General features: G+C 45.6%; 1 protein-coding gene across 1 annotated transcript; it reads left to right on the forward strand.

Moving 5' to 3' along the window:
- The first annotated feature begins 25,644 nt into the window (after window positions 1-25,644).
- Window positions 25,645-50,716, forward strand: LOC122657664 (GATA transcription factor 28-like). Its single transcript, XM_043852436.1, has 5 exons — window positions 25,645-25,649; window positions 31,466-31,594; window positions 46,574-46,679; window positions 50,269-50,340; window positions 50,500-50,716. Exons 2-5 carry the CDS (start codon window positions 31,467-31,469, stop codon window positions 50,566-50,568), a joined length of 375 nt encoding a protein of 124 aa, XP_043708371.1. The 5' UTR covers window positions 25,645-25,649; window position 31,466; the 3' UTR covers window positions 50,569-50,716.
- The last annotated feature ends 21,373 nt before the right edge of the window (window positions 50,717-72,089 follow it).

Raw genomic sequence — 72,089 nt, forward strand, 5'->3', positions numbered from 1 at the left:
CACTGGTGGCATCGGGATCCTTGGTGGATAGATACTGCGTGTGGTGATAACGTCCTTGGTGCTTGAATCCGTGCGGATGAGCGTGACCTCTAAGCGGCGGTGCAGAGTCACTGGTAGTGACATGAGTCTTAGCGATACGAAGGGTCGTAGATGGGTGGCCCCGCCTCACGTGCCACGATCTTTGTGCTGGGTGCGGCCGCGCTGGGTGAGCCGCGCTGGGTGAGAGGCCGCGCCCTGGTGAGGAGGCTGCGCTGGGTGAGGCCGCGCTAGGTGAGGTCGCGCTGGTGAGGAGGCCGCGCGGGTGAGGCTTGTGGCCCAGGTGAGGAGGCCGCGCCAGGTGAGGAGGCGCGCTGGGTGAGGCCGCGCCTAGGTGAGCCGTGAGTGAGGAGCCGCCCTGGTGAGGCCGCGCCCGGATGTGTGGCCGCGCTCGAGTAGTGGCCGCCCCAGAGTGGGGCTGGGACTCGGGTTCGTTCCCCTTGGCTATGGGGCGGGTAAATGCGTGACACGTGGCGGTCGTTGATTGGCGGTGAATATTGGATGTATCATTTGCCCCCACTCTCTTGGGATAGGATGTCAGAGAGTAGGTGTCTTTGCATAGTGAGGGGTCGCATTGCGAATAGACTTTCTGTGGGGCTTGCAGTAAATCCACTAAGGAGGTAGGAGAGGTTGGGGTTCAAACCTTACCTCCTACGCTTTTTCTTTTTGTTTTTTGTGGGTATATGTTCCTTCCTCTCCTTTCTTCTTTCACTTCTCATTTCTCTTTCTTACTTTTTGTCTTCCCTTTTGCTCTCCTTTAATTCTCCCTTTTTGTCTTTTGTCCTCTTTTTGGTGCCCACCATGTGCTTATTTTTGGGTCACCTCCACTAGTATCCACTTTGCTTGATTTTGGGGTCCTTGTGCTTGGGTTGTGTTCTCTTGGTGCCTTGGTTTGCTTGGAAAGCTTGAGTGGTGCTTGGCTTGAGTGCCTTGCCTCTTGTGACCTCTATTTTTTGGTTGTGCCTCGTGGTGTGGCTACGTCATCGCCGTGTGCTTGTCCTTCCGGCGCGATCACCTTTTTTCCGAGGTACATCGATTCCAGCCCCCTTTTTTTTTTTTTTTTTTTTTTTTTTAGGGTGTCTCCTCGAGGCCGCGCTTGCGGGGTGTGGCGCGGTGAGGCGCGCTGGCTGGTGCGGCCGCGGTGAGCCGCGCCGCGTGGTAGGCTGCCCTGCGGGTGTGGCCGCGGTGAGCGCCCGCGGTGTGGCGCGGTGAGCGCGCTGCGGTGTGGGCGGTGAGCCTTGGTGAGCGGGCCGCGCTGCTGGTGTGGCGGTGAGGTCGCGCCTGCGGGTGTGGCCGCGGTGAGGCCGCTGCTTGGTGTGGCCGAGGTGAGCCGCGCCTGCGGGTGTGGCGCGGTGAGGCCGCGCTGGCGCCGCTTGGCCTGAGGTGGCCATGCACAGGTGTGGTCACGCCTTGCTGGTGATGCGCGCCTATGGTGGCCGCGGCGTGGGCGTGATGGACCCTCGCTCTTCTTCCCTGTTCCTCCTCTTGTATGTGATGGATCTGCTTGTTTATATTTTGCGGTGACATTCCTTTCATTTTCTTGCCCGGCTTCGGGAGATTGCTTTCTCGAGTAAGTAGTTCGTTCCCCTCTTGTCCTTCGTATCGTTCCTGGGTGACCTTGGCCTGCCCTTGATCGGGGTTGGATCTTGAGGAGGAGCGTTCCCGGATCGCCTTCTTACGTGGGTACTCCGTCCTCTATACCCTCCCCTAGTAATCTTGATGGACGAGTGGGACCTTCTAGTGTCTCCGGTCCCAGTAGGGATAAATCGACCCTGCAGGCGGCATCCTCGGTGCCGGTCCTGGCGATAGGTTAGGCCACTGTTGCTAGCATCTTGTCACCCCTCGACTTGGTTTCCCTCCGTGAGGAGTTTCATATTCCCGCCGAGGTCATGTTGCGTGCTCCTGGGCCTAGCGAGTATGCCTTCTCTCATCGTGCGGGGGAGATCTGCCTCTACCGTTCATTTTTCCTCCAGGGCCTTCGCCTTCCTATCCCTCGCTTTGTCGAGTTGGTGTTAGAGCATTGGCACCTCACCCCTAGGCAGGTGTTGCCCAACTCTTGGAGGGTGATCTTGGGTTTCTATGTCTTCTTCGCCCGCCTGGGGCGTGCCGCCACTGTTCCCCTGTTCTCCCACTTTTATCTGTTGAAGAAGGGGAACCATGGATGTTATCACTTTGCTCGCCGCGTGCTCAAGGGGCCCTATGCCTCTGTGGAGCTTCTCACGGGGATCACTAGCAACGTGAAGTATTGGAGGGATCGCTTCTTTTTTTGCCACGGTCCCCCGATGCCCACTACGGACCGTTAGGGAAGTTATTGACCTCAAGAGGGTCAATCGGGGGCTTGGTGAGTGATTTTGAGGGTGACTCCCTCAGCGTACTGGGTCGCGATCCGTTCCACGTCCGGGAGTTGGACTCGGAGGCCTTCTGTCTCTCGGAAGGCGAGTCCTGGTAAGAGCATTGTCTTTTGTACTTGATTGGCATGTTGGTATTTGAATGTATGTGTCATCTGATTGGTTGGTCGATCTATGCGGTGGATACGCGTTCGGACTTGGTTTGCTCACGCGGCAATCTGCGGAGGAAGGCCGCTTCTCGGGGTGGTCCATCTGGCTGGGTGACCGATGTTAGTGGTGCTTACTGCGCTTTGTGGTTGTTGGAGGCGAAGCGGAAGGGTGAACCGAGGACATGCCGCGTGACTAGCTACTGGCGTGCGGGTCCTCCTTCCCGTACTTCTCACAGTGACGGTGGCGTTCCGGGCTACGTGCCTTGCCTCCCTCTGTTGTTCCTTACAGATCTTACTGTGCCCCTTTCGAGGGAAAGGTGTGAGTTCCTCGGGCGGTGCGCCCATTTGATCTTCCCATACTGGTGAGTCACAGTGATCACCTTGGGCGTGCGGAGGGCTCGACCTTGGTGAAGCCGGCGTATCGCGGGAGTGGGTGGATAGGGGCGGGCTCCCTACCGCGAGGATGGCCTTGCGAGGCTTAGCGATGCTTGTGCAGCTCGAGACCCTCTACCATGACATGGCCGGTGAGTTATTCCTTTCTTGTCTCCTCATGTCCATTGCTCCATTTATTTTTACATTATTTTATCGCTTGCCATGTTGATTGTAGGTCCATCACCAGTATTCTTGGGCGGTGCCCATTTGGAGGTCACGCTTCTCGTGAGGTGCGGATCTGACGCACCTGCGTGGCGTGGAGAGGAGCTCCGGGGGTCGATGCCGTGAGAGGGCCGGGGCGGCGCGAGAGGGTGTCGGGGAGCTGTTGTGGCGTCGGGAAGCTCTGAGGTGTACGAGGAGGCTGCGTGTGACTTCTATTGGGTGCGGCCGAGAGCTCGGCTAGGGTTCTTGCTTTGGAGGAGGAGCTTCATTCATTGAGGGAAGGCATGAGGTGGGTGGCATCGCGGTGAGCGAGTGTGGCTGAGTTCGAGGCATCCTCTGCGTTCTCGGCCATTTGTATCGGCGACTTCAGCCCGCCTATGAGGGAGAAGGGTCGGGACTTAGCCGCTTGTGTCTGGAGGTGACCCACGACTATGACTTCTCTGTCTCGGGGTTCTACGAGTTTCTTTGCCGGCGCTTCAGGGTGCGTTGGGGTGGAGAGCGCTCGGTGTCGAGGTGGAGGCTGCCCTGCACGAGGGAGTCTTTGCTGCGCGTCCTCTGAGGCGGACATGATGTCTCGGTGGGTCGGAGGTGACCCACCACTCTGTGATCCCTTGACCTTACGTGTCGTCCGATCCTGTAAGCGTCTCCACCTTTTTCCTTTTTTGAACTTGAATTGTAACTACTATGACTTTTCTATGTGATCGCTTTTGCTTTTCTTTGATTGCCTTGTCTCTTGGTGATTATTTGCGCGTTGATGCTCTCGACCCTTTATAGTTAACGCCTTGGCGTAGAGCCTCAATGGTGGCATGGCGCCTTAGGCATGAAGCCTCGGTGTTGGCATGTTGCCTTAGGCTTGAAGCCTCGGTGTTGGCATGTCGCCTTAGGCATGAAGCCTCAATGTTGGCATGTTGCCTTAGGCAAACGAAGCCTCGGTGTTGGCATATCGCCTTAGGCACGAAGCCTCGATGTTGGCATATCGCCTTAGGCACGAAGCCTCGGTGTTGGCATCTCGCCTTAGGCATGAAAGCCTCGATGTTGGCATATCGCCTTAGGCACGAAGCCTCGGTGTTGGCGTCTCGCCTTAGGCATGAAGCCTCAATGTTGGCATGTTGCCTTAGGCACGAAGCCTCGATGTTGGCATATCGCCTTAGGCACGAAGCCTCGATGTTGGCATATCGCCTTAGGCACGAAGCCTCGATGTTGGCATATCGCCTTAGGCACGAAGCCTCAGTGTTGGCGTCTCGCCTTAGGCATGAAGCCTCGATGTTGGCATATCGCCTTAGGCACGAAGCCTCAGCGTTGGCATATCGCCTTAGGCACGAAGCCTCAGTGTTGGCGTCTCGCCTTAGGCATGAAGCCTCAATGTTGGCATGTTGCCTTAATGTAGTGGCCGTGATTCGATTGAGTGGTAGGAGAAGACAAGTATTCTTGCAACATTTCTTTATTTTGGTGAAATTCACATTGTCCTTGATGTCGTCTCTTGCTACTCCCTCTGCTCTGCTACATTATCACTACCACTCTTGCTATGCTTCTCTTGGTAGTACTTCTTCGGATGTTACGAGTTCAGTGCGGTCTACCTTCTTGCCCCTGGAGGTCTTCAGCGGTAAGTCACAGGCGTATACGCTTAGAGACTATGTAGGGTCCTTCCCGATTGGGTGTGACTTCCCCTATACGTAGGCTGCGATGCCCTTGCCCGCGTAGTAGTACTAAATCTCCCTGGTGGAATAGCCTTTCCTTGACCACTGGCGTTATAGTACACTGGCGATCGTTCTTTGGTAGCGGCGTTCCTTAGTAGTGCTCTTTCGCGGACCTCATCTATAAAGTCTAGGTTTTGCCTGATCCGTCGACATAGGTGCGTTCATTGAAGTGCGAGAACCCTATGGGACATAAGCGCGAGACCTCTACGCGCCAATGCTTGATTGCCATATGCTAAGCGGAATGGGCTCTCTCTGTGGGTGTCCCGTCTTGTAGTTCGGTATGCCACGGGGCGCCACAGCTCTTCTACCCACTTGCCTTTGGCTCCTTCTAGCCTTTTCTTGACTCCTTCCAGTAGCGTTACATTGGTGACCTCCACGACCATTGGCACGTGGGTATGCTACCGACACAGGCCGATAGTCGATGTTGTAAGCGGTGACGAGAATGCTTGGAATTTAGGGTTGTTGAATTGTTTTCCATTATGCGAGACGAGGATCCAAGTGGTACCCCGAACTGTAGATAGCGTCGTCGCGGACGAACTTCTCCATCTCTGTCTCTGTTATCTTGGCCAAGGGTTTAGCTTGACCCACTTGGTGAAGTAGTCGATCGCGACGACCAGGTACTTACGTTTCTGGTGCTGCGGTGAGAGTTGCCTAAGATGTCTAGTCCCAGCATGGCAAAAGGTATGGGGTTGAGGATTGATGTCGGCTTGGTGGCGGGTAGATGGGAAGTGCGGGGCGAACAAGCGACATTGCTCGCACTTCTTGGCATATTGGATGGCCTCCTCTTGCATTCGTGGCCGAGTATAGTCACTGGCGGAGGATTTTGTAGGCTAGGGCTCGTCCCCATGTGGCTTCCACATATCCCCTCATGGACTTGGCTGGGCGTACTGCCCCCTTGGGTCCTAGGCACCGGAGTAGTGGTCTTTGTTGCCCCCGGCATGCGAGTACCCCGTCTAGGACGGTGTACTTTGCGGCTCTCATCTGATCTTCCTTGCTTCGGCCTTGTCTTACGGTAAGACATCGTTGCAGAGGTAGTTGAGTAGGGTCCATCAGCTAGGTCCCTCAGTGATCTCGTTAACTGCTTTTCCTTATACGTTGGCTCATGCGGGATCTCCCATGAGTGCGCTAGCCAAATTTCGGAGTTCCTCATTGGCTAGCCTGGATAGGGCATCGGCGCGGCGTTCTCCTCACTGGGAACTCGAACCATCTCAAACTTCTCGAAACCCTCGATCAATGCTTGAGCGCGTGCTAGGTATGATGCCATCCTCTCATCTTTTGCCTCATACTCTCCATTCACTGATTCACCACAGTAGGAGTCGCTCAGGGTGGATAGGTGTGTGACTTGGATGGCTTTGGCCACCCGGAGTCCAGCTAGTAATGCCTCGTACTCTGCTTCATTATTGGATGCTTGGAAGGTGAACCGGAGAGCATATTGGATACGAAATCCCTCGGGGCTGGTTAATATGAGCCCGGCGCCGCTTCTGCCGCATTGCTCGACCCGTCCACGAACATGTCCCACGATCCGTGATCCTTCTCTTCGGGCTCCCCTGTTTGTGACTCGATCTCAGACTGGGTACACTCTGCAATGAAATCTGCAAGAGCCTGGCCTTTGATGGCTGTCCTTGGTTGGAACCTGATGTCATGCTCACTTAACTCCACCGCCCATGCTATCATTCGTCAGGAGGCGTCCGGCTTGTGCAATATCTTCTTCAAGGGTAGTGCGCGAGGATTTGTGATGGTATGGGGCTTGAAAGTATGGTCGTAGCTTCTTGGCTGCCATTACCAATGCATAGGCTACCTTCTCGATCCTAGTGTACCTGGTCTGCATCGATCGGGACATGGGCGCGTAGTAGATGGGCCTCTGGACTTTGTCTTCTTCCTTCGGCGATCTATGGCGGCCGCGGATAGGGGTGGCGGCCGAGGTAGAGCTGCAACTCTTCGTTAGGTTCCGGTCGCCCAAGCAGGGGTGGGCTCTCTAGGTACTCCTTCAATTCTTCGAACGCCTTTTGGCACTCTTCCGTCCATGTGAAGTCCTTAGGGCTTCGGAGGTTTTTCAATGTTTTGAAGAATGGTAAGCACTTATCACCTGATCGTGACACGAACCTGGAAAGGGCGGCAACCCTTCCATTCAACCTCTGCACTTCCCTGACCGTTCGAGGAGGTGCCATCTCTTGGATGGCCTTGATCTTGGATGGGTTGGCTTCTATTCCACGGACTGAGACCATGAACCCCAGGAATTTTCCTGACGTTACACCGAAGGCGCACTTTGCAGGGTTTAGCTTCATCTGGTTCCTCCTCAGTACTGTGAATGCTTCCTCTAGGTCGGTCAGGTGTTGGTTGGTGTGGACGCTTTTCACGAGCATGTCATCCACATATACCTCCATGTTGCGCCCGATCTGCTCCTCGAACATCTTGTTGACCATTCTACGGTAGGTGGCCCCTGCATTCTTTAACCCGAACGGCATGACGTTGTAGCGAGTAGTTCTCTTTGTCCGTCGGAATGCGGTGTAAGACTCATCATCCTCATACATGAGGATCTGGTTGTATCCGGAGTAGGCGTCCATGAAACTCGGCATCTCATGGCCGGCGGTGGCGTCGTCGATAGGTCGATCCGGGCGAGTGGATACTCATCTTTTGGGCATGCCTTGTTCGGTCGGTGTAGTCGACACACATCCTCCACTTCCCACTTGGCTTTGGTACCATGACCACGTTGGCGAGCCAGGTTGGGAACTTCTCCTTTACGATGAACCCCGATCGGCAACTTCTCGACCTCCTCCTTGATTGCTTGCTTGTCGGTCGAGGGCGAATTACGCCGCTTATGCTGAAGCGGGCTTCTGGTTGGGTCGACATGTAGTCGGTGTTCCGCTATGGAACATGGTATTTCTGGCATGTCGGAGGTCGACCATGCGAAGACATCCATGTTCGCTTGGAGGAGGTGTCAAGCCCTTCTTACTGTTCCTTGCTTAGCGGCGAGCCGACACGAACGACCTTGGAGGGGTCATCACTGGGTGAGGGCCATGGGATGAGGTCTTCCACTGGCCTTCCCCTTCTCTCTGTCAGTTCATCTCTCAGTCGCGACCATGCTCTCTAGCGAGTGCCATTCCACGGGTGTTGCCATTATTCTTTTTCATGAAGGTGGCGTAGCACTCCCTTGCTTTCTTACGATCTCCTCGGACTTCGCCTACCCCATTCTCGGTGGGGAACTTCATCTTGAGTGAAGTGGTGATATGACTCCTCTAAGGAGTACATCAGGTGATGGTCGCCCTAGGAGGCCGTTGAAGGACACCACGGACTTGACTACCATGAAATTTACCATGATGGTTACTTGTTGAGGTGTACCCGAAGGTGACGGGTAGCTCTATGGTACCTCGATGGAGGCGGTGGCACACGAGAATCCATGGAGATAAGTGGGCTCTGGTTTGAGCTGGTCGTCCCGAACCCGAACTGTCGATAGGCGTCAAGGAGAGTGCGTCACGGGACGCCCTGTGTCTATCGGTACCACGTATGCAGGTCGATTGGCTACCTCCACTGTACTACAAGGCATCTTCATGCGGGAAGTTTAGTCCTTCGGTCTTCATCGAGAAGGAGATCACCGCCTCGGTCTTGGCTATCTTCTTTGGGCTTCTCTGCCACTCCCACGAACTGGCATGAGCTTTAGCTTTTACGGTGGACTCTTGCCCTGGTCCTCCAGTATGGTGAGGATAGGAGGTCCCTTGGTGCCACTAGGTTACGTGGCATCTCTCGCTCTTGGGCGGTCTCTCTCTCGATCTGTTCTTCTTTCTTCTCGTCTCGGTTCCACTCTGTCTCCGTCGCGACCTCTATCTCCTTGGCACGGCGGTTGTCACGTCTCCCCTTCACATACTTGTTCAAGCTTCTGCTCTTACCGGTTGTTCTATCTCTCTCTTCAATTGATAGCACTCCTACGTGTCGTGCCCATTCTCTTTGTGGAAGAGACAATATTTGTTAGGGTTTCGCTTCTCTGGCGCTGCTAGCATGGGTCGTGGCCAATGGAGTAGGTCACGGTCCTGGATCTGCATGAGTATCGGGACCTGGTGGTGTTGATGGTGTGAACTCGGGGTGCTTGCCCTCTCACTTCTCTGCAGGCGCGGTCTGTCCTCCTAGATGGGCGGTCGCTCTTCTCTTGTCGGCATTCTGTCCTCGACCTCTTACCCTCTTTGCGGTCATGGTGCGACCTCTTGTTATCTGTGGCTTGGCCTCGATTATTTTGTTCTAGCTTGTAGTACCTCGGCCATATTTGCAAACTCGTTGCACCGCTCCAGGAGTTCTTTCATAGTCCTGGTCTCATGACGTGCTAGGTCCTTGATCAAGTCCAGGTCCCTAATACCTCCTGCTAGGGCTGCATGCTGTGTCTGGTCATCCAAGTCTCGAACCTCCAGGGACTCCTTGGTGAACCTGGTAACGTATTCCCTAGAGATTCCCCCAGGGTTACGTACCACGTTTAGTAGATTGACGGTGGTCTTCTTACGCTTGTATTTGCTTTGGAAGCGGGTGACGAAGCTATTCGCATAGCTCTGCGACGAGCATATAGATCTCGGTCGTAGCACTGGAGAACCATGATGTGGCTGCTCCCTTGAGGGACGCAGGGAATGCCCGACAGGATACCACGTCCGACCCCCCATACAGTATCATCATGCCATTAAAGTAGTTAATGTGGTCATTAGGGTCAGTGGTACCACTGTAGAGTTCAAAGGTGGGTAGTCGAAACCTGGAAGGTAGTGTGGGTGACATGATCTCTGCCGAGAAGGGGTGTTGTCCGAGGTATGGAATGTGTCTCACCTTTGGATGCTTCTTCAACCCTTCCCGACTTCTCATCCGGTCGCGGAGTCTTTGATCGAGCTCCTCGTCCCGTGTATGCGCCCCCACGCCTAGCGGACGTTCGCTGCGACCCCGTTCACGCTCTCTCCTGGATGTCCCCTCCCGCCTTGAGTGTTGGCGGGATGGTGAATGGTCATGCCGTGATGAACCCTGTCGTGAAGGTGAGGGGCTTTCTTCTCTGCAGGTCCGGCTTCGTCGTGGTACGTGACCTTCTTCCAGTCGTCCGTCGAACACAGACCTCCGGACCGATCTCTGCGGGCTAGACACCCTCGCCTTGGGTGTTGGCGTCCTCCCACGTTCTGACCGTGGCGAGAGGTCTCTTGTTCTCTGGGATCTTTGGGAAGGCTCCCCGCTGCGGAGTGGGGGTTGCTGTCGCGCAAGTCTCTACGATCTCGCGCCCCTGGGAGATGATCTCCTAGGGTTTGGCTCTTGTTGAGGTATGGACTCCACGCTTGCTGCTTGGTGAAGTCCTCCGACGGTGAGGTGTCGCACGCTGCGTCAGGTATTCTCGAAAGAGTCGTTCATCGAGGATCTGTCGTTGCAGGTGGTTGATCTGACCCACAGTGGCTGGAGCATTGGGGTCAGGTGTCACCTCCACCACCACATCGTTGGCCTCGTCATTGTTGGGCTCGGCGATCACGAACTGGTCATTAAGGGGGATCTCCTCCTCCAGAGGGACATGGTCCTGGTCGTTGGCTCTGCGGCGAGAGCACTCTGGGGGTGGTGATCCATTCCTTGCTCCGTTGTTGGTGGTGGTAGTCTTCCTTCGTGCCATTGAATGAGTATGGAAGCGAGCTAGTAGCTGTAATGGCTAGCGTCGTTCCACGACGATGGCGCCAATCTGTTGCGTCAAGAAATCGTCGAGCGGTCTGCGAGTGCCGTCACTGCAAGTGGACCAAAGGGGTCAACAGAGAGAACCGGTGTGGTCCCGGCCTAGGGCTCTCCGATGCCAAAGTTAGATCTCCTGGCGCAAACAGATGAATAGTGATTATTCAGTATGAGTTTAGATGTCCTCCATGGGGTTGTGTACCTTCGCCTTTTATAGTAGCATATGGCGGTGTGGAGAGTCCCCGTCTGATTGACGATTGTGCCGTTGAGTGGATAGAGGCCCCGGGGTAACAGGGCTCTATCCTGATTGGTCATCTCCCCGTGGGAGGGAGTGTCCTGGTGGCATCAGGATCCTTGGTGGATAGATACCTGTGTGTGGTGATAACGTCCTTGGTGCTTGAATCCGTCTGGATGACGTGACCTCTAAGCGGCGGTCTAGAGTCCTGGTAGTGACATGAGTCTTAGCGATACGAAGGGTCGTAGATGGGTGGCCCCCACCTCACGTGCCACGATCTTTGTGCCTAGGTGCGAGCCGCGCTGGGTGAGGAGCGCGCTGAGGTGAGGCGCCCTGGTGAGGAGGCGCGCTGGGTGAGGCCGCGCTAGGTGAGCCGCGGCTGGGTGAGGTGGCCGCGCCGCGAGTGAGGTGAGGAGGCGCTGGGTGAGGCGCGCCGCGCACAGTGAGGAGGCGCGCTGGGTGAGGAGCGCGCGCTAGGTGAGGCCGCCTGGTGAGGAGGCCGCGCCCGAGGAGGCCCCGCGCTAGCGAGGCCGCGCCCGTGATGTGTGGCCGCGCCGAGTAGTGGCCGCCCCCGAGTGGGGCTGGGACTCCGGTTCGTTCCCCTTGGCTATGGGGCGGGTCGTCTGTGACACGTGGCGGTCGTTGATTGGCCCGGTGAATATTGGATGTATCAGCCACATATCACACCGACAGAGATTGCTCTAAATCCCAGCACACTCGGGTTACCTCCGGTCTAGTCAGAGAGGGACATTGTTCACCATGCACTATGTTTACTGTTCCCATCTGATGACAGATAATAGTCCGGTGCATCTCTGAAGGACGGAAGACATCTCTCCTACTATCATGAGTTTACAACCTCCTACTGCTCCAGTTACTCTTAAATCTTCCCATGCCTCTAAGGTAGACTACTTATATGAACTTAATTATACCCCAGCTGAACAACAAATTCACCCAACCAATTTCCCCATCATAAACCCTTATGATGTTTTCCCCCAGTCTTCTACCTCAGTCACCAGGAAGATCAGGACGATTATATCTCCTAAAAAGACTCAAGGTCTAAAGGAGTACGTCCAGGCTCCTCCTTTTTCCCAGAACCAGGTCACTGCTAGTGGTAAAGAGCAGTATTTCCCTGTGAATATCAGTTCTGAGCTGATCCGGCAATGGATCCAGTTAGGTTACACCCATCTCCATCTTGGTGCCGTCAAAATAGCCGTTACCTTCCACGGTCGTAAGGGTCTCCCGGTTGCCATGCGTCTTAATCTTTTGGACACCAGATTCTGGAATTTCCCACATGCAACCATCACGGACGTTCAGACCACTCTCAACGATGGCACTGTTTTCTACACGGTGTATCCCAACTACAACATTTCTCTGCAAGATCCGAACCTGCCTGATGCTTGGCAGTTTCTGATACAGTTGACAGGTGCGCCTCAGAAAGAGACAGCGATAGCAGCCACTCTCCACTACCAGGTCTGCTACAGACTCCAAAATCATGCCATGAACCTTAATACTGGATTCTCCAGTAATGATGCAGCCCTGTTCGTTCAGATTGGAGAGGACCGAATCCCTACTATCACTTATGTCCCTCGCCAGATCGACAGAGCGCCTGCTCAAACTCATTCCCGAGTCATGGATCACGGCTTACGAGTCTACTCATAACATCCCAGTACTGCTACTCCACCTCTGACGGCTACAAACCCTGTCTATAAGCCTCTTGATGATGGCCGCATACTTGTCACATATCCAAAGCCTGCAGACATGTGCACTATGATTCCTACGGCATTCCTAGCCTGGATGGACGACGTCGATGATCTCGAAGAAGATCCTCAACCTCCTCCACCTCCAAAGCCAAAGAAGAAAAAGCGCCAGCCAGACTCTCTATGGCTCCGCTACCAAGCCGGCTGTCCAAATGTCGGACCACTTGGAGAAGATCGTGGCAGATACCAGTTTATAGTGGACTATGGCAATCACAAACCCTATTTTTTGGATTGCTGTTTTCCGCCACCAGCTCAATCTCCTCCACCGGTCACGTCCTACTGCAAACCAGAGTTACCTTCTGCTCCGCCTTCCCCTTTGATGTTGTGGCAGACTCAGATCTAGCAGCCCATTCCTTGTTTTATGGCTTCTAGTTCAGAAGGGATCAGCAGGAATTTCCCTCCCACTGCTGATTATGAAGATGCTGATCGTCGCCGCCACAAATGGAAAGTCACTCCCCCTAATGTCCTTGACAACATGGGACAGATGGCTGCCAATTCCACAGTTGAAGCACAGCTTAATTGGCAGGCAGAAAATGCTTTGGTCCAGAACCAGTACCTGAACAAGCTTCTTTCCTACCAAGAGCACCATACTCTTGTACTCCGGCAGAATGAATCCGACATCCGTTACCTCAAAACACGGATTGAATCTCTCCACCAAGAGCTCATGATTATAGCTATGACGGTGAAAGATTCCTCATATGCCTCCTTTCTCATCTCTGGCCGAGAAAAGGAAAAGAAACTATTGGAAGAACAACTCAGGATGGCCCGGACTAAACCATTTCCATCCAGCCCCACTTTCTTCCCTGAATCATTTACAACCCCGACTTACCATGAGTATTCGGCTCCACAGGCTCCACATAGTTTTCCCACTGCTATGTTCAAGGAGTTACAGGACCAACAGAGACATCTAGCTTCTCTCAAAGCCAGATCCCCAAAACCGAAGCGATCCCATACATCTTACCCTGTCTCTACCCAACCTGTTTTTCAACCCACTCCTATTTCCCTGCACAAACCCATGATTCAACCCACTTTCCAACCTTTACCTGGCCAACATACAGGACCCCCTAGTTTTGTTCCTTGGGTTCCTCCCAGCTCAAAGCCTGATATCCCTGATTCAGCTTGTCCCGTTATTCCTCTCCCGGAACACCCTAACACCCTCAGTACTTTCCTCACTCAGTTAACCCTGATTCCACCTAAGACCATACTTGTTTTGTCCATAGCCAAAGTTGCCTCTGTTACCTCCTTCTCGGACACAGACTCTTCCATTTCCCAGAGTCCTCTACCTGCCTACCAAACCCATCCCCCGGAGCCAGATGCCTCTCAGGCTCCAACTGAACCTATTGTCCATAGCAGCGACAGTGAAGTTGATACTGCACCACAGCAGCACCATCCCAGAGCCGCCCTTGCAGCTCCTCAAATCCCCCTTCAGGCACCTAATCCTAGTCCTTTTGCCAATCAGGACCCCAAGCAGTTTTTCACCTTTGATGGTCTCCCTTTTCATAAATGGCCTGAGCGGATTTCGGAGTTTCATGCTTGGCTTACTGCAGAAATGTTAGTTGCTGGAGCCACAGACGGTACTGTTATTTCCAAGTTCTTGGCCCGTACCCATGGAACCCTCAGAGAATGGTTTATGGCCCTTGGTGGTTATCGGCAACTCCAGTGGACTCAGATTCCTATTGATGTCTTCGTCGCACAATTGTACAATAAGATGATTGGACCCATTGACAACAACAGACTCAAGGCCCGAGAAGAGTACTTCCAGATGAAGTGTTGCTCTTTCCAGAAGAATGATCTTGCTAAGTACTATACACGGATGTTGGACTGATTTTACATCCTTGGAGGATTGGATGACCCAAATATGAAGCAAGTGTTCCTCAATTCTTTCCCCGAACCTTTGGGAAAAGAGGCCATAAAATCCTTGCACCATTTTGGCCTCCATATTGATCAAGCTCCTATCGGTCGTCTCTATCAAGAGATCCTTGGTGCTCTGCAGAAGTTGTGTGATTAGCAAGTTTTCTTCAAGCAATGGGAAAAGACCACTCATAGGCTCACAGATGCTTGTGACACATCTCATCTTAAGATCAAGTGCAAAGACAAAGACTGTTCTTGTCCATCCAAGAAAAAGTCCCACTTCTCCAAGATCAGTTCCCGTCCAGAAAGGATCCCCAGGAAAGATGGAAATCACCGATCTCATCGGTTCAAACGTAAGCATCAGCGTAGGTCTCAGCAGAAGCCCTATAAGTTCTTCAAACGAAAGAAGTTTCGGCAGAAGACCTCTACCAAATGCTATGCGTGTGGAAAAATCGGCCACTTTGCTCGTAATTGCCCTGACAAAGCTAAGCAAGCCAAATTGATGCATATGCTTGCCCCCTTTTCCATCACTGATGATACAGATGCAGATGTTGAATCCCTTTACTCTGTAGATGATGACTTCTCACCGGACTTACTATTTGTCCTTGAAAGTTGGGAAGAAGAAGACTTGGATACCTCTTCCTCACCTGACTCCGAGTCCGATGGATTTGACCCCATCTACCCGATAGCCTCTCCTTTGTCTCACCCTCCTAAGTCACCAGCTTTTGCCATCACCAAGACCCCACTTCCTCAAGCTAGCCTCTCCATATCTCCTACCACATGGGACCGTCCTATTAAAGTTATTGGCTACTTTGATACAGGTTGTTCCACAACCATATTAGCTCCCCATATCCTTCCTCCGATTGTTGGAAACCTCACAAGCGAGTTCTTCATCGCTAAACCGATGGTCAAACCTTTTCGGTCAACCTCATCTCCAAACACCCTATTCGTTTCCAAATATTTCCCTCTCTTACCTTATGTCATACAGTCCTAGGATCCTCTCTTTCCGGTCGTGATGCCCTTATTGGTTTTGACATCCTTTGTCAATTACCCCACCTCCGATGGAGTATACATGGTCTCAGCCACAAGAAGTATTTCATCCCTTGGACAACTGTTCCTAATTTGCTACTAATCACTCCTATTGCAGATATTAAAGCACAATTGTTCCTCCGCTGTGGTGTTGAGAATCATACTGACTTCCTTACAAGTGTGATCATCCCTCTGGCGTAACCAGAAGTTCTTCATCCGTCTCCCTTTCAAAAAGAATGAGGACGCAAATCCTACCAAAGCCGATCGCTCTGGTATGGCTTCGAACATCTCACCGAAAGACTGACAAGAAGTTGCCCTCCTAGAAGCTCAAGGCCTTATAGAGAAGACATCTTCCCCTTGGGCTTGTGAAGCCTTCATGTGAACAAAGAGCTGAAACGAGCGTGGCAAACTCCGGACTTGTGATCAATTATCAGCCCCTCAATGCATTTCTTGGTGACGACAAATTCCCATTACCTACAAGGCCTGCCCTTCTACTTCAACTTTCCAAGGCGAAGATATTCAGCGAGATTTGATCTCAAAGCGAGGATTTTGGTAGCTCGGAATTCATCCGGATAGACCAGTCCAAAACCGGATTCTATATTCCCGGTGGGCACTTCCAGGTGGACAGTTCTCCCCTTTGGTCTCAAGGTGGCTCCTTCCCTGTTCCAACAAGCTATGCTACAGGTCTATGCTCCCATTCAAGAACATGCTTTGATCTATATAGATGACATACTCCTCTTCTCCGTTACAGAAGAAGATCATGCTCTTCTCCTTCAGCAGTTCTTAGACATCACCATAGCCTATGGTATAATGCTCTCACCCACAAAGATGGAAGTTGCAGTTGACACTATTGACTTTCTCGGTGTTACTATATCCGAAGGACAATTCCAGCTACAACCACATATTGGCCGCTCCCTCCTCGAATTCTCAGATGGCCCCTTCACTCGGCAAGAGTTGCAGCAGTTCCTCGGTATCATCAATTACATGACCAAGTTCTTACCACACCAGGTCCGATTCACGCATCATCTTCACCGACTCTTCAGAAAGGATGCACCACCCTAGTCCTCTGTTCATACCCAGGCAGTCAAAGATCTGAAAGCCCTGACCCAGTCATTACCAACTCTACAGATCCCATCTACAGGACTTCGTATTCTACAATCCGATGCCAATAATACCCAATGGGGTGCGGTTCTACTTGAAGAATCTCTAGACAAGTTACGTGTATGCGGATACCGTAGTGGCATGTTCAAACCAGCCGAACAACACTACCACTCCACATTCAAAGAGATTCTTGCAGTCCGTTGTGGAATTGAGAAATTCCAGTTCTTCCTTATTGGCCATGCATTCCAGATCGAGATGGATATGACCGCTTTCCCAAAGATGTTACAGTTCAACCAGAAGCAGCTCCCTGAATCTCAGCTACTACGATGGGCACAGTGGTTCTCACAATGGTCTTTCAAGGTTCGTCACATCAAAGGCAAAGATAATGTCCTTGCAGATTTCCTCTCTAGGACCAGGAAGACTTTACCATTATCTTCTTCCATCCCTGCCCTTTGCATGCCCCTCACCCCTGGAGCTTCCTCATCTTCAGCTCCACCACAACCTGATCCACCTGACCCACTCCTTGACCTCTTACCGGCTCTTCCAGCATCCCTCTTCAGTAATATTTCCCTTCATACTCTCAGGACCAATAGCATCTCTACCTACCAGTCCCTTCTTATCTCTATGGTCCATAATAATGGCCTTCAGTATGATTGGGTAGTCTGCCACCCAGATTTCCCTTTTCTTACTCCTTTCACCATCAACCCAGCCCTCTTCGATAAAGAATGTGTCGTGTTCTTTTGGCACCTTCTTGCTGTTCACACAGTTGCTCTCACCTTCAACCGTCATACTCTCTATCACTATCTGAGTACAGTCTCCACCATTTTCTCTAATCCTATTGGCACTATTTACTTTCGTCTCCAAAGACCTCAGTGTCTAGCCCGTTTTCTCCGCCTCTTTGCTCCCATACCTCAATGGCTTCTGTCTCTCTCTGCTCTTGATGACGACCCCTTCGTCACCTATATTCCATCGACCACCTGATTTCATCCATCATCACTTGGTCACACCTCCCATCCTGGATCACAATCTTATTGCCTATGATCCGACCTTCTCTCTCCATGGCACCTGTACTGAAGATCTCTTTGTTCACCGTGATGATTCCGAGGCTCACAAAGAACGATGGTACACCTTCATGACCACCATGTGTTCCTACAACCATGTTGATCCTGCAACCCTACCCAGCTTGCCTTCTCCGCAGTATACCATACAGACTTGGGACGTCAACAACGAATTACAGCACCCAGTCATTCAGCGAATCATGAGCGAACACTTGGAGTTCGAAGTGGACCATGCACTGGACATGTTCATCCCTTATACCAGTGACACCGACTTCGACACAGATTAGTGCTTGTCATTATCGGTTTTCCCGTTTTGTCTTTTACTATTCCAGTCTGTCCTGTAATTGCTTTTGTCAACAGAGTTGGTTTGTAAAGTCTTAAAGTAACTGTGGTTTGTCCTAAAGTCTTAAAGTAGCTGTGGTTTGTCCTAAAGTCTTAAAGTAACCTTGGTTTAGTTTGTTTGTATTTAGTATGTTTGTCTATTTAAGCAGCTCGTCTGCTCAGTTTGTAAAATAAGTTCCGCAATGAATATGAATACTCTGAATATGGTATCAGAGCCTTGTGAGTAATCCTTTTTGCCTTCTGTTCGACGGAGCTCTGCTCCTTGGCTTCTTATCTGTGATGATGATGAGTTCTAATTTTGCAGCCTAAGTATGCTCTGCAGTTGCCGTCTTTGACGGATCCTCTGCATCAGAAATAGGTGTGTGTGGTGTACGGTGGTCTTCTCCGACCAGGTTGGTAACGTCCCTTGAGTAAGGTGTGGGTCTGCAGACAGAGATCGCTCTAAATCCCGGCACACTCGGGTTACCTCCGGTCTGGTAAGGCTATGGCGGGGAATGTGGCCTTTGAACCAGACAAGGTTGTGCCAGGGGACAGAGGGGGCGGAGTGGCTGACAAAGTTCCAGGCAGAGGAAGAGGTGAAGAGGCCATTGGGGGAGGGCAACCACAAGAGTCTGTCAACAATTGGGGGGGGGGGGGAGAGGGGAGGGGGGAGGGGGGAGGGGGGGAGAGCAGGCCAAATCCGAGCGACAATAGAGGGGTTGAGGAAGGGGGGGACCAGGATTCAGAGGAAATGAGAATGGAGAGGGGGGCATTTTTTGGAAGACCAGAGGAGTAGATGGACCTGGGACAGAGTACGCAGAAGAGGATACCAAGGGGGTGCCAAGGATCAAGCCAGAGGGAGGTGGAGGAGCCACGAGCAATGGAGGTAGAGATCCCACCAAGGGCCAGGGGGCGGAGGGCAATGATCTTTCTCCAAATCCAGGAGGCATCAGAGGGGGTGGAGGCAGTCCATAAGGAGTCGGACTTGAGAAGGTGAGAGTAGACCCAGTTGACCCAGATGGAATCATGACGGGTGGAGATTTTCTTGATCAACTTGAGAATGCCAGCAGTATTGGAATCTTTGATGCGACGAATCCCAAGACCTCCCTCAGATTTAGGAAGGCAGATGGACTTCCAAGAGGCAGGGTGAAGGAACCTGGAGGTATCGGCCCCTTTCCAGAGGAAGGCGCAGAAGAGGCGCTCCATCTCTTGGGAAATTGCTTTTGGTAAGGCAAAGATCCCACACCAGTAGATGTAAGTAGTTTGGAGGGCAGAGCGAATGCAAACAAGGCGGCCGGCATAGGAAAGGAGTTTGCTTTTCCATAGTTGGAGGTGCTTGCGTATGTTGTCCAACATAGGAATGTAATGGTGCTTGGAAAGCCGGGCCGGAATGAGATGAAGACCAAGGTATTTGACTGGGAGGGTGCCCAAGGTGAAGCCAGTCTGGTGCAGAAGGGAGTCTCTTTCCGGATCGAGAATACCAGAGAGGAAGATTTTGGATTTAAGGAGACTGATGCGGAGGCCGGAGAGGGACTCAAAGAGGTGAAGGGAATCTATAATAGCAGAGATAGAAGAGTGAGAAGCTTTGGAGAAGATCATCAGATCATCAGCAAAAGTGAGATGGGTGAGATTGATATGCTTGCATTTAGGGATGGGAGAGATGAGATGGAGGTCCGTTTTGGATTGGAGGCTGCTTGGAAAGGACTTCCAAGGCGATGGAGAAAAGGAAGGGAGAGAGGGGACAGCCTTGGCAGATACCCACTTTGGAATGGAAGAAACCAGCTGGGGAACCATTGACCAGAACGGAGAAGGAGGGGGAAGAGATACAAGCATGAATCCAACGGACAAAGGCAGGGGAAAAACCCATTTGAGAGAGCACTCCACAGATGAAGTCCCAACGAAGGGAGTCAAAAGCTTTATGGAGGTCAATCTTCATGAGGGCGGCCAGAGAATGAGATTTGCGGTCAAAACCCCGCACGATCTCAGAGCAAAGGATGATGTTGTGCGCAATGCTACGATTAGAAATGAAGGCGGATTGGTTCGGGCTAACAAGAGTAGGGATCACAGCCTTGATTCTGTTGGCAAGGATTTTGGCAATGAATTTGTAGATGAGGTTGCAGAGGGAAATGGGCCTGAAATCCGAGAGAGAGGTGGCTCCCTCTTTTTTGGGGAAGAGACAGATGAAGGTCTGATTGACCTGGGCCAGCTGGCTGGGCTTATAAAAGAAGCTGCGGATGGCTTTGAAGAGGTCACCTCTGATGGAATCTGCTGATGAGACAGATGAAGGTCTGATTGACCTGGGCCAGTTGGCTGGGCTTATAAAAGAAGCTGCGGATGGCTTTGAAGAGGTCACCTCTGATGGAATCGCAGCCGATGAGGAAGAAACCCATATTGAAGCCATCAGGGCCAGGAGCTTTGTTGGACTTATGGGAGAGGATAGCCTTGGAGATCTCATCATCAGAGGGGATGCCAATGAGGGAGTCCGCGACCTGGGGGGGGAGAAACTTATTGATGAGATCCGGGGGGATCGAGGGGGCAGAGAAAGGGGGGGGGATTGAACAGATCAGAGAAGAAGGAGATGGAGGTAGATTTAATGTCATGAACCGAAGTGAAGGGGGGAACCATTAGAGGAGTGAAGAAGGGTAATGGAGTTAGAGTTTAGACGAGCTTTCAGAGATCTGTGGAAGTAGGCTGAGTTAAAGTCTCCCAGCTCAAGCCACTTGATGTGGGCCTTCTGGCGTAGGAAGCTTTCCTCAAGAGAGGAGAGGGAATGCAATTCCTCAGAGAGGATCTTTTCCTCAGAGGCAAGAGAAGGGTTGAGCGGGTCAAATTGAAGTTTGAGCTGGATGGAAGAGAGATTGGATTTACAAGAGGAGAGCCTGGAATTGATGTTACCAAAGGTGGAGAGATTCCACCTTTTCAGGGCAGCTTTGGTATTGCGGAGCTTCCTGGAAAGGGTGATGAGGGGAAGGGAAGGGGAGGAGACCGGGGTGCGCCAAGCCTTGAGGACGGTGGGGAGGTAAAGATGGTGGGAGGTCCACATGTCGAAAAATTTGAAGGGCTTGGGGCCAAAAGAAGAGTAGGGGTGGATTTGGATGTGGCAGGGGCAGTGATCAGACAGACCTTGAAGAAGGAAATTGGCAAGAGAGTGGGGGAAGGAGGAAAGCCAAGCCTCGTTAGAGATGAATCGATCAAGCTAGCAAGCGATGCGGTCAGGGCCAAAGCGGCGGTTATTCCAGGTAAGGGGGGAACCAGTCCACCGAAGATCGTCAAGGCCAAGATCTTCTAAGCACTCATTAAAAGCAAAAACGGAGGGAGAGTCGATCGGTCTGCCGCCAAGTTTCTCATTTTGAAAACGAACCATATTGAAATCACCACCTAAGCCCCAAGTGACGGAGTCCGAGGAGGGCTTGAGGAGGGAGAGGTCATGCCAAAGAGACAAACGGTCAACAACAAGGTTACTGGCATAGACAACCGTTAGATAGAAAGTAGAAGGGGAATTGGGGATGGAAAGGCTGAGATGGAGGAATTGGGAAGAGGAATGAAGGAGAGAGGTGATGATTTTGGAAGGGTCCCATAGGAACCAAATTCGACCGAGAGGGGAATGATTGTAATTAGACAGAAGGGACCAGGAAGGGGCAATAGAGGCTGCTATGCGGGAAGCATTGTCTTGTTGGACACTGGTTTCAAGAAGGGCACAAAAAGAAGAATGGGTGGAATTGATAAGAGACCTTGATATCCTGATGTTTAGCAAGGGAGTTAAGACCCCTGACATTCCAAAGGAAACCAGCCGACATGAGAACTAGAGGGGGAATGGCAGGGTGCGCATCGGAGGGGTGCTGCGATAGCGACGATGAGAGAAGACAAGAGCCGGGCAGCGAAGGAGAGGCCTGCGGGGGGGGAAGGGGGGGAGTTGGAACCAGGGGGTAAGGGGGGAAGGGCAGGGGGAGGGGGAGGAGGGGGGGAGTCCAAGAGGGAAGGGAAGATGGACCTGGTGAGGGGTTGGGGAAGAGTTTATGGTAAAGGTAGGCAGGGGGTGGACAAATAGGCAGGTTATATAGGAAAAGAAAGACTGGGCTTGGGCTGGGGGTAAGAGGTCAAGAGGAGGGGTGGGTTGGGTTAAGAGGGGGGCAATGGAGAGATCTTGGTTGCTGGGCCGAGAGAGGAGGGGGGGCTGGGCCAGGGGCAAGGGTAGGGTAGGTGGGGGGTAATGGGCCTCAGTGATGGGCCGAGAAGGAAAAGGGGAAATAGAGGCTAAGGGGGTGAGCCCAAAGGGAACAGAAGAAAGATGGGGAGAAAGGCTATCGCCGTGAGAGGGGGGTGACGTGGAGGGGGTAGGGAGCAGAGGGGGTGGAGAGGGTAAAAAGGAGGGTAAAAGGGGGAGAGCGTGGTGATAGGGACGTAAGGGGGGGGGGGATAAAAGGAGGGAGGTGTCCAAAAGTGGGGCTGAAGCAGACGGAGAAGTCACAGGGGAAGGGGTTAAGGCGAGAGAATGGCAAGGGGGGCAGGTCTGCAGTAGGGGTTCAACTGTAACAGCCGCGACGTGACCAATCTCAACAAGGGAGCTGCATAACGACCCAGAGGGGGTAGGTGAAGAGTCAGAGGCTCTTCCAAGCTCAGGGGGGAAGACTGTGGCCTGATGCAGATTTGTCATTGTTGTGCTTGCGCAGATGCAGGGAGCCAAGTCAGGGAGATCTCCATTAGCGAGGTTCTCTTGCTCCGGATCAGCTAATTTGTCAACCTGTTCAATAATCGAGGGATCTGGCGACTGCAGGGGGTGCAGGACAAGAGCTTGAGGTGTCTTAGTGACAGGGACAGACGCCACTTCAGAGGTAGCAGTGACGCCGACGGTGACGATGACGGTGGAACTCCGGAGACGACGGCTGGGGAGGCGACGCTGGCGGCGATTTCGTTTAGAGGTTCTGCCACGAAACTCAGAATGAGAAGGGTCTTCGATGGGCGAGGCAGCGATGGCGGAGACTTCGTTGAGTGAAGAAGTAGCAAGAGTCTCAGAAGATGTTGCAGCAGGAAGATGATCAGAAGGAGAAATAGGCTGTGTGGCTTCTGATGCAATGGCTGCTGAGGCAAGGGGCAACGAGGCAGGGCATGCAGTGTTTGAATGGCCAAAAGATTTGCATTGCTGGCAGTGGGGGGGGGGGAACCATTCGTAGCGCACAGGCTGTTCAAACCAGAAGCCATCTTCTTCCTTGATAGAGATGGATGAAGGGGGAGGGGAATCTGCTGAGATGTCCACACAGAGTCTGGCATAAGAAAGTCTGTTTAACTTAAGAGTGCGCAGGTCCGTGCGAAGCGGAGTGCCCAGAACAGACCCAATTCGGCTGAGACTCTCTTTGGTCCAGTAGTGCAGGGGTAAACCAGGGAGATTGATCCATAAGGGAATGGTGTTAAGGTCGACCTTGTGGAGGAGAAGATGTGGCTGCCACTGTCGAAGGAAGATAGGTTTGGTGCCTACCATCCAAGGGGCACCATCCAAGACGCGAGACTTGGCTTCGTCTGAGAAGAACTTGAAGAGGAACACTCCTGAGTCAAGGAGGTGGATATCTAGCAGCCTTGTTGCTTTCCATTGCTTGGTGAGAGAAGCCTGGACAATGGTACAAGAAGGCCAAGCACCTAAGAAGTGGCCAACCAGGCAGGAGGTCCATTTCGGGAGTTCAGGGGAGAGAATGGAGTTAGGGCAGAGGGAGAAAGGAATGCCATTTTCAGTGGAGGGTTTTGTATAATGAAGGGAAGTGTCAAGCTGAGAAGAAGGAGCTTGGTGTAAGAGGGAGGACCAGGAATTGGGACCAGAGGTAGAAGCTTGGGGGGGGATGGTAGGGTTGGCAGGGTGTGGAGAAGCAACAATGGAAGGGGGGGTGGAGGGGGGGTAGAGGAAAAGGAGGAAATAACACCGGAGGAGGTGCCGGGGAGATTAGGAAGGGGTGGCGGTAATGGTGGAGGTGGTGGAGGGCTGGAGGGGGGGGGGAGAAGAGGGGATCATGTCATCTCTTCTACTCTCTTGAAATATAATCTTAATATATACTAACTTGTTCATAATAATCATCAGTAGGAAGAATTCCTCATAGCTTGTGGCAGTTCTGATCCAAACATAGATAAATCCCCACAAGGGGCTGTAGAAACATAAAATAAAGAGAAAGAACAGAAAGAAAGGAAAATGAGATAGATGGAGAAAAGAAGGGGAGTTGCAAGTGAGAAAAAAGGGGGGGGGGGGGGAAGAAGTCATTATAAAGATTGTCATACTTTTCCCCCCTGCTTTCCCTGCTATTTTTTTAGCTTCATTTCTTTCAAATTTATACCTTTTTAGATCCTTTGCTTCCTTAGTACTTTGCCAATTGCCATGTTTTAAAACCAGCTCTCTTTGTCTTTATGGCAGCTTGAACCTCATCATCTCACCACCAAGTCTCCCTAGGGGCGTGACATTTTCCTTTCGTTTCCCTTAGAACCTCTTTAGCAACCGTCTTAATACAAGATGTCATCTCTTTCTGTTGGCCAAACTACGGTCCAGGGATCAAGCCATGGTTCCCTAGGGAAACCAATAAACTACAAAATTAGGGTTTTGCACGCCCTGGGTTATCCCATGGTGTCCCATGGGTGCCCCATTAAATTTTAGGGTTTCCCATGGTCGCCCGTGGGAACTCTGGTGCATCCCTATTAGGGTTTCTCCTTCCCTATTGCGTCCCATAAAATTAATTATCACAATAGGGACGGAGAAATTCATCTCTAGTCGATCACATGGCAAGAGGGATCCATCCCATACTCGAATGCGCAGCGGAATTAAATCAATTCGAGTTTCTTTCGCATCCCATAAATATTAATAATCAATAAACTGAAGGAATTATTAAAGAACTGCTAACCTGGTGAGCCTCAAGTGTTGCTCCTCCAATAGACAGTGGTTCTTCCTCCAGTGAGCGCTCCAAGCAAATCCCAGATGCTCTCAAATTCTTCAGCATAGATCTAGGGTTTCACAAACCCTAACTCTTAAACATAGATGAGAGAAACTAGAAGAAGAAGAAGAGATCTCAAAGAGGGAGAGAGAGACCAAAACGCAGAAGAGGGGGCTAGGCAAAAACGTGGAGCACTGCCCCCCTCCTGCGTTTTCTGATCCTTTTATAGTTCTAGGGTTTTAATTAAACCCTGGATGGATTACTTTAATCCCAGTGAGAGTCTGTCTCTCTCTCTCAGTTTGGCAGCTCTGTTTAAACTCAAAGTGCTTCTAAAAGGGGAAGAAGCAGAATCTAATAGGGAAAGTATTAATTATCTACTTTATTTAATTATTAATGGATAATTACAATTAGCACCAATTCCATTAATTAAATAAAGAGCCAATTAAATTAGCAAATTCCAAATAACTCCCTATATGATAACTATTATCATATACAACCCCCCACTAATCAACACCATCATTATGGAATCTAGGGCACGTACACATGTACTGCCAAACCCCAATCCATAGTACAAGTCCATATACGAGTGTCTGTGCATCTGATCGGGTCCCGCAAAACTCGATAAAATACTTTGTTCAAATAATTATAAATAATGTATCGTTTTATGTAAAATAGATTTTTGCAAAACCATTTCCAAAACGGTACTGGATCCAGATTCTGATCCGACCATGCACAGACAGTCTCTATCTTGGTGTTCCCCAATCGGGCAGTGGTGACCGTGTTGGATAACTCCTTCACTCACAAAGTGTTCACGTATTCCCAGAACACCGGCTTTGACTTGCTTGAGTCTCAGTCATTGATGAACCAAAGAATGCGATTACACTTTGCAGTGACAGGGTTCCCTTAGGTATAGGGTGTCAGTAACACATGTCTATCCCTTCCTACATCTGGCAGTAATACATGAGGGAATCGACAAAGTAGATTCTTTGCCAATGCACACATCAAACATGTGAGCACTCGCATTCGTACCCTGACATCACATATCTAGGCATACCCAATGCGACGACCATATGATAAGGGTGCCCAGCCCAAACCCTAGTCGCGACTACCATTTTAAGTATAACTTACGGACACATAATGCTCAAAAAATTTATATCGCATGTGACAATATTAAACAAGAATGTATAAATGTTCAATACAAAGGTGAATCGGGTTGAACCGGACCGAACCGGGTTTGATGGACACACACTAGTCCAACACTTTCCACATCGTCTCAGTGTTTTCCTTAAAATCCCAATTTCCTTGTTTGACCACCTTATCAGTAAATGAGTTCAAAGAATCGCCTTTTAAGCCCCACTACCTTATCTTAGGGTAAATAGGTTCCCCAATCTTATGTTTCTGCGTAATGAGGCAAATATCCAGAACCACCAATCTATGTTGGGTGGTTAGGCTCTCCCAGGTATAACCTTACAGTCCTTACAAAGCAGTTTTTCTGACTTTCTTGTTAAGAAAAAATCTATTTGGCTGATATGCTGCCCACTTTTGTAGGTTACTGTATGCTCCTCTCTCTTCTAAAAAAAAGTGTTTACAATGGATAAATCACAAGTCACAACAAAGTCTAAAACTGAGATCCCTTCCTCATTCCTCTCTCCAAAACTATAGCCTCCATGTACACCTTCATTAGCCTCTACTGTCTCTCCCTACATGACCATTAAGTTCACCCTGTATACTAATCTTTTCCCCTTGACTTTAACCTTGTACTGATCTATCCATGTGTTCCCAAAATTGTAACTTACTACTTTCATCCAATCCTACTTGAGGTGCGTATGCGCTAATTATATTGACAACCTCTTTCTCCAACACAAGCTTGATGGATATAATTCTATTTCCGAATCTTAACATCCTCCACATCATTCTTAAGATCTTTATCCCCTATGCCTACTCCACTTCTATTCCTTTGATCTCTTGTATGCCAAAGTTTGAAGTCGTCCAACACCGTTGCTTTTTCCCCCTTCCATTTAGCCTCTTGAATACATGCAATATTATTCCTCCTCTTCGTAACATCTATCAATATTAGGCTCTTACTTGTTAAGGATCCAATATTCCAGGGATGTTTTAATATAAAAATCAGAAATTACATGTAGACCCTTGGGTACACAACTTAAGACTAGAGTTAAGTGTACTGTACACAAGGACAGAAAACTAAAAGACCATTACAATAATGCCCCTACAGAACCAACACCAACTTAACACTCCCCCTCAAGCTCGAGCATAGATATCACCCATGTCTTGCTTGGAACACCCTTGGAGAAATATATTTTGAAACAAGGTTTTGGTAAATAAGTCTCCCAGTTGATTACAAGAACTGACGAATGGAGTAGAAATCAACTTTTTCATCACTGCATCCCGAACAAAATGGCAGTCCATTTCAATGTTTAGTCCTCTCATTAAAGACAGGATTACTAGCTATATAAATAGCAGCTTGATTATCACAAAACATTTCCTTAGGCTTGCTGATTAGAAACCAAAGCTCTTGAGCAAAAGACTTAGGCCACATCAACTCAGCTGCAGTGTGACCATAGCTCTATGCAGCTTTAGCACTAGACCGAGCCACCATAGTTTGCTTTTTACTCCTCCATGGAACTAGATTACCTCCAACAGATGTACAGTAGCTTGTAGTAGATCTCCGATCACCATCAACACTAGTCCAATCCATATCAGAGTAGCCAACAATATTGGTGTGACCATTACAACGATAAATCAGACCTTTCTTTGGAGCACCCTTAAAGATACTTCAGTATACGGCAAACTGCCTCCCAATGAGCTTGCTTGGGTTTCTAGGAATTTACTATTCACACCAACAACAAGGGATATATCAGGTCAAGTAACAGTGAGATATATAAGTTATCGACTTATCTCCGATACTGATGTTTGTCTTCAAATTTCGTGTCATCAGACGCTCTTAAGTTTGACATGAGGGTCCATGGGAGTATCTATTGACTTAAAGCCTAACATTCCTTTCTCACTAAGAAGGTCAAGAATGTACTTCCGTTTAGACAAACTAAGCCCTTTCTCGCTTCAAATAACCTCAATGGCAAAAAAATATCTGAGAGCGCCCAAATCTTTCATCTGAGTGTTGCTTAAGTCAGACTTAACCAGTTCCATCCCAGACAATCATTACCAGAGACAATAATATCATCAATATAGATGCCAACACAATAACTTTAGAGTATCAACGTCGAATAAATGGTTAGTGATCTGAGAAACATTGAGAAAAACGACATCTAACAACTCTGCAGAACTTGTCAAACCATGCTCTCGGGGGGACTGTTTTAACCCATAAATAGCTTTGTTCATCCTACAATTTTTTTGTGCACTCTGCCCTTGTGTAACATACCCAAGAGGTTGCTCCATATAAACCTCCTTATACAAATCTAAATACAAGAAGACATTCTTGATGTCTAGCTGAAAAAGTGGCCAATTAAGATTAACAGCCAAAGAGATTAAAGCACTCACAGTATTCAGATGAGCAACAAGAGAGTTCTCAAAATAGTCAACACCATAGGTTTGAGTATAGCCCTTAGCGACCAAACGAGCTTTGATTTGGCTCTACAATTGCCCGACAGATTAAGGTTTTGGCAAGAACAAGAAAAATGTGATCTTCCACATCAAACGAACATGATCAGTTCATAAAAAGTATTCACAATGACGTTTGTGACTTGTCAGAGGAGGGGAATAACCACATCATCAAACAAAACCTGTAGATTGTCAAACCCTTATGCGCATGGAGAGAAAACCCTATGCATAAAGGCCAAAATAACAAACCCTAACCAAGATAAGGGTTTCTTCAGATAAAAAGTATTCCTCCTCCAATAACTTCAATAGTAATGATGGAACCCTAGTTGTGCATGTTCAAGAAACTAGGGTTCTAACAGACAGAAAACAGCATAGGAGGCTGTACACCAAAAATTAGGGAAAAACCCTAACCACACTCAGAATAGGAACCAAGAAGGATTCCCAGATACTGAAATCAAAGCTCTGATACCATGTGACAATAACAAATCTGAATCAGCACCTGGTCATAAGAAAGAGAGAAGAGAAGTCGGGGAGAAGAGGAAGAGAAGACGAGAGAGGCTGAGAGAATACTATCCATGGTTTGAGAGAATGGCAGAACACTCACACCATGGGTGGGGAAAAGTTTATATATTAATATATAAAGCAAAAATTACAAATAAACCCCTGGGTCCACAACTTAAGACTAGACTCAAGTGTATTTTACACTTGAGGACAAAAAACTAAATGATCATTACAATAAAACCCCTACAGAACCGACACCAACTTAACACTGTTCACGTGAGCTTAGTGTGGGCCCCATGAGGACAGATTGCATGGAAAGGAATGTGAGCTGCCAAGATTATTTTGGAGTTACTAATTACTTTTAGTTTCTATTTTCATGTAATAGCTTCTTTTAGTCTCCATTTCCATGTAATAGCTACTTAGTGAACACGTTAGGTTAAGTCGGAGTTTCTATTCTAGTAACCTTTTGTTTCCGTTGTGTTAGTTTCACGATTTTGGTTGTTTGATAAAGTTTTCTCCATGAGAGTGAGTGTGCTGTGGTGAACAACCAAGGCGGTGAAGCTTTGGAGGGAGGGTAAGCCCAACCACAGGCCATAGGTGGTGAAGCTTATTGGTCATATCTTCTTCTGTACTTCTCCTCTTTGTTTCTTTCTTCCATTGATTGTCAGTTTTTCCCAGCAGGTAATCCCCTAATACCCTGACCATCTTCTAGGATTTTTCTCACTGGTACTTTGAATCTTATTTAATATTCTATCACAGCTATCTTCCATTGTGGTCTTCTGCAGGTTTCCAAGTACGTAGTCCCCTACGTTTTCTGTTCATCACTATTTTTCTTCTGTTTTGATTGGCATTTGACAGCCCACAATCTCTAGGGTTGTATTAGTTTTCTTCTGTCTTTTCCATCCATCTCTTACTGTTCTAACCATTGTTTGTCACTGTTTACATACTGATTTGCAGGTCTGAGTTTTCTGTTCTGCTGTGTTTCTAATTCTTGCAACAGGGATTCAAACTGGCATTCTAGTCAATCCCGACCTTGGATCGACCTATATCATAATTTGAGGATCATCAGACCTACAGATTAGGATTTATTTCTGTTTTCTTTAGTTACTAAATTCTGTTGTTCTTAAGTTTCTATTTTCTGCTGTACTTCATTACAGCAGATCCAACCATCGGATCTGCTTGTTCTTTGGAGGGATTAACTATCCTAGTAAGGGGTTTAATTGATCCAAATCTCATCCCTATCTTACTGTTGGATCCTGAATTTCTTGTTCCTTGGAGGGATTAACTATCCTAGTAGGGGGTTTAATTGATCCAAATCTCATCCCTATCTTACTGTTGGATCCTGAATTTTTGACTCTCTATATTCTGCCATATTGTGTAATTACTTGGATTGCTGTGTTTCTATCCTATGGGTATTGTGTTCTTTTAATCTTGTCTACCCTAAAACACATCATCCAGTCCTGCAATTTGAACAGGTTTCTCTATTGAATCTCACAGTAGAATATGTCTGAATCTCACAGAACCATGCTCTGTCTCTCATAGAACAAGGAAGCAAAACTTTTCTGAAACTCAAAATCATGGGGGATTGTGTAGCCCCTGAACTTTATTTATAGAACTAAGTGACAATAGAATTAGGAAATTCTCCATCCACAAGTTTAGGAAAATCCTATTACAACTTTCGTAAGAAAATAGAAATAAACCACCGAATTTCGTATAGGCCTCAAATCCCTCATATCTGGGTTTATAGAATTGGCCATTGCAATAGAAAACCCAAGAATAGTAAGCCCATGACCCATATAAATCATAGGGGACTTGAAATTGTCCAACTTGAACCAATCTTGAACCACAGGTTTAGTTTGACCTAGAAAACTGAACCACAACAACAATTCAGCCATATCCCAACTAAATGGGGTCGGCTACATGGATCCCAGTAGAAACAAAAAACTAGTAATAAGAAGTAGAAGAAGGAGATCACAGCAAAGACAAACTCTAGGGCATTGACCCAACTTAGCTACGAAGCGCATCATAGATGCTCAACATTCTGCTCTTGTCCTCGAGAGAGGCGTGTAATACAACAACAGTGTCCCAACAACAAAGACCAACTAAAAGGGGTCGGCCACGTGGATCTTCGCTCTCCAATCAGCTCTATTTGAAGTCATAGAGTGAGTGAGGCCTAAGCTAAGCATGTCTTTCTTCATCACTTCTCCTATGATTATCTTAGGACTGCCTCTGGCTCTTTTGGTTCCCTCAATTTGAATCAGGTCGCTCCTTCGGACTGGAGCATCTGAAGGGCTCCGTTGAACATGGCCATGCCACCTCAAGCGATTCTCTCTAAGTTTATCATGGATTGGAGCTACTCCCAGCGCAGCTCTACCTGGAAAACTGAACCAAACCCCAAAAAAAAGGCTCTTCCTTTTTAGCTGGTATTTTGCATCAAACACTCATTTACAGACACTTGCCACTTATTTTTTATCTGCTATTCTTTAGTTGGGATTTAGCTTTACTTTCTTTATTCTTCTTCTTTAAATTTGTCCCTTGGTGGGTTGACTAAGCTCTGTAGATGCTGTCGCAATATGTCACTTAAAGTACATTGTTTTGGGCCTTTTTTTCTCTCTATTTATAATTATGATTGGTTTCTTGTTAAAGGATGCAAAGGAACAAAGGCCAATTCACATCTTCAAAGATGAATCGTGATGATTCTTCATCGGCTATAAAAAACTGGGATGGTAATGAGTACTGGAGTTCAGACGGTAATGGACCTCAACAAGCAACTACGTAAGTTTACATGTTTTTCCCATTAGGATATTTCATTCATCACTTTCCAGGGATTTTTAATTTTTATTCTGCAGATATGCATAATACATCTATTGTTTTTGTATAGTAGAATTGACTGTTATTTTTAAAAACCATACTCTTGGATGCTTATATGATACCTCTGCTTCAACTGTTGTCTTTTTTTTCTTTTTTCTGTTTTTTCATACTGTGTCTGACACTTCGCTCATGTAATGAAATTGACCATTTCTTGTAATAAGTCATCCACTGTCCACACTGACCATTTCGCACTTGTTTCAGTACTTTTTATTTTCCTGCAGTTGGATAGACTCATAGAAGACCAGTATCTCAGTGTGAATCCATGGAAGAAACTTAATGAATGCTTTAGAAGGGATGTGAGTTTTACATCCTGAGTTTGTGCAGTGAAAATGTTGAAAGAGAACCATTGTCATGGTTGTTACATTCTTCCATGTCTGTGCCTTCACATTTGTGTATATAAGATTCAAATCAGTTATCCTTAGACCAACTAATATATGAGTAATGTGGCTACATACACGTACATAGTCATAGACATTGATATGTATCATAATATTTACTGTAATGCATATTTCTTATAATCTACATTGCTGTAGAATATGTCCATTTCCAGATCTATATTTTCTTGTATTTTTTCAGACATCTATATTGATATTTGCAAGTGAGCTTGTGTTGTCAAATACTATGCAACGATGTTTGAGAGAACTGATCTTGAGTTTATTTGAAGTCACATCATGATTTGTTCCTTCACATTATTAATAAATTATCATAAAGGCGAAGCCCAAAATATATAGATGGTAGAAATAACACACTGTTGTAATTTGGGTTCAAGGGTAGTATTTCTGAATAGGGGTATTATTGTCCTTGTGCTCATTCTAGAATGTTCTCCTATCTATTATAAATAAGAGGGCTGTGAACATTAATTTCACATGCCATTCCCTCATTATTTCCGCATGGGTTCAGAGCTGGGATCCACATTGGGATTCCAACCCTAATGCGTATACGCAACCCTAGAACCCCATCCCCTCTCTCTCTCTTTCTCTTCCTCGGTTTTTGAACCAGCGCCACCAGCGCTCCGCCTCCACCTCCGCCCTCTTCCTCGCAGCTTCTCCCCTCTCGCCGCAAGCACCCCCTCCGCCTCCGCCTCCCACTAGCCCTTTTTCACCGGCGATTACCGCCAGCGCTTCTTGCCGCCGCTTCTGGTACTTGCTGCCGGCTTTGTTCTCTTTCCCTTGGTGGTGAGTTGACTCCCACCAAGGGCTTTCTCTGTGGGTGACATGCTTTAAATCCCTTTGCCTGGGATTTTTGTTGATGATCTTATGGGATCCTGGTTGTGAAGGTTGAGTTGTTTTGTGGGCATCTTCTTCTTCAACAGCACTATGGAGTCAGAAATTTCTACTGCTTCCACGGGAACTGATGGAACAATCTCTCGTGAGCTTCTTCCATTCCCTGCAATTAAATGGGATGAATTATCATATGTGGTCGTGGTCTTGCTTTATGGCTATTGGTTCCTGTGGTCTCTCTGGTTTTATCATAGGAACAACTGTGATGCCTGTTGATGCTGGTACTGCCCAAGGTAAGTGGATGACATCCAATTTCTGTGTGATGTCTTATCTCATTAATTCCATGGATCCCGAGATTGCCAGTGGGTACCTTCTTCTTGATACTACTGCCAAGATTTGGAAGACAGCAAAAGATACCTACTCTAAAATGGGTAATACTACCCAATGTTATGAGCTTCGTCAGAAAATTCATGCCACCAAGCAACGGGAACTATCTCTTTCACAATATTATTCTAAATTGAGAGGTATATGGTAACAACTTGATTTTTATGGGCCATTTATTGCTGTCTGTGATGTGGATGCTACAACCTTCAAGAAGTGGGAAGAAGGTCTTCGAGTCTTTGATTTTCTTGATGGCCTCAATATGGAGTATGACCATATCAGGATGCATGTCTTGAATAGAGAGCCTTTCCCTACACTGGAACAGGCATATGCTATAGTTCAATCTGAGGAAGGGCGTCGTACTGTCATGGTTCATCCTGTGTCCCAAGAGCGCTCCGCCTTGTTTAGTAGCCCACAACAACCTTCCCATGGGACTCCTTCTCGCCCTGCCAGTGATCGGTCCACTACTGATCATCCTCCCCTGAAATGTGATTTTTGTGGAAAGGAATGACATACTAGAGAGTGATGTTGGAAACTTCATGGGCGTCCTAATGATACCAGAGGACGTGGTCAGGGTCGCTCTACTTCCAGGGCACATTGAACTTCTTCTAAGGAGAGCACTACAGAGCAGCCCCTTTCCCATGAGGAATTTAATCAGCACTTGGGGCATCTTATTCTGCTGGACACCTCCTTTGTTTCCACACCTTCAGCTGCATTGGCTACCTCTATGCCAAGAGCTTCCACTTCCACTACTACCACTCCATCTTCTTCTACACCAGGTATTTCTAGTGGCAATTTTACATCAGTTATGTCCAATTCTTGGATTAACTCTGGTGCCAACGATCACATGACAGGTTCTTCTCAATTTTTGTAATTTTCTCCTGTTTCTGGTTCCCATAAAGTTAGGATCGCTGATGGTCTCTTTCTTCTGATTCTGGGAAGGGCACCATTAAGTATACTCCTTTAAATCTTTCTTCAGTTTTACATGTACCTAAATTTACTACTAATTTATTGTCAATTAGTAGTCTTACTCGTGATCTCAACTGCAAAGTAACTTTTTTCCCCACTCATTGTCTTTTTCAGGATTTGAAAATGGATCATATGATTGGCAGTGGTAAAGTGGTTGGTGGGCTCTATTGCTGGATGGTTCCTCTTCAGCATCTGCTTTGACTTCCCAGACTTTTACTTTTGGCTCCTCGGCTTTTGCATTGGTCGAACTCCATTGGTGGCATCGTCGGCTTGGTCACCCTCCTTTGCCCGTTTTAGCTGCTTTATTTCCCAGTTTAGTTAAAAGTTGTAAGTCTCCTACTCTTTCTTGTGATGCTTGCATTTTTGCCAAGCAAACTCGTGTTGTTTATCCTATTTCTGATAATAGAAGTTTACATCCTTTCAGTTTAATTCATTTTGATGGGGCCTTGCCCGTTGTGTTTCTACTTTTGGTTTTCGATGGTTTGTTACATTTATTGATTGCTTTAGTCGCACCACATCGGTTTATCTTATGCACAAAAAAAGTGATGTTTTTTCTTGTTTAAAATTATTTCATAAAATGATTGAAACTCAGTTTGATGCCCGTGTGAAAATCCTGCGTTCTGATAATGGGAGAGTATATGGAGTCTTCTTTTCAAACCTATCTCTCTTCCCATGGGATAATTCACCAAACTTCTTGTGTTGATACCCCTGCCCAAAATGGTGTAGCTGAAAGAAAAAACCGCCATTTCTTGGAAGTAGTTTGGTCTCTTATGTGTACTATGGCTGTTCCTCCCCAATTTTGGGGTGATGCCATTCTTTCAGCCACCTATCTCATTAACCGTCTGCCCTCTCAAATTCTTGATGCCCGATGCCCGCTGCCCGCTTGATGTTCTCTTGGGATCTTCTTTCATTGTTCCTCCCAAGGTCTTTGGTTATGTAGTCTCTGCTCGCAATCATAATGTTCATGGGGAATTTGATCCTAAGGGACTACGTTGTATTTTCTTGGGTTATTCTACTACTCGGAAGGGTTATAAATGTTATCATCCTCCTACATGCAGGTTGTTGGTTACCATGGATGTTATTTTTCGGGAGTTAGAGGCCTATTTTCATACTCCTAGTCCTCTTTAGAGGAGTCTATTAGTGAAGAGGACTTGATTATGCCACTGGATGTGTATGCCCTTGTAGTGGATGATCCATCCATTGAACTTGAGGATGGTATAACAGGGCAAGAACAAGAGCAAATTGCAATCCAGGGGGAGCCCAACACTTTGAAGACCTTTTCTAGGGGAACTTGGCATAAAAAGACAACGGCAACCACTACAATAACAACAAACTCAGCCTTATCCCAACTTAATGGGGTCGGCTACATGGATTCAAACAAAACAAAATAGAGAAAAACAGAGTTATACTAAAAAAAAAGGTGAAGAAAAGATGGGAGAAGAGGGATGGGGAAAGAGATGAGAAATGACAAAAGAAAAAAGATAAATGGACGATGGAAAATAAATAGAAAGATGAAAGATAGTAAGAGGAAATAGGCACAACCCAACACATCAGGATAATCTCAGCTAAATGGGGTATTGGGGTCTGCGACATGGATCATTGCCCTTCAATAGGCTCTGTTCGAGGTCATACTTGGGACCAGACCTAGACTATGCATTTCCTTCCTTACCACTTCTCCTATGGTTATTTTAGGTCTGCCCCTAGCTCTTTTAGCTCCTTCAACCAGAATCATATCACTCCTCCTTATTGCGGGGTCCCTAGGCCTCCGTTGAATATGATCATACCACCTTAAATGACTCTCTCGGAGCTTGTCATTGATCGGGGCAACTACCAAGTTCGCTCTTATATGTTCATTTTGTACTCTATCCTTGTTTTTTCATACACCCATCTTAACATCCTCATCTCTGCAACATGAAGCTTATCAATATGACACTTCTTAACTACCCAACATTCTGCCCCATACATCATGGCCGGACGAACAATAGTCCTATAGAACTTTCCTTTAAGCTTTAGAGGAATACGTCGGTCACACAGCACTCCGGACTTACCTCTCTACTTCATTCATCCCACTTTAGTTCTCTGTGAAACATCATCCTCTGTGTCACCCTCTTTATTTATGATTGATCCCAGATATCTAAAATAGTCACATTGTGGTATCTCTTTTCCTCAATTCACACCATATCAGTATCCATCAAAGTGTGACTAAAATTACACATCATATACTCCGTCTTCGTTCTACTAATCTTAAAGCCTCTTGTTTCCAAGGTTGACCTCCAAAGCTCTATCTTGGAGTTAATCCTTTCTTTTGACTCATCCACCAAAATGATATCATCATGAAGAGCATACACCATGGGACCTCATCTTGAATGCTCATGGTTATATCATCCATGATAAGCACAAAATTTTAAGGACTTAAGGCTGAACCCTGATGTAATCCAAATGTAATTGGGAATTCCTTGCCTTTACCTCCCACAAATCTCACACTAGTCACCACGTCCTCATACATAAATCTTTAATGACATCCACAAATTTACTTGACACCCCCCTCTTTACTAGAACATGTTGGATCAGATCTATAGGGACTCGGTTATAGACTTTTTCCAGGTCGATAAAGACCATATGGAGATCCTTCTTGCTATCTCTATATCTTTCCATAAGCCTCCTCAATAAATAGATAGCTTCTGTTGTGGATCTACTTGGCATAAAACCAAATTGGTTCATCGAGATATGAGTCTGTCTTCCCAAACAGGTTTCAATAACCTTCTCCCATAGTTTCATAGTGTGACTCATTAGCTTTATGCTTCTATAGTTATTACAGTTTTGGATATCACCTTTGTTTTTGTAGATCGGGACTATAATGCTTCTTCTCCACTCATTTGGCATCTTCCTTGTGCTCAAAATCCTGTTAAACAGGTTGGATAACCAATAAACCCCACAACCTCTTAAGGTTTTCCAAACTTCAATTGGAATCTCGTTTAGACCTGGTGTTTTTCCTGCTTTCTTTTTTTAAAGGTTTCATTAACTTCCGCCATAGTAACCTTTCGAACATAGCTATGGCGTGTGTTGTCTTATTGAATAATATAATCATCTGAGGCATTTCTACTTGACCTATATCCATTTAGTAGGTTACAAATATACTCGTCCCATCCCTTCACAATGTCCTCATCCCTTACCAAAACTCTTCCATCATCGCCCTTTATATACCTCACCTGAATGAATTCTCTACTCTTCCTCTCTCTCATCTTAGCTAATCTTATATATAGCTTTTCCCCCTTCTTTTGTGTTTAGGTTGATGTAGCGGTCCTCATATTTCTTCGCCCTAACCATCCCCACAATCTTCCTAGCTTTGTTTCTGGCATCATTAGACATCTTTCTATCCTCTGTTTCTTTAGTCTTTTGCCAAGTCTTAAAACACACTTTCTGGTAAGCTTGCTTCTAATCCTAGTCTTGATCTCCCTATTGCAATTCGTAAGCCTAAGAGAATGTGTACTCAACTTCCCATTTCTAATGTTGTGTCATACAATTCTCTTTCCCCTTCTTTTTATACCTTTGTTTCCTCTTTAGCCTCTGTTTCTATTCCTAACACCTGGCAGGAGGCTTTAGCTTAGTCAAAGTGGAAAGATGCAATGCATGAGGAAATGAAGGCTCTGGGAAAGAATCTGACTTGGGAATTGGTGTCTGTTCCACTTGGGAAGAAACCTGTAGGCTGCAAATGGGTCTTTGTTGTTAAGCGGAAGGTTGTTGGATTTGTTGAGAGATACAAGGCTAGGCTGGTTGCCAGAGGCTTCACCTAGACTTATGGGATTGACTATCAGGAGACCTTCGCCCCAGTTGCAATTATAAATATAATGAGTATGATCATTTCTTGTGCTGTTAACCTTGGATGGGATCTTCAACAACTTGATGTAATGAATGCTTTCCTCCATGGAGATTTGGAGGAAGAGGTGTATATGGAGATTCCTCTTGGTTTTTCTATTCCAGAAACTCATGGGAAGGTATGTCATTTGAAGAAGGCATTGTATGGTTTAAAGCAGTCACCTAGAGCATGGTTTGAGCGTTTTCATAGAGCCATGGTGTCTTTTGGGTACAAACAGAGTAATGCATATCATACTCTATTCATCAAGAAGGTAGGACAACACACTACTGTTCTGATTGTCTATGTGGATAAGATAGTAATTACTAGAAGTGATATTGAGGAAATCAACAAACTCAAGATGTATCTGGCAACTGAGTTTGAGGTCAAAGATTTAGGGAAGCTTCGATACTTTCTTGGGATAGAGGTTGCCCATTCAGCCTAAGGCATCTCTCTTTCTCAGAGAAAGTACATTATTGATTTATTGACTGACATTGGAATGTTAGGTTGTAAGCCAGCTGATACGCCCTTGGAACCAAATACTCATTTGAAATGTAAGAAAGGAGAACCTGTTGATAAGGATGGTTATCAGAGGTTGGTGGGACGTTGAATATATTTATCCCACGCGGGCACACTCGACCAGATATAGCCTTCGCAGTGAATGTTGTCAGTCAGTATATGCATGATCCTTATACTTCACATCTTGAAGCTGCCTATAGGATTTTGCGATATTTGAAGTCTTCCTCTGGCAAGGGTATCCTCTTCACTCCTCATAAGCATCTTCAGGTTGAAGCTTTTACTAATGCCGATTGGATAGGGTGTCCTGATGACAGACGATCCACTTCAGGTTATTGCACCTTTGTTGGTGGTAATTTGGTTACTTGGAGGAGCAAAAATCAGGCACTTGTGGCCAGGTCTAGTGCTGAAGCTGAGTTTCGGGCTAAGGCCCATGGGATTTGTGAACTTCTTTGGCTCCAAGGTCTCCTCCTTGACTTACATATTCAGGTTGATCTTCCCATGAGCTTCTATTGTGACAGTAAATCAGCCATCAGCATTACACACAATCCAGTCCAACGTGATCGTACCAAACATGTTGAGATTGATCGTCACTTCATGAAGGAATAGCTGGAGCAGGGAACTATTTGTGTGCCTTTGTTCAGTCTAGTGAGTAGTTAACAGATATTTTTACTGAAGGGATTCTTAGTAAGTTTTTGTTCTATAGTTAGCAAGTTGGGCATGCTTGATATTTATGCACCAACTTGAGGGGGAGTGTTGTAATTGGGTTCAATGGTAGTACTTTTATAATAGGGTATTATTGTCCTTGTACTCATTCTGGAATGCTCTCCCATCTATTATAAATAAGAAAGTTGTGAACATTATTTTCACAAGCTATTCGCTCATTTTCCACACACAGATGGCTAACTCATAGGCAATAGAATCAACCAGTCTATGCCTGCTCTTGAATTAGTTCAAGGAAGCACTGATGCAAACACCAGTACCAAGATAGAATTTAGAGATTGATTTGCAACGCAGGATCATCAAAACAGAGAAATGGGGCTGAATATTCAGGAAACTGATAACTCAAAGTAGAGAAATCAGAATGGGCTGATTTTCTGGTTGAGTAACCTTCTCTACTAGCAGAATAGGATTACCAAATATCCCTGAAAACAGATTTCTAGATTGGCTTACCCAAAGTAATCCTATTGTAAGTAGGAAAACAGAGCAAAAGTGCTAGTTCTCATATGTTAGTTATTCTACCTCAGCAACTCAAAACAGAATTTTAGAGAATAGGTAACCATAAACTTAGGTCTAAAATTTGAACCAATTCTAAGCAGAACTCAGAGAGAGATAAGAGCTAGGAAGCAGGCTGAAACTGAAAAGGAAACAGTGGTGCTAATGGTTTCAGAAAAGAGTAGAAAACAAACCTGAAAGTTGAGCTAGTAAGAATTAGAAGATAGAAGGTATAGAATAGGGCAGAAATCCTCCTAATTTATGAAGAGAATCCACTCTTCGACTAGCACTGCTGGAAATCCATCCATGCACACTGTAAATAACAGTGAGTTAGGTGAAGAAAGGCTGCAATGGTTTGGGAGAACAATCATTCAGATTATTCTCCCTTCTTCACTATTATATATAGAATAGGGTAAAATTACAAAAGAGAGTAAAACCCCAAAATACCCTCACTAAACCAGTCTTGGTATTCTAACATACACCATTCGTCCACACAGCCAAATCTTGAAGAAGACATCAATATTATTACTCATTATTTCGTGGTCAGACTAGGACTCTAAAAATAAATCATAGACTTGGAACGAAATATGGATTCAAATTCCTAATGATTCTAGGACTTGATGTAACTTATTTATGACATAAGACCGACTTAAATAACCCCGCAAATTTTAACTAAATTAATCCTACTTGACTAGTCTTGTATCTCATATTCCTAGCTCCTTCCTTTGATTTATGCCCATTAGTGTAGCCTATTACAATGAAAACCCCTTAGACCAAAGGCCCAATAAATAAGTAGCTCAACCCAAGGTTTATTTCCCCTAACATATTCCCAGATCAATTATTTTATCTGCATCAACCTGTCCTCCTTGATGAGATGAGTCTCCAACGCTGCTCCCTGAAGTGGACCGGCAAATCACGATGTGGGAATCACCCTGATGCAGATTCAAGGTTTCAAAGGAAATATCACCAGAAAAGCAAAGGTGAGGCATGCGGCAGTAAGAGAAATAGGGCTTTTAAAACCCTGCAGTTGGTTCAACCAGCTCTGGTATTCCCTATTTTGGTTCAGTTTCAGTTTTTTACTAGTAATTGGAAACCTGATCTCAGACAATGACTCAGTAGGATTCCTGACTAATTTTTCTTTTCCTATTCTTGTCAGGAAAGGCCCTGATTGGCTATTAGTTTCTTAAGTCTAGTCTAATTCAATTTTATATTGTTGTAAAAGCATGTAAGGAGCTACAGCTCCCCCCGATTTTGAGTTGACAAGGATTTCTGCCTCTAATTCTGTGGTGATTCCAGTCCAGGCCTGTCATTGTGATTCCTTTGGTCATGTCCTTCTTTCTTCCTTTTATCTTCTTTTTTATTCAATTAAAAAAAAGGGTTCCTGCACACCAATTCTTTTCAGTTTCTGTTTCTTCTCCAAGTTCATTGTTATTCTATGTAGTTGGATCTTTTACTCTTTTCTTTGCTATTATGAACATCAGTGAAAGTTCTGAATCGATTTCTGATATCATGACTTTATTTTTTCTGCTGAATACTGTTTTTTCCTGTTCTGAGTGGGAATTCTGCCTAGATCAGAATCTAGCCACATCAGAATTCTATCTGGTTTTACAGATCCCTTCTTTGGGTATTAGTGACACTCGACCAAGGATTCCTGATCTTCAATTCTGTTTTCAACAACATATTGAATTTTTCCTAAAATTAAGGATCTCTTGAATTCTGTTATCTGATGGTCTTAATTTCTGCTGTTGATTAATATGTTATTTGAGCTCTAGTTGATCCCTGCATTGACTATCAATTATGGATATCGATTCTGCTGAGATTTTCCTATTTCAAGTGGGTCTGCTGATCTCCCAATCCAACCATTGGTTTCTCACCTGGTTTTGCGGAACTGTTTATCAGTCTAAATAGAAATCTTTGACCAAAATATCGGTCTCATTTGACCCTTCTATCTGCTGAAATCTTTTTTGCCCTGGTTCTTTTTTTTGAACCATTACTACAACAACAACAACTCAGCTTTATCCCAACTAAATGGGGTCGGCTACATGGATCCCAGTGGAAACAAAATAATTAATAAGATCCCCATTATTTGGTATTAAAGCTGAGCAAAGGCCTAAGCTAAGGATTCTGGAATTCTAAACCCTATCCTTAGGTGATTTAGATCCCCATTATATGGTATTAAAGCTGAAAATCCTTTTCCATACCATTAACCATGATGGCCAATATTGAGGTTATTCAGCAACTCTACTCCTATGAGGAAACTAGGGTAGACCTTGCCCATCTCACAGACCGGGTTGATCACCTCACCACACCACTAGTTTTGATAATCTCAACACTATTGTTACTTCTTTTTAGACTCTATTAACATTCCTACAAGCTTGCATTGATAGGCTGACGACACCTTCCGATATAGGAAAGAATCCAATTCAGTTTGGGGATTCTTCTAAGTCCATTTGTCAGCCTTCTACATTTGCTCATAGCCAACCTCCACCACCAACTTACATTCTTCCCAATCAGCGGGACATGAATTCTGTTGGAGGAAGTGTGGATTCACAACAGGGAGGCCCGTCTCACATTGCCCTACCACCACCACCACCACCACCATATGGAGCTAGTTGACCTCTTGGTGATCCTCCCTATGGAGCTGAAAGAGGGGCTAAGTTGGATTTTCTTGATTTCTACAGGGATAACAATCCGGAACAATATCTTGACTGGACTCATAGTTGGATATATTGTTCCAATGGTATGGTGTGACTGAGGCCAGGAAGCTGTTATTTGCTGAAGCCAAGGTGAAGGATTGAATCTGGTGGATCAAGTACCAGCATTAGAATAGGACTCAAGATATTTATTATTATTATTTTTTTTGGTGACTGGAGGGGTATCCGACTTTAGGCCGACTAAATCCCCCCCTGGGTTCATACATGACCCCCGCGCCACGTACGAACCGGGAGCTTCTGGACCCTAGTGAGCCTCAGGCGGGTGGCCCCAAGAAATTATGCAACGGTGAAGGTTTGATCATGAGACCTCGCTTCCTGAGGCAGAGTCTCATGTCCCCTCCAAGCCAGCTGCGCTAACCCCTTGAGGTTAGGACTCAAGATATTGGATTGGTCAACACTTGGACTGAAGTGAAGGAGGATCATGAGCCAAAGTTATTTTTTTTCCTACAGATTACAAGCAGCATATGAACCTTCACTTCTCATAGTTGACACCATGGAACTAAATCTCGGTTTCTTGTGAAACCGAGACAAGATGGTCATCGACTTTAAAAAATCCCATGTATCGACCCAACTCGACTAGTTTCGACATGTTTTGACCAAATTTCGACTATATTTTGCTAGTTTCGACTTGAACACCTATATAAGTGTCACTTATCCCCATCGAAACTTGAGGAAACCTGGATGGAAACCAGGACATACACTTATTTATGGCAGAGAAACCTGGATGGAAACCAGGACAAACTTTTTGTGCCTAATATACTTAAGATATTATTCGTAAATAAGAAAATACCCCCTGCTTGAATCCAATAAAAATAGTTAAAAAATAAAATTCCAAAAGGATAAAAAGTCAACCCCCCCAGTTCAAGAACAAAACTGGATTTTCGGTGGTAGCTGAAATTTCAACTTTCTAATGCTAGGGTTTTTCTAAAATCTAAAAATTTCATAAATCTTAATATGGTAAAACATTGCTAAAAAAAAGTGTAGTAAAATATTCATTTGTTTTGATGTCTAAAAAATTATTTTCATTCAGAGCGATTTTAAATAGCATTCGCACACGCCAAATTAAGTTTGGCCGGAACATAACTTCTTCAAAATAAATCAGATTTAAGCAATCTCGGATTTGTTGGAAAGGTTGAAGCACGTTGGCGTAGTATTTTGATTGCGTATCGCGCTAGGCGCTTATGGTTTTTGGCTTTGCTGGGAAAGGAGGAGGTGGGCTAAAAGCGCCAGGTCCGAAGCGAAGAAATTCTCTTTTTTTCTGCATTCTCAACAGGAATGCATCAACAAGGCTGCCCTTCTGTATAGATCTTCGTGGCATGAACTCAGAATTTCTTCGCTTCGGACCAGGAGCTTTTAGCCCACCTCCTCCTTTCCCAGCGAAGCCAAAAACCGTGAGCGCCTAGCGCAATACGCAATCAAAATACTGCGCCAACGCGCTTCAACCTTTCCAACAAATCCGAGATTGTTAAATCTGATTTGTATTAAAGGAGTTATGCTCCGGTCAAACTTAATTTGGTGTGCGTGAATGTTGTTTAAAATTGCTCTGAATGAAAATATTTTTTTAGACATAAAAACAAATGAATATTTTACCGCACTTTTTTTAGCAATGTTTTACCATATTAAGATTTATGAAATTTTTGGATTTTAGAAAAACCCCAGCATTAGAAATTTGAAACTTTCACCTACCGCCAAAAATCCAGTTTTGTTCTTGAACTGGGCGGGTTGACTTTTTATCCTTTTGGAATTTTATTTTTTAACTAATTTTATTGGATACAAATAGGGGGTATTTTCTTATTTATGAATAATATCTTAAGTAAATGATATTTGGCATAAATAAGTGTCTGTCCTGGTTTCCAGCCAATGTCCAAGAACAATATACACTATCAAACTTGGGTCAAAACCACAAGTAATGGTTCATGCATTGTGTTTAAAATGTAAAACATAAGCTTCAAAGCAAAAATCAGATCAACAAAACCATTTCTAGGCCTCGAAACCACTTCATTGAGTTGGCTGGGAAAAAATCCCTGGTTTCGACTATATCTTGGTTTCTGGCTGGTCGAAACCGAGTTCTTGAACCTTGGTTGAGACCAAACAATATAAGCGTTAAGGAGTATGTGGCAAAGTTCTACTACTTAGTCACTAGGCCTGTCTTTGAGTGGGACAGAGGAATTAGTTGCATAGTTTCATAATGGGTTGCACCCTCAGATCAGTATTGGATTGGGTTACAATAGACTGCCTATAATGGATGATGTTGTACAGGTAGCATATTAGATAGAAGAGAGCCTGAAGAAGCCTAACAATTGGAAAAGTTCCTTAGATACATTCTCTAAGAGTGATAGCTTGAGGCAACATCCTTCTCGCTAGGAGAAGACATTCAGTAAGCTCACAGGTTAACCTTCAGTTACCTTTACAGTTACAGGTAACAAGGGCAAGGCATCGATGGCTAGTAGCAACAACACAAATTGCTTCCATAGCAATGAGTTTGTGCATGTTGTCCAATTCTGCCCCACGAAGCAAACTACTAACCTTATAGTTGCAGCAGTTGAGGCAGATCCCAATACGGAGTTTTGTGAGCCTCTCTTCCATCTGATGTTGATGTTGAAGATGATGACGATGATATGGACTATGCTTATGAGCATGGCGAGATGTTACATAACTGAGAAGCAAATTAGAATTGAAGAAAAGATGGTAGCTTTGATGAATATTTGTAGCAGAAAATGGATATAGGAATTGAATACTGAGCATTAGATAACTGAAACAAAGTAAAGAGTTTCTGACCTGTTAAAAGATGCCTGTACCCATTTTTTCAAGAAAATTTTGGTTATTCTTTGGGTACTTGATATTAGAAAAAGATGTGAGGAAGAGGATTTACAGGTTGACTCAAAGAAGAGATACTTGTTTCTAACTCGTGTGTTGGATTTGATATAATTTTGTGATTCAAATCATGAAGCTTAAAATTCACAGGACTGCTGTGTGTTTTCCTTATCAAGAAGGGGTTGGAACCTATGATTCAGCTTGCTAGGTTTAGATTTTGATTTTCACTACACAATTTATTCGATTTTAGAAGGTTTTAAAACTTGGAACTGAACATGGGATTAGCCTCCATCGATTTGGATTCTAATTGGATCAGAAATGGTCTGGAATCACAGCTGAAATCGGAGGAAACCCTAGAAAATAAAATTGAGAAGCAAAGATTATCACAGATCTTTGAGTTTTTAGGAATTCTTAATTCTAAAGTCTTGTCAATCTAACTACAAGAGGTAAGTTTCATTGATTTATTTTCATCTGTTTTACTGACTTAAAATAAGGAAAAAAATGGTAAAAGTGAAGATCAAAGAACATTCATGGGTGTACCCAGGGCACAAGGCTCCGGACACTGCGGGGTATGGGGAAGGTCATAATGTATGCAGCCTTACCCCTGCTTTCGCAGAGAGGCTGTTTCCAGACTCGAGCCCTTGACCACTTGGTCACAATGGAGCAACCTTACCGTTGCATCAAGGCCTGCCCTCAATCAGATTAGAGGCAGCTGATTCTGATTTAAACCAGCCGATCATGTCAATTCGGATGTGAATCGGCGAATTCCAATTCTTTAAACCATGATTTTTGCTGCAGGTATTTTGATATGTTTCAACATTTACTACCATGCATCATGATATTTATTTAATTTTTGTCTAATAACCCTTTGGACCAATGGCTAGTGGTGCTTTTCATTGAGGGGAGGTCATTGATTACAATCTCTGAATTCGGACGTTGTGATGACTGCTATCTAATGAGCATATATATGTCTGATTCAAGAAGGATATACAAGTAGCTCTGCAGATAGTACTGGTTCATTTTCTTTCGGCATATATTTTGAGTGGCAACCGGATTTAGATTATTAATTTATCAATGGAATCCATGTGGTCTGAGCTATCCATTCCTAGCAGCATCATACTTTTACAATTTTTATGCCATATTCCATTGTTCTATGCTATGTCTGCTGCTTTATGCTAATTTTCCCTTAAAAATTTGCCAGCTGCCACCATTGTGGCATCAGTGAGAAATCTACTCCGATGATGCGGCGTGGGCCTAAAGGACCAAGGACTCTCTGCAATGCCTGTGGACTTATGTGGGCAAATAAGGTACATTGCAAGCTTGTTGCAACCCCTTTATGATGTCCTAGCATCTTTTCTATAACTGCAACTTATTTATGCATATGTACACTGTAAGATGTATGTTGCCATCTAGAATTTAACAGATGAAATTCATAATGGACAGAGCTGCTCTAGTCCGTACAGAATAATATGTAGCTTAAATGTCAACATATAATCATCTTTACATCTAGAGAGATAGTATCTCATAAATGCCTGATTTCTAATGTTGACTACTTGCTTCTGCTATATTTGTTTTATTCCTCTTTTTTTTTTGTGTTCTCAAAGGGGGGGGGGGGGTTGGACAGTTACTCTAGACTTGGACCTTATTCACTCTGGTGTGCCTACGGTAATGACCTTTTTTGGGTCAAGTGATCAACAGTGAGATGTAGATAAATAAAGATTTCCACATTACTAACTTTTAAAGTTTTTTTCATTGATGGATAAATAAATAAGGTAAATTAGTACCTAAAATTTCCAGAAATTGTGACTAAGGTACCCAATTTGTCATATATTATGTTTGAGGTACCTAAACTAGGATAACGCTAGTTAACTTAACCAACAAACTTTAAATTTCCAACTTTGCCCCTAGGTATGTAACACAGTTTGGTTTCCCATCCTGAGATGATCTGTCCTTCAAACAAAGCCAACGTCAGAGAAATTTCCAGCCAATTGTTCCTGGGGGATTGCAGTTGTGAGACGATCAAGTGAGCCCTCTCTCTCTCTCTCTCTCACGGTTACCTTCCCCCTTCCCCTCTTCCAGTCTGTCTGGATCTCCCCATTGCTGAGATACTCCCAGATCACCCCCACCATCTGCTCCCTCCCTACATCACATGAACCCTGCAATATCCCCTCTCCAGTTCTCTCTTCCTCTCCCTGCAACTCTCTCTCTTCCACCGTTGTCCCTGGCAACTTTCTCTCTCTTCCACCCCTGCAAGGACTCAGATGATCTCCTACTTGACATCTTGCTTGAAATGCTTCAACAGAGTAGCACTGGGATGAAAGATTGTCAGGACATCTTTGACATTACTGGTGAGAGTGTTGAGTAGTCAAACCCGAAAGGGTATATTTGTCTTTTTAATTCTTAAGTTGTTTAGTCGGCTATGTGGGTTTTAGTCCCACAACGCCTATTTGTATTTCTGTCCTCTCTTTTCAATATTATAAATAGAAGAGCTTGGGGTGATCATTACTCACTCAAGCATTACATCCATCATGGTCTGTTAACAGAGAGCAAGCAGTTTACATGGAGCTGCATTAACCAACAGCTCTACATCATAAGTATGTTTGCTTAAGTAAGAAATCTCGAGTGATATACTGTGGATATCGACTAAAAGAGGAGGTCCGAAATTCACCTAGTCCCAGTTACAAGTTTTTTGAGGCCTAAAGAGGATGTCAAGCACATCTAAAGGGTTGTGGGGAACACAGGTAAACAGATCAAGAAATTGATAGCGGCAGCATGAAGAGAAATGGAGTTCAACACATTCATCAATCCCAATCCCACAGACATGAAGCATCCAAACTACTAGAAGGGAATCACAAAGTAAAGTGTCTCAACAGTCACTAATTGGAATAAAATGGAAAGAGAACTGTATCAGCATTACAAAGTTCAAGATATCACCTCAACAAGGCTTTGGATCTGAACAACTCTTTTGTCTACAGTTGGTTGAGTAGGAGAAGATACACCAGAAGGTTAGGACTGAAGGTCACCTCTTCTCTCCTGAAATGGTCCTATTGTTTGATTAAAATGTATATATAATTGCCAGAACCCAGTTTGTTGCTGAGAAAACCGACTGGGTGGGACTTTTTCAGCTTCCAAACCTCATAAAGGCAAAAACAAAAATGGGAAGTAGAGATTAAAACATTGGACAGAAGTATGATAGCAGGGATCCATGCCTTCATAGACCATGGTAGTGACCTGGCATTCATGCAGGACGATGAAGGTGGGTGAAGTGAGACATGCCCTCTCTTTCTCTGTTCTTCAGCTTCTTTTCTTTCTCGGTCTCATCATTAAGCTTCAGACCTTCCTTGGTTGCAGAGACAAGCTTCTTCCCATCATACTCCTTCAGTTGCCGCACCTTAACTGCAGTGCCCAATACCTCCTTTCCAACTTTTTCTAGGGTTAGCCCCTTCTCATCCCTGACTACAGTACCTGCAGAACAATGGAGATTTCAATATACAAGACAAAAGTTAATGAAAAAGGGTATGTTACAGATATAGATATGGAATTTTAAGATTATAAATTGTTTGCTTTCTTTCGAGGCAAAGTTCTAATGTCGTAGCTGTAAACCATAGATGTTGTTTGAAACTCTAGACACACTACATCAGTGGCCAATCCACTACCTCCAGTCGAGATAGCAATGTCATCTAATAGTGGCTCTTGCATTCTCCGAAGGCAGGAGTTTTATTAGCAGCTTCCTTTAGCACACCCTTGAGTTTGTTCCTAATTATTGGAGCCAGAGCTTCCTGTTCAATACCCTCTGCAATTATCACAATTCGGTACTTGTCCTTTACTGCACCATCCAGTATTGTAAACAACTCCTTCAGGTTTGTGATTTTTTTTTTCCAACCAAAAGCAACTGCAAGAAAGAGTCGATGCCCTCTAATTTCGTTATAAGACAGAATAACACACTGCAACAATACCAAAACCCTACGTTGCAGTTTTGGAATTCCACTGACATCTTTTGCCTATCTGCAACAAAGTAAGAAGACATGTATTCACGGTCAAATTGCATTCCTTCTACAATCTGCAGGCTGTTCTCAGTAGATTTCCCTTTCTCGATGGTGTGACTACACCCTTCCAACTCGTTTAAGAGCATCTGCAATCATGCTTCCTACCACATAATATTCTCAGCACTAAATGTAGCTGCATCTGCAAGCTGATGATCTTTCAAATGTAATGCTGTGAACCTCTGGCTGTCAAGTACAACCAACATGAGATAATTCTGGAGCTTATGCTCAATATTGAAGATCCAAACTTTTCTTTTTGGAATTTGGACTAACTGCATCTCTTAATTATTCTAAGATTCTTTCCATGTCTTCAGGTACCTCTTAATCCATTTGAAATCTGGGATACTGGCTGATTTCCTTCTGCAAATGTTGCAAAGCTTGCATCCTTCCCTCTTTTACTATTCTCTGAGATCCACTGCAATCCCCTGGAAAAGTTCCACGGCCTTGGTTTCATATCTCAAGAAGATGCTTGAGATGGGAAGCTGAACAATGTACTGTTGTGACTTGCATACCTGGGGGTAAAGTTGGAAATTTGAAATAATATAGTGTAATTTACCCATAAAATAAGGATTGATTATTTTATTTACTTCAATTAGTAGAGTGTGGGGGGAGGGGGGGACTAAGCGATGGTAAGTCAAGGCAGTCAAAAAAAACCAGCATCAGTTGATTCATCTCTACATCATTTTGTTTTTCTTCCTAGTGATCAATGGTGGAGTTAATAGAGTAGCAATTTTTTGCTGGTAAAGGAATAGAGTAGCAAATTAACAATGAAGAAATAAAAAAATCTGCTAATTTGGGCCCCTTAATTGTCATTTTCCTCTCCTGTTTGTTATCTTAATCTTTTATTCCTCAGGGTACACTTAGGGACCTCTCAAAGGCTGCTCCCTTAGTTGTGCAGAATCCTTCATCAAACCAAAACGGGGAGGTAAGGAGTTCTATCTGATAGGTGACTTCCAAAAGTGCCATCATTGTAGCTTAATCCAAATTATTTATAGTTGAAAATATATTTTCTTATATTTGGTATTTTGCTGCTTGCTTGTTTTCTTTTTAACCTCCCCATCCCCAATTGAATTCTATTTCTCAGAATGAAGCAGTCGAGTCTGATCAGATGGTTCTTCCAAATGTTTCAAATGAGAACAATTCTTCCTCCTGACATCCTTCATGCCATCATAGGCCTCAGAGAGAATGTAATGGATTGAGTCATCTAGGGTAAGATTTCATGTGATCACCCCTTTAGAAAAGTTTAGGGCTTCAGCCACATTATATTACAACTTGACAACTTAGAACCAAAATAGTTTTATAGGATTTTCTTCCCTTGCAATGATCCAGTGCTATAATTTCATGATTGAATGGTTTACTAGCCCTTCACAATTTTAGAAATTCATATAATTTTATAGAAGAGATTCTCTGGTCAGATATAATATTAATACGAAATTGCATTGAACGCCCCGATTTAATGGCGACTTTTCCCGCCACCCTTAGCTGGCAAATTTTGAGTGACAATCAGCTACCCTCCCATCTACCCTGTAATGAATTTTCGGTCTTTAACTCTCTTGAAAGGATAATGGTTTAAGTTTGTATTTTTGGGTTGTGAGTGGTCCAACTGTTGAGCCTTGCTTGAACCCCTTTGCTCACAAAGGAGGGTGTGGATGGATCCTCTTAAGTAACAATTTCTGGGCTTCTTGAGCATGTCTTTCAAACCTACATTTTGGTAAGGGTTTTAGTCAGTACGATATCGGGAATCCGGTACGGTACAGAAGATAGAAAGAGATGCAGAAACCGTACCATGCTGAATACTAACTGTATTTCCAATATTGATACTGTATGGACTTGGTACAGTTTGTATTTGGTATCAAAAACGGTTTTAGATAGAGAGCAGACATAGAAACCGTATCATGCTGAATACAAACTGTATTTCCAATACTGATATTGTATCTCGATTCGGTACGATTTGTATTCGGTATTCAAAATTGTTTTTATTCGGTATCACAGCCAAAATTTCATGAAAAATATAGATAGAAAATCTGGCAAAAGATAAAAAAATATTTATAATTCATATTCAGCAAGAGTAATGTACCAAAGATGTAAGTTATAGAATTCCAGTAGAATGTGGAGAAGGGGAGAGGAATTCTAGACAAAATTCAGTACGGTTTAGCCTTGGCTCAATACAAATTTGGTATGGTATTGATACATATCAACGGTTTTGTCGTAGAAACCGACACCATACCGGTATTGAAAGATTTTATTTTCCCATACTGAAACTGTTTCGAATTTGTACCGGCATGGTTTGGTACGGTTTTGGTATTCGGCTCCGACTCCAAATAGACATCCTTACATTTTGGGCTTGTTTTCGCGTTTGTTGATTGAGAATTAGTCCACTTGATGTTTTCTGTTGGGCTAAGAGTAAGGTTTTGCTTTGCGCAAACGTTCTCCTTAATTATGTAGAAGTTTATCTTGGGCATTGAGATTTGGGCCTGAAAAGCCTATTAACTTAGCTGTTTGTTAAACGACATGGGTTGGACTCATGAGCACCCACTTAGGGCAGCTGTGGGACCCACAAAACTACTAGGGTTAGAGAAGGATCCCACTTATATATAATGAGTAAGAGAGGGAGGCTGCGTACAATTGATTGCCACAGCCCTCGCTTTTACCTATCTCACGTTCTCTCCTTATTCTCTAGCTCTCGTCCTGTTCTCTCTTTGCCTTTTGATCACATCTTTGTGCGTGTGTGTATCGTTTACAGCGTGTTTGGTTGAAGGTAGGGGTGTCAGGTTGGGGGCTGGGCCTGCCCTAAACCCTAACCCAACCCTAGGAGCCTTAACCTAAATCCAAGCCCAACTCAATCCTGTCAGGGTCTAAGATACCCTCAACCCTACCCGACCCTGTCAGGGTTTTCTCTATCCCGACCCGGCCCTGATTGATCCTGACCTGTCTTGGCCCTGATGTTAAATAAATAATGCTTTATGAATCGTTAGAAAAAAAACTACAAAGAACTCAGCAGATGGGATCTCTCCTTTTGGTGGACTTGTTTTCATTGTTAATGAAAGAAAATTCCATAAAAAACTCAACAGATGGGATCTCTCCTTTCGATGGACTTGGTTTCAATGAAAAACACAGAGTAAACCCAATCTATCATTCACATTGAAATGGAAATTAAGATTATTCAAAACTATACAATGAAAAGGTTCAAAAATTGAGTTTGGATGAAAAATTTAGACCAAATTAGAGTGAAAAACCTGAATGGAGAGAAACATTCAAAGTTAGTGGAGGAATCAAGAAACAACCTCAAACAAATTAAGACTATAGAGACAAAAAAAAAATAAAAAAGTCATGGAGGATTGAACGAAATGGCAGAACAAGAGTGAAGTTGGGGATTTTCATGTAAAGAAATGAACCCACAACCAAATAAAGAAGTTAGCCATTTAAACAAAGAACACCCAACGCACAAACACTGAAACCCAATTCACAAATTAGATCGATAAAAAACTCATAAGAAAAGGGGAAAAAAACTAAAACGCTTTTCTAGCAAAGAACTAATAGGGGCAAACGGACCCCGACCAATGGCGTGAGGACACGTGGACCCTGACACTATCAGCAACGGGGCGGATAACGACGATGATGTCACTATCTTGCCAAGCAAGGTAAGGCGACCCTAATCCCTATGCAACTAACCGACGGATAACCCCTATCTGTTGAAGATTGCTCACAAAGGAGGAAGAACAATCCCACTCCGACGCAACCTCGGGAGACTCCCAGTGACAGTGAACTACAGAAGTATAACTGCCTTGGAGGACACCCCTGCTATAAATAGTAGGCGAAGGGAGCCAGGTAAGACATCTCACCATTACTGACTCTGACTATTTCGTACTTCCTCTACTTACTGTTCTGCCCGACTGACTTTGGCATCGGAGAGTCCATCCTCAGAGTCCGCTCTGAGTCTCTTCAGTGCTCTTCTACCTTTTGCAGATCTCCATGTCATCAAGTAGGATTCTGGCGGCAACAGATTGGCGCCGTCTGTGGGAACATAAAGAGCAGAGTCTGCAATGGTGAATGCTAGGAATACTCATCGATCAACATCAAACAATGAAGCCGGGAATAATAGTAACCCGAGTCAAGCCAACAACGAACAAGAAGACCAACGCCAGGCGTTAACAACTGCCAATCGCGACGGAAGAGCCCCCAGAGGCGGGACCCGGAGAACCAGCCAACAGCGGGGACAGACGAGCAGGCAGGTACCCCCGCTAGATCCACAGGCACCGGTGACCCAGGGCCAATTCATGGCCCTGCAATAGCAGCTCGAGAGGCTAGCTCAGGCCCTTGAGAAAAACTCGAAGGCCCTCACCACTCATGGGAATACTATCATCCTAGCTCGGACTCGCAGCCCGGGCAAGAGTGACAAAGACAGCAACTCGAGCTCGGCCCGCGCAGATCAAGGTAACCATGACAAGCAAGCCGACAAAGACAAGAAGAAAGCTGCCGATCGAAACGAGGCCCAATCCAAGCATCAGCCCCAGGAGGACCACGGGAAGGCTCCCGCGGAAAACAATCTGAACAAGCAATTGAGGGACCTCCGTCTTCTTCGAGAAGACAGCACTCTCGGATGAAATCATGGCTGTCCCCTTCCCCAAGGTGTTCAAGATGCCGGCGTTTGAGTATTATGATGGCAGCACCGACCCTGTTCAGCATTTGGAAAACTTCAACTCGATTATGGCTTTTTGTGGGGCCTCCGACGCGATCATGTGTCACGCTTTCCCCTTAACGTTGAGGAAGGCCACCAGAACTTGGTTCACCCACCTAGAACCAAACTCTATTCACGAGTTTCGGCAGCTCAGCAAAGCCTTCACCTCCGCCTTCACGAGCAGTCGGAGCTACAAGAAGACACTGGTAAGCCTCACCACGGTGAAGCAGAAAAGTGGCAAAACTCTGAGATCCTACTTAACTCGATTCAACCAGGTCAAGCTAGAAGTGGAGGACCTTGATCCCAAGGTAGAATACACCGCTCTACTGGCTGGGATCCGCGACAAGGACCTCAACTGGGAACTTTGCAAGAGTAATCCTAGCAATATGACTGAACTCTAGGCTAGATGTGAGGAGTACATGACGGCGGTGGAAACCCTAGACGCAAAAATGGATGCCCAGGACGGGAGAACCGAGAAAAAGAGAACCAAGCGAGAGGAGAGGCAAGGCTGTGATGACGACAGGAAGAGGAGGCGGCGCCGAAGCAGAACCCCTCCAAAGCACTTTGAATGGTATACTCCGCTCAATCAACCCCGTTCAAAAATCCTTATGTAGATCCAGAACGAGAAGTTCATCAAGTGGCTGGCGAAGATAGGCACCAACCCAAACAAGAAGAACGGCAACAGGTTCTGTCGCTTCCACAATGGAACCGGGCACGACACTGATGACTGCAAGTACCTCAAAGGGGAGATTGAGAGCCTAATCTAGAGAGGCTACCTAGGCGCTACGTTCATGATCGTCGAAACCATGAATGCCCCGACGACTGCAGAAGAGACCGTGGGAACGACCAGCACGGCTGTCGAGCAGAGAGAGACCAGGGCAGGAGATGCGGAGAAGATCGAAGGCGCCCCAAATCGCCCGAGTGCCCTAGGCAGAATGACCAAGTGAATCGCAACGCCCCGGCAGGGGTTATATCTACCATATATGGAGGTCCCAGGGTAGAAGAAAGTTCAAAATCGGCAAGGAAAGCAAAGGCCTACGCTCGAAGGGTCCACACGACCGAAGTACCGAGCAAGAAGGCAAAAATCGGCCAAGTCATCTCTTTCTCAGACAACGATTTAGTCGAAATCCAGTCCCCGCACGATGATGCCCTAGTGGTGACAATGCGGGTAGCAAACTTTGATGTGAAGAGGATTCTCATTGACAATGGGAGTTCGGCCGACATTCTATTCATAGAGGTCTATGACCGGATGAAGTAGGGATAGGCTGAAGAAAGTGGATTACCCCTTACAGGGCTTCACGGGGGCGACCGTGAATGTAGAGGGATCAATCGAATTATTGCTCACGGTAGGTACTGGAGACAACCAAACAACAGTAATGGTTACTTTCCTAGTGGTCGACGTGCCCTCCGTTTACAATGCTATTCTTGGACGAGTGGGGCTCAACGCACTGAAGGTAGTGGTGTCAACGCCTCACCTAAAGATGAAGTTTCCAACCAGCCAAGGTATCGGTGAATGCAAGGGAGACCAGCAGGTGTCTTGAAACTGCTATGCAATGGCACTACGAGGAAGAGGGAAGGCAGGAGAAATGCTCCCCATCGAAGACCTCAGGGACGAGAGCAAGCAGAGCCAGGTAGCCGAGGACCTCGACCTCGTCGATATTATAGAAGGAGACGACTCCAAATAGGCCAAGATCGGATCGCACCTTCGAGGTGCCCAACGAGAAGAGATAATAGACTTCCTCTGAGAAAACTCGAACGTCTTCGCATGGTCCGCATCAGACATGCCCGGGATCCCCTGGAGTGTGATCGAGCATAGATTAAGCGTTGATCCGGCTAGAAATCCAGTGCGGCAGAAGGGAAGGAACTTCGCCCCTAAGCGGCAACTCAAGATCAAAGAGGACGTCGACAAGCTACTGGAGGCCAGGTTTATCAAGGAAATCACCTATCCCGAGTGGTTGGCTAACGTGGTCATGGTACCCAAGGCAAACAGGAAGTGGAGGATCTGCATCGACTACACTGACCTCAATAAAGCCTGCCCAAAAGACACCTACCTATTGCCGAGAATAGACCTGCTGATAGATGCCACCGCGGGCCATGAACTATTGTCGTTTATGGACGCCTATTCGGGATACAATCAAATCAAGATGTACGAAGCAGATATCCCAAAAATGGCATTCCGCACCGGTGACAACCAGTACTGCTACAAGGTGATGCCGTTCGGATTAAAAAATGCGAGCGCAACTTATCAATGGCTGGTGAACAAGATCTTCAAGGACCAAATCGGGCGAAACATGGAGGTATACGTGGATGACATGCTAGTAAAAAGTATGGAGCGAGGGAAGCACGTACTCAACCTCGAGGAAGCCTTTCAAGTCTTGTGAAAGTACTGCATGAAGCTGAACCCCACAAAATGCGCCTTTGGGGTGACCTCGGGCAAGTTCTTGGGGTTCATGGTGTCAAAGCGGGGGATTGAAGCAAACCCTGCAAAAATTGAGGTGATCATGAGAATGACCTCACCCCGGACACTTAAAGAGGTGCAAGAGTTAACAGGGTGCGTAGCAGCACTGGGCCGATTCATGTCCAAGTGACTAACAAGTGCCTCCCTTTCTTCAAAACCCTGAAGCATGCCAAGCAGTTCGAGTAGACAGATGAATGTGAAGAGGCCTTCCAACAGCTTAAGAGATACCTGTCGTCACTGCCAATGTTAGCAAAGCCAGAAGAAGGAGAAGAGCTACAGTTGTACCTGGCCGTCTCCCTGATAGCGGTGAGCGCAGTACTCATCCGTGAAGAGAAGAAAGCCCAGAGGTCGGTGTAGTATGTCAGCCGAGTACTGCTAGATGCGGAAATGAGATACCAAAAGGTGGAGAAGGTAGCGTATGTGCTTATTGTGGCCGCCAGAAAGCTCCGCCCATACTTCCAGGCGCACACCATCCTGGTGCAAACTGATCAGCCACTTAAGAAAATCCTATAAAAACCAAAATTCTCTGGAAGGCTGGTGAACTGGACGGTCGAGCTGAGCGAATTTGACATCCACTACAGGCCGAGGATAGCCATCAAAGCCCAAGAATTGGCAGACTTTGTGGTCGAAAGCACCCTGCAAGAGAAGGAGGTGGAGCAAACCGTAGCTTGGACCCTCTTCATCGACAGGGCCTCTAATTCTTTTGGAAGCAGAGCAAGGCTCATACTAACTAGTTTGGAAGGGTTTAAAGTAGAGTACGCCCTGCGGTTTGACTTCCCGGTGACTAACAATGAAGCGGAGTATAGGCATTGTTGGCAGGGACGAGATTGGCCAAGTCACTAGTGGTCAAGAAATTAACAGTGCTTAGCCACTCACAGTTGGTGGTGAGACAGGTCAACGGGGAGTATGAAACCAAAGAACCCCGAATGGAGAGCTACTTGAGGATGGTCAAAGAAAAAGTCGTTGATTTTGAAGAATTTCGAATCCGCCAAATTTGTAGAGGAGAGAATACAAGCACCGATGCCTTGTCCCAACTAGCAACATCTGACTTTGCGCAACTAGGGCAGATGGTTTATGTCGAGGTCCTGCCACAACCAAGTATTGACGAAGCCCCTGAAATCCTTCCGATCATGGAAGAACCGTGTTGGATGGATCCAATCCTCTGCTATCTACAAGGGGGCACCTTACTAGAAGACAAGGAAGAAGCGAAGAAGATACGGGTCTGAGCAGCCCGTTACACGGTGCAAGACGGAACCTTGTACAAGAGGGGCCATAGAATGCCCTACCTCAGATGCTTAAGGCCATCCAAAGCTGAACTGAAGCTGAATACGCCTTACGAGAGGTACACGAAGGGATTTATGGGCAACATCTGGGCAGCAAAGCTTTAGCGCAGAAAATCACGAGGCATGGTTACCACTGGCCACACCTTCTGCAACACGCAATGGAGTTCGTCAGGAAATGTGAGAAGTGCCAAATATATGCACCAGTGTCACACTAGCTCGCAACCCAACTGAGGTCCATCGCCGCCTTTTGCTATCTGGGAATGGACATCCTCAGACCGTTCCCCGTAGCATCTCGGCAGCGAAAGTTCATAGTGGTCGCGATCGACTATTTTACAAAATGGGTAGAGGCCGAACCGCTAGCTGTCATCACTAGTGAAAACATGGAGAAATTTTTTCGGCAGTCGGTGATATACAGGTTTGGCATACCCCAAGCAATGGTGACCAATAACGGTAAGCAATTCGACAATGATAAATTCAACAACTTCTGCAAAACCTATGGAATTGAGCACCGGACTACATCGGTTGGACACCCGTAGTCGAATGGTCAAACCGAAGTGACAAACAGGACAATCCTCGACGGGATCAAGAAGAAGATAGATGATGCCAAGGACCTCTGGGCAGAAGAGTTACTCAGCATCCTATGGGCTTACAGGACGACCAGCTGCGCTGCCACAGGAGAAACGCCATTCATGCTCACATATGGCACAGAGGAAGTGATTCCCGTGGAAGTGGGGCTTCCCTCGCCCCAGGTGGCACACTACTCCGAAGAAGCAAACAGCGAAGACCTCCGGGCAAACCTAGATATAATTGAAGAAGTGCGCGGAAGCTCCCGGCTCAGGACGATAGCTTACCAACAGAGGGTGGCCAAGTATTACAATTCTCACGTCAAAGAAAGAATCTTTCACCCTGGCTACCTTGTCCTCAGAAAGACGGAGGTCTCTGACCCAAGGCATCAAGGAAAACTCGCGCCCAACTGGGAAGGACCCTATAGAGCTACCAAAGTTGTCAATCTCGACACTTACCACTTGGAAACTCTAAGGGGCAAGGAGATACCACGCTCCTGGAACTCGGAGAATCTCAGAAAATACTACCAATAGCGGCATCCGTCCTTCATCCGCTTGTCATTTTTATTTCGTATGTTTCGGTTTTTATTTCTTGCAAGTACTTAGTTTGTGAGCTTAAAGTGTATGACTGCCTTAGTTTCGTCAGAAATAAAGCTAATTTGTCAACAAAGATGTGTGCTAGCCAGCCAAAGAAGTAACATGCCCTCGAATGGGCAGAACGAGCCGAACAGATCACCTCGGCCATGCCCTTGAATGGGCAGAACGAGCCGAACAGATCACCTCGTCTATGCCCTCGAACGGGCAGAATGAGCCGAACAGATCACCTCGACCATCCCCTCGAATGGGCAGACTAAGCCGAACAGACCACCTCGGCCATGCCCCCGAACGGGCAAAACGAGCCGAACAGACCACCTCAGCCATGCCCTCGAATGGGCAGAACGAGCCAAACACCTCGGCCATGCCCTCGAACGGGCAGAACGAGCCGAACAGACTACCTCGGCCATGCCCTCGAACGGGTAGAACAAGCTTAGCAGATCACCTCGGCCACGCCCATGAACGAGCAGAACGAGCCGAATAGACCATCTCAGCCATTCCCTCAAACGGGCAGAACAGGTTGTATAGGTCACCCCGGTCGTAAGGTCGCAAACAAAATAGGCATACCATAGCTCACAGACGAAAACCCACAATGGAAAATAAGACAAGTTATCATTGAAAGTCAGCACTACTGGACACTCGGCCCTACAACAAAGAAGCTTACAACAAAGAAGCCCAACAAAAGAACAACCTAAGAAAAGCTTTAGGCACTAAGCCCTACAAAAACAAAAAGGCCACCATAAGACAGGTCACATATCATGTCCAGGAGTAAGAGGGAGCTCATGATCCTCAGGGTTGTCGGCTACAGTAGGGTCGTCGGCTTGCTGGTCCTTGCCGAAGTCAGGTTCCTCCAAGTTAAAAATAGGGCACCGGCTATAATCGATGTCAGGGTAGGATCGGAAAGTCCAATCTCGAACCATTGTGCCGCCCTGCAAGAAGGCGTCCGCCCCTTCATCGGTGACCGCCTGGGTGAACTCCTCCTACCCCTTATACTCAGTAACGGTGGTAACTCGAGCTACCTGTACCACTGCCTATACCGCGGCCTCCTGATCCTCGGCTGCCTTTGTGGACTGCTCCTTAAGCTGCCTCTCGAAGTCCTTGCGCCGCCTCCTCAAGTCCTTCTCAAGGGACCCAATCTTCCGTCCCTGTTCATCACGCTCCTGCACAAGGGCCACCTTCTCCTCAGCCAGACGGTCATAGAGGATGGTCATCTCCTCCAGCCGAGAGGTGATGTCTGTAGCAAATATCATGGCCTACGCCAAAACAACAAAAAGGGAGAAAACGAGAGTTAGGAAAAATAAAAAATAAAAAAAAAGATAGCCAAAAGGAGCAAAGGAAGAAAGGTCACGCACCCCAGCTAGAGCAGAGTAGGTCTTCGCGGTGGCAACCCCATTGGTGTTGACCCTCAAAGCCTCAATGTCCCTGGGTAGGAGATTACCCCTCATGATCTCCTTGGCAACCCTAGGGTCACCCAGGGCGGTGTCGTCGTCCTTCACCACCCAGCCAGGGCTGAATAGAACCTCACTACGTATCCCCTGTGGAGCCTCCGCCCGTGGAGGCAGCGATGAACCACTAGGCCGTGAAGAGGGACCCCTTGAGGACGAACCAGGGGCAAAGAACGAAAGGACAGCCTCTTTAGGAGCTGAAGGAGCTGAAGGGAGAGGGCCCTCCGCGGTGGTCGGCTCAACAGTGCGAGCCCGCTTCCCTTCCTTCTTGCCTTTCAAAGCAGCTATATACTTCTCATTGTCGAGCACCACTGTAGAAGTTCAAAACCAAGAAAAGTGAGTTAGGATAGCATCATAATGACATGACATGCAAAGTATGTAACCCAGAAGCTCACCACTACTCAACCCATGTTGAACCAGAACAGATTCATCCTCAATTTGAGTTGAAAGAACGCACTGTGCGCCACCAGCCTTTGCTATAGCAAGTGAAAGTTCATCCTCGGGATCAAGGTACCTCCTCTCGTTCACCTCAGCACTGACCGCGGCGCTTCACAAGGTGCTGAAAGGAAACCCATGCTCGGATCTCATGAAGAAGAATCTTTTCTTCCACCCAGGGATGGAAGACCTAAGCTTGTCAAGGATTTTTATTTTGTCCCGCTGGCGGAAATAGTACCAACCCTCACCCTCGAGGAGGCTATACAAGGCAAAGCAATGGACGAACAGGTTCATGCTCACTGGCCTTTTATGCCGAGTGAAGAATATGAGGAAGGCAACCACGAGGCACCATACATTGGGAGCAAATTACGCAAGTGCTAACTTATAATGATAAAAAAACATGGTGTAGAACCCATGGAAGGGCAAATGAAGACGAGCTTCCAAATAGTCCCTATAGAGGCATAGCTCATGACGGTTCCTAAAGCTGGCCCTCTCCACTTCCCGTGCGGCCCTGATGATAAAGGAGTCCGGAATGCCATATCGATCCCTAAGCCCGGCCATATCCGTAGCATCAAGACAAGGAGGAATATCTTTAGCTACAACATCAAGTAAAGGGTCCGCAAAAGCCACGGCCGTAGCACATGAGTCATTATAGTTTTCCCCCTCGTACTCCTCAGGGACTGGGGGGGGGGGGGGCAGGGGATGGCACATACAACGATCCCTAGTAATTGGATGAATCTGATTGCGAGTCATCAGAGTCAGAGCTAGTGGTTGAACTCTCCTCGGAGCCATAAGGAGCCGGAGGGAACGAGCTACTAGAAGCCATAATAAAAGAAGAGAAAGGTGACTTACTTGTTACCGGATCAAGCAAGGTAAAGCAGACGTGAGTCGAACAAAGCTTGAATGAGCAGAAAAGAAATGAGATGAGCAGAAAGGAAATGAGATGAGCAGAGCGGAGCAAAGCACTCAAAACTTCTCAAACTGATAAATGAAAGTGAACTCCTCACCCCTATAAATAAGGAGGGAGTGGGAGGAAGCTTGTAAGGGAAGCCAGAGGTCACCTCAGACATGCTTCCCAATAAAGGTGGTCTGACTAGACAGATGAGGGATGATGTGTCATTTCCATCATTAGAGCAAATGAAGGATTAGGCTTAAACGATGAGATTAAGCTTAATGACAAAGTAAAGCTCCCTAAATACTCGACTGACCGGCCATGACCAAAGAAAACTTCAATAGAGAAAGTCGTGCAGAGCAGCTGCAACAGGTAAGCCCAAGGGACGACCACAAGCAGCCCACACACATAGGCAAGCTCGCACGCGCACACCATCGCCGACCCAGCACGCACGCTAGGCCAGACCAGCGCACATGCCGGGCCGACCCGCACACGCATGCGAGCCAGCCTCACGCGCACATATGGCCAGCCGTGTGCATACATAAGGCCAATCGTGGCATGCCTAAAGCCCAATCCAACTAATCTTGGCCGACCAAATCTGCATTAGCAGACCTGCCTGGCTAGCACCCAGCCGAGCAAAGTAGACCGAGTAGGTCTACCCGGCCGATTGCAAAAAATAAAAAAACAAAAACAAAGCTAGGGTGGGAGCTTTAAGTCACATCCAATTGATGTGACAAGTAAAGGCTAAACCACATTTCACATGGTAAAGAAAAAAAAAGTTGATGTGACATCTTAATCACATTCAACCCCAGCAAAAGGAGGGGAAGGAAGGCGGAGCAGATTTGGCCGAGTAGACCTGCCCGGCTAGCCGAGCAGGTCTGCCTGGCTAGCCGAGCAGGTTTGCCTGGCCAAGACCCACTATGTCAAAAAAAAAAAAAAAAAAAAAAAAAAAAAAAGAAGAAGAAGAAGAAAGAGCAAGGGGGACAAGGAGGCAGGCCAGCCCCGCACGCACGCGAAGCCAGCCTGTGCGCACACGAAGCCAGCCTGCATGCACAAAGAAGGAGGGCCAGCCCCGCGCGCAAGCGATGCCAGCCCTGTGTGCACGCAAAGCCAGCCTGCGTGCACACCAAGCGAGCCTGCATGCACGCGAAACCAGCCCCGCGCACACACAAGGCAGCCTCGCGCACGTACAAGGCCAGCCTCGCGTATGTATAAGGCTAGCCTCGTGCATGCACAAGGCCAGCCACAATGCTCCTGCAACCTACCACGATCCACTTCAAGCTAGAAAGATTGACTGAGCAGGTCAGCTCGGCCAAGTTCAAAAAATGGATTCCAGGTTCTACTCTAAACCCTCTTAAAATATAGTTATTTTGAAATGCTTAATTTGAGTAAATGATGGAGACATCAAAAGGTCACATCCCATCAAAAGATCACATCCCTTACAAAAAAAAAAAAAAAACCACATCCGTTGAAAGAGAGTTGACTAACTCTTAAAATAATGCCTACCAAGCAGTTTACATTTCAGCTCATTACCAAGCATTGAGGAGAGAAAAAACCAGGTGAGCAGAATCTGTCGAGCAGATCTGCCCGACAAACCAAAAAAAAAAGAGGAGAAAAGAGGGGCCTAGCCCATGGGCTGAACCAACTGGGCAAACCCAGTAGAGCAGTCCAGCCCGGCCAATAAAAAATAAAAAAATAAAAAACATATGAACCCGCTCGTCGGAGTCCGCTTGAATCATACTCCGTCGCGCGCCTTCCGTGGCCAAGGGAGTAGGGGGCATCTAATAGGGGCAAACGGACCCCGACCAATGGCACGAGGACATGTGGACCCCAACACTATCAGCAATGGAGCGGATAACGATGATGATGTCACTATCTTGCCAAGCAAGGTAAGGGGACCCTAATCCCTATGCAACTAACCGACGGATAACCCCTATCTGTTGAAGATTGCTCACAAAGGGGGAAGAACAGTCCCACTCCGACGCAACCTCGGGAGACTCCCAGTGACAGTGAACTACGAAAGTATAACCGCCTTGGAGGACACCCCTGCTATAAATAGTAGGCGAAGGGACCCAGGTAAGACATCGCACCATTACTGACTCTGACTCTTTCATACTTCCTCTACTTACTGTTCTTCCGGACTGACTTTGGCATCGGAGAGTCCCCCCTTAGAGTTCGCTCTGAGTCTCTTCAATGCTCTTCTACCTTTTACAGATCTCCACGGCATCGAGCAGGATTCCGGCGGCAACAAGAACTATCAAGAGGTGGGAGGGATGCTTCAGAGTTTAGGCTTCAGTAGTTCAACCTCCCCTCCAGCAGCTGAGTAGCAGCTGCAGCTTACTCGTTACTCCTTTCTCAGTCGAAAGAAAAGTTAAAAAATGAAAGCTTAAGCTGCTGGCCTTTAGGGTTTGGCTTTACAAGCTCTAAGCCCCTAACTGCCGTATTTGCCCTTTACCTTAACAATTAGGATGAATGGAATCATGGATGCTAGGGTTATTTTGGTGTTTTGATTTTTAATTGATTTTTTTTATTTAGGGTAAAGAAGAACAATAATATTAATATATATATATATATATTATATACTTATAAATAATACAGGGTTGGGCCAAGCCAGGCTAGGCTGAACCCGGGGACTAAACTTGAACCCGAGCCAACCCTGCTAGGGTCAGACTATTTCTAAACCCAAACTCATCCTTCGCGTTGAAAATTCAGGGTCGGGTCTAGGCCGGGCTTAGGGCAGGTTAGGGCGGGTTCGGGCTGGCCAGACTTTTTTGATAGCCTTAGTTGAAGGTGTCAGAGGAGCTAGATTCTAATTTTGGATTAGCTTCATACAAATATGGTTGAGGTGGATTTGTAGTTGAGAAAAAAAAGTTGTTTGGTTACCTTGAGTCTATCAAATGGAATCCTTTTGAATCCATCTATAAAACTGTTTGGTTACCCTGAGTTTGTCAGGTGGATTCATCTAGAATCCATATGAAAAACTGTTTGGTTACCCTGACTCTGTCAGTTGAATTCTACTTGACTTTTGTCTGAAAAAATATTTTAATCTTGTTTTGTTAAGCGACATTTTAATCCAATTTTTTGATTATCTTATTTTTTATAAAGTCATATTTTGCGCCATTGGAAGAACTTGACGTCGTTAGAAAATTTCTCGACATTTTTCCAGATAGCCCTGACGTCCATCATTCAACAACTTTTGCGCCCAGAGGGCAAATAAAGTTATCCTTTTGGACTTTTTCTTCGATTCGCTTTGGTAGGTGAAAACCGAGGCATCATCCAACTTAAATGTGATCTTCTTCTCTGCACACATGACGTTCCCTCCATAGGTGAATAGCCAATCCATGTCTAGTATCACGTCAAAGTCCTTCATATCGAACTTAATTAGACGAGAGGTTAAGTTCTTCTCGCAAATTTTCACCAGACAAGGGTTGTAGACTTCCTTCAGGCTCACGACACTAACGGTCGCTACTAAATCATGCCCGATGTCCCGTGGTTGAATGGTCATCCTACTCGCAAAAGTGTTGGAAACAAAAGAGTGGGATGCACCCGAGTCGAATAACACTCGCATGGGGGCGGATGAGATAGTCAGGGTACCTAGGGTTTGTATAGAAATAAAGATGCAATTAAGTTTTCTTGCATCCACAGGTTACTTCCTACAATTTAGTAGTGTTAGGAGACTTACCTGCCATCACCTTGGGATTCGCCTCCTCTTCTTCGTTGGTCAGCGTAAACACTTTTCCTCGAGTCTGATTGTCCCGTGGCTGGAAAGGTCAAGCGTGGGACTGGATTGGTGAGTATGTGTTGTATCCGCAGTGTATGCATTCCCTGGCCATATGTCCTGCCTTGTGGCACACATAACATCTATTGGACAGCACGGGTCCAATCGGGGTTGAGCTTTATCTCAGGGAGAGAGTTACCCTTCAATGGCATTCTATTTAGATAGTGCCTCGACCTCCTCATTCTCATATGTATTCTCCTCTCTTATCTCCTGATATTGAGGAATTAAGGGCCGGGATTCCTGCATTGGAGATGACTGTAGCTGATCAGAACTATCAAGACTTCCTTATCGAGAAACAGTCTGTGTTTGCTTGACTCAAGAGGGTCCCGTGGTACTTTCTTGAACCTTGTCTCCCTTCGTGGTATTCTTTTCTTCTTATCTTTGACAATCTCATCACTTCTTCTTCTTTTTTCTTTTCTGTAGTATCCAGGTCATCGTCTGATCCTTGGCGAGTATGGATTGCCTCCTTCGCACGGCTGCAACGTGAATTCTTGCCCCTCCCATGCTACTGGTGCCGGTCTGCCTATCGTACAAATGGGTGATCTCATTCCAAAATACTGGGGAAGGACCATACCTTCTAGATTTGATACCAGTCTCTAAACTATCCTCCCTGCTTGCCGGGCTTCTGATCATGATCTGGGACTCCCAATTCCTTTTGCTGGAGTATTTTCCCTCTTCCTTTTCTTTCTTTTTTCTTGATTGATTTCCTGGTCTTGGTGCTAACCCTTGTCTTATGCTTGGTATCATCATAACAAATTAGTGTTGAACGATATGCCGATATGCGTCGAATGTAGGCGAGCATGGATGTCGAACTGTTGGAGTGGACATATGACATCTAGCGGTTGGTGAGTACTTTCTCTTCTATGTCCTTTGTTGTCTCCTTTTCCTTCTTTGGAATCTTACTCTCTTGAAGTAATCTTATTCCTTTACCCTTTTAGAGTGGTCAGCTCAATGGGATGTCAGAATCTCAGGACTTCTTTAGGAATCGCTGTCAGCAATACTCGAAGGAGAACAGGCACCTTTGGAGGCAATTAGCATCTGCAGGACTCTTCCCGTTGTCATCCATGGCACGTGATGATGATGATGATGACGGGGACGGTGATGATGATGATGATGATGGCGATGATGATGATGAGTTTATTCCGACGGTTGAGAGCGAGGCTTCATCCTCCGGTGGCAAGAATTTGCTTTCTCCTCCTCCCCAAGTTATTACTCATACTTTTTTTTTCTTTTATCCTTTTTAGAATGTTGTATAGATTTTGGATGTTGGCTGTTTATTTCCTTTGTTTTTTCTTATGAACAAAACATGTTAATTATTTTGAGACATTTACTTTTTCCTTTACATGGCACAATCCCAAATGTTTTTCGTTTAATCTCTGATTGTTACATGCATAGGAATGGTAAAGCAATGAAAGAAGAGAGATATGAAATTGATACATAGTTCAATAAGATCACCCCGCAATTACATGTTTCATCCATAATTCTTCCAATAGATTCACGACTTTCAGCGTTAGCTCTTCTAGTGGTCGAACCTTCACTGTCGATGCTTTTGGAGTCAAATGATACTGCATGGGTACAAGATGAGGCAAATAGAAAGTGGTATGGGTCAAACTCATCAACCGCACATAATCACAACCCTGGGTTTTGAAGATTGGGGCCTTTGTATTCCACTAATGGCAATTCTACTAAATCTTCTCTTCCTTTCTTTCTTCTAAATATTTCCTCCAATCCTTGATCGCATGAAACTCTACTATTTCTCTTCGAATTTGGAAATGCTTTAGTTGTAGCTTGGTGTTGGGTATTGGTTGGACCAATCGTAGCCTTTCTAGTAACCATATTTGCAAAATTGCTGGCGATCCTGCACAATAATCTGTGCCATATTTTTGAGAAGCACTCATGTCATCCAGACCCTTGAAAGTCTCAGCTAGCACTGTAAGGGCGATGCCACATCCTTCCAGAAGCTGCTGAACAACATCGGCCATTACAAGGAGAACACCTTTTCTTCAGGTGCACAACAAGTATCTCCCAATCATGCAAAATAAATATGCTTTCCTTCTGTTCTTCTATTGAACTTCTCTACGCTTTCCTACTTGGAAAAGATTCCTACTACTTTCATAATGTCAACTCTACTATATTCCTTGACCTTCTTGACTTCCTTCTTGGTCCATCCGAATAAATCTTGCAAAACTTCTTCATAGCTGTTGCATAGAGGGGGACGAAAAAGTCTTCCTGGTGGTGGTGAGAGCATGCAAGCTCGGAACTCTTCAATTGTGGGGGTTGTCTTCACATCTCCAAATCTGAAAACGTGTAGTTTTGGATCCCAACATTGGTATACTTGCCAAGCATGATATGATGGATCTCCACATACATAATCCTCCCATGGATTGATAAATGTACATCATCCAAAGCGGTTGGATCATTCGAACTCATGTCGATGGTCCATGATGAGCACATTTATGCGTGAAATCTTAGGGCATAAAGCATACATTTTACCACATTAGACAGAGTCACTTGGTACTTTCTTGTACTTTTTAGGTTTTGGGTGAATTCTTATGAAAATGGAGGAGATGATGCTAAGGAAATATTTTTAAGCTCTTTAGAAATGTTTATAGTATGGATGCGTAGCCCATCGAGTCAGCTTCGCAACGGTTCAAATGGCACTTGATTCTGAGTTGAAACGAAGAAGTTACGGTTGTTTCCGTAACGACGTGCGAAAATGGTCTGTAGGAGTTTATTTGTAATTATTGACAGTCGGCTGGGGACAAAGTAAAGCGGAAGTTCAGATTTGAGGGGCTATAGCATAATTCTGAGAAGTTTTTCTGTTAGCCGAGAGATTCCATTTGGAGGGCTTGGACAGTCCAACTTCAACTTAAGATATCTTGGGCTCCCGAACTCCAAATTGGACGAAATTTGGGTCTATTTTGGGTGATTTTTCGCAAGGAACACAATGGTGAGGCCTATATAACCACCCCATGCTCTACGTTTTTTGAAGGATAGATTTGACATTTTATTAATTCTGAGTGGAATTCTAGTCATCACTCTCTCTCTCTCTCTCCTCCAACTTTTCAAGGGCACTCCTGGAACTTCACTTGGGATAGATTTATTTGGAAAGATATTTTCTCATCTATGGAAGGTTGAAAAATCAAAGATGCTTTGATTTTATTGCTTGGAGAAGATATCTACAAAGAAAAGGAAGCACAGGTCAGAATTAGAAATTTACTTTTCTAGAAATAGAAAGTCTATGTAACCAATATTCTATTCTCTCCCTCTTTCTATTTTTTCTTTTTTTCTTGGGATTCAAGGCATTGTAAAAGAGGAAGGAGAAGAAAATATTCTCTTTCTTAAGGAATATTTCTCCTACACTTCCCTCTTCTCTCTTCTCCTTTCTTCCCCCTATAAATACCCCCTACCTCTCTTGTAAAAAATGGCTCATTCACTTAGTGAAATTTCTTCTCTTCTTCTCCTTCTAATTTGTGATTTTTGGCTTTTCTAAGTTCTAGTTTGTTTTTTTTTTAATTTTCATTTAATGGTTATAATAGGTTTAGTTTATGCTTTAATTTCAATTTAAGTCTTCAATTGGATTGTAATTTCTTAATTCTAGTTTAGGTTTTAAGCCTTCTAGTCTAAGTTCTTAAGTTGATGACAAGACTTGAAGATTTAGAAGAGGAGGCCATGGTAAGTTTATGCAAGTATTCAAGCTTTTCAATTACATTCATGCAAGCACATTCAGGTTTTACTATCTAAACTCTCAATCTCATTCTCCATCTCCTCTATCTCTCTCTCTCTTCTTCTTCTTCTCCCTCTATTTCTTTATTTTAATTTTATATGGTTGTGGTTTGTGGATGCATTTTTATTCTCTTATTTCTTTTTATGTGGTTAGTATGTGTTGCTATATTTTTATTCCTTTCAATTTGCTTTAGTTTGATAGGTTAGATGCTCATGTGTTAGGACGTCGATTTAATCCCTTAATTTTGTTAGATGCTTATGAGTTAGGATGCATTGATTTTCGTTAGTTTAATTAGTTTAATTTAACACTTTAATTTGGTTCACTTTGCATTACTTTTAAGTTAGTTAAATAGAGTGGCGTATATCTCCTCGTGTTCGATCCGTAGCTACGATTGACCCGTATGCTTGCGGTTTTATTTTAACTCAAACAAGTTTTTGGCGCCGTTGCCGGGGAGATTATTGTCCATTTTATTTATTTGATTTTTAAGTAGTTCGAAGTGTTTTAGTTTATTATTTTCTCTTCTTTTTCTAAAAAAAAAAAAAATTCAGTTTTTGAAAACCTCTTCTTGTTTCTCTTCTGTTTCAAATAGTGTGCGCCCAATCTAAAGTCCTTCATATGCTTCAACCCTCCATCTTTTGGTGTCCCTCATAGGATTAAGTTACCTATGATGCTACATCTTGACTTGGTTGGGTGGATTGGCATGTGACTTATCTTTGGAGGTGACCACTCTTGATAACAGGAAAACAACATAGTGAGAGCGTTAAAAACATAAACGTATAGTAGTCCTCCACTCTATATCAGAATCCATTTGGAGTCGCCTGTAGGTGGCTATAGAAGACTATACGGGTTCCCTTGCTGTCAACCTATATAGCATCCTTACAGCTTTGGAACCATTGCTTCGATTTTTGAGGGATAGATGCACTATCTACCTTGGGCTCCCTCTTATTTTTAGTAATTTTTTTTCCTTAAGTCTTTTATTTTTTTTCTTCTTTAATTTTTCAAAGGAGACCTCATATCTGTTTAGGTGGCTACGGTGTGGACTCGTGATTCATCTAATCACCTTATTAGAATACCACCTCTTTCACTACCCTTAACCCCACCTTTGACCATGGTTGACCAACAACCCAAGACTCTTAAGGATAGGTTCTACCCCACCTGGGCTGCACAACCCTCATGCATTAGTCTGCCTGTTATTACAGGGAATAACTATGAATTCAAGACTAACTTCATCAGCATGCTACCCCATTTCCATGGGATGGCTAATGAGGATGCATATCTTTTTCTTAGGGAATTTGAGGAGGTCTGTGTTCTAATTAAGGTCTAGAATTTAACTGATGATGCAGTTAGGCTTAGGTTTATACCCTTTGCCCTGAAAGATCAGGTCAAGAAGTGGCTTTATGGACTGCCTACAAACTCCATTAATACATGGGATGAGTTCACCATTGTCTTTTTGAGAAAATTCTTCCCTCTTCACAAGACCAATAAGCTTAAGAGTGACATCCTCCAGTTCAGGCAGAAACCACATGAGTCCTTTTCTAAATTCATGGAAAGATTCAAGGACCTCCTCTTAGAATGCCCTCACCATGGTTTCGACTTGTGGCAACTATGCCAAATTATTTATGAGGGTATTGATTATCAGACCAAGCAACTTGTAGAGTCCATGTGTCCAGCAGGTTTTACTTCTTTTTTTGAGGAAAATGATGCATGGACATTCTTAACCAACTTGGCTGATAAGACTAGGGAATGGAAATCTTCCCAAGAGACTGAAAGGACCACAAAGGGGTATCTTATTGAGGGTATGCCAGCCAAGGAGGCCAAACTTGACAGCCTCATAAAATGGTTGGAGTCCATAGTTCTTAAAGAGTCTATACTAGTTAATCCGGTTAACCAGGTCAACCATATGTCGGTATGCAGTTGGTTCCAAACCCCTGGACACCTTTCTGAGGAATGCCCCAACACCTTGGTGGGCAATTCCAGCACTAAGAATGTAAATGCTCTCTACCAAAATAACCCATATAGTAATACTTATAATCTAGGATAGAGAAATCACCCCAATTTCTCCTAGAATCAAGGGAACCAAGCAGGCCCATCCAATTTTAACCATTAAGGCCAGCTTAGTGCCCAAAGGCCCAACTATGAACCACAAATCCAAGGAATGTCTCCTAACCCCTTTCCCCCTCGTCCTCATCTAGGACCTTCTTTTAATTCTACTAGGCCTCCTCTCCTTGCACCTTATCAGCAACCCCCAGGGTTTACCAATACAGGAGAGGCAACAAGACTGAATGAGATGAACAACAAGATAGCTCTTCTCATGACAAGCCACAATAATATGGAAAAAAAACTCACCCTGCTTGTCACAATCCTGTATGACTAGCCAACCTGAGCCAAATCCTAGGCATCAGGTTCATATTCAGCAAGGTACCCAAGCTCCTCCAACCAATGTTGCACAAGGCCGACAGCACCAAGGGCCCTCCAGACAGGTAAATGTTATTTATGCTTTAAGGAGTGGCCGTGAGTATCAACAGGCTAGTGTACCTCAGTCTTTACCATCTTATACTCCTGTTGACTCTCCCCCTTCTGAAGAGGCCATTGAAGTACCTACTGTTCCAGGTTCGTCTGATGAACCTAAAGATATACCAGATGATTTGGTTGAGAAAACCAAAGAGGATTCTGTTGAAGAAGTTAAAAAGATCAACCCTGAAAGAATTTATACCCCACCTGCCCCTTTCCCAAATAGGTTGGTTAGCAAGAAGTTTCCTTCTGTGGAGAAAATATTGGATGTATTCAAATAGGTTCAGGTGAATATCCCCTTGTTGGATGT

The sequence above is a fragment of the Telopea speciosissima genome, chromosome 4 (genome assembly GCF_018873765.1).
Source record: "Telopea speciosissima isolate NSW1024214 ecotype Mountain lineage chromosome 4, Tspe_v1, whole genome shotgun sequence".
Taxonomy (NCBI): domain Eukaryota; kingdom Viridiplantae; phylum Streptophyta; class Magnoliopsida; order Proteales; family Proteaceae; genus Telopea; species Telopea speciosissima.

Coding starts and splice junctions, on each gene's coding strand:
- LOC122657664 (XM_043852436.1), top strand. CDS start 31,467: ATGCAAAGGAACAAAGGCCAATTCACATCTTCAAAGATGAATCGTGAT. Junction 31,595..46,573: donor GGACCTCAACAAGCAACTAC/GTAAGTTTACAT, acceptor AAAATTTGCCAG/CTGCCACCATTGTGGCATCA. Junction 46,680..50,268: donor GACTTATGTGGGCAAATAAG/GTACATTGCAAG, acceptor TTTATTCCTCAG/GGTACACTTAGGGACCTCTC.